General features: G+C 43.7%; 1 protein-coding gene across 3 annotated transcripts; it reads left to right on the top strand.

Moving 5' to 3' along the window:
* Positions 1-43389: 43389 nt before the first annotated feature.
* On the top strand, positions 43390-70444 carry RIPOR1 (RHO family interacting cell polarization regulator 1). Of its 3 annotated transcripts, none has more exons than XM_074202367.1 (22): positions 43390-43511; positions 57959-58085; positions 58235-58387; positions 59293-59371; positions 61666-61689; positions 61839-61892; positions 62138-62290; positions 62413-62476; positions 62606-62649; positions 62822-62947; positions 63070-63218; positions 63314-63443; positions 63762-64916; positions 65004-65122; positions 66107-66263; positions 66559-66694; positions 66891-67052; positions 67607-67765; positions 68021-68217; positions 68311-68394; positions 68624-68714; positions 68833-70442. In XM_074202367.1, the coding sequence occupies exons 2-22, from the start codon at positions 57982-57984 to the stop codon at positions 68928-68930; spliced, it is 3438 nt and encodes a 1145-aa protein (XP_074058468.1). In that variant the 5' UTR covers positions 43390-43511; positions 57959-57981; the 3' UTR covers positions 68931-70442. The 3 variants fall into 3 exon arrangements, with proteins under 3 accessions (XP_074058468.1, XP_074058451.1, XP_074058458.1); XM_074202350.1 differs by lacking the exon at positions 43390-43511 and adding an exon at positions 46112-55885 and having other exon boundaries at positions 68833-70444; XM_074202357.1 differs by lacking the exon at positions 43390-43511 and adding an exon at positions 55896-57551 and having other exon boundaries at positions 68833-70443.
* The last annotated feature ends 1266 nt before the right edge of the window (positions 70445-71710 follow it).

Genomic DNA, 71710 nt, shown 5'->3' with positions numbered 1-71710 from the left:
CATTCCAAAGTCTTCAACCTCAGAAACAACAATAGGGAAGTTGTTCATGCTGAACCTGCCCCAGAGCAGTGACAAAGTTGAATACAGAGACTCAGGCAGCTAACCTTAAACCAGAGGCAGACAGGGAGACTGAAAGAAAGGGGAGGAGGAAGATTTCCTTCCACATTCCCCTGGAACACTCAGATTTGAAAGAAACTTACTTCTCTTCCTGAATGGGATGGGTGGTACCACTCTGATTTATCTATAAACTCACAAAGTATGTAACATAATTTGCTTTACAGAAACAAATTTTATCTTAGAGAAGATAGAAAGAACAAGATGGGGAGAAGGATAGTTCCCAAGTCCCAGAGGAGTATATGTGGAAATGAGCCTGGAAATCCAGGAGGCTAAAATTGGTTAATCAGAACACAGAAATATAACTGGCAACTGGGAATAGCAGAGAATGAGAAAAATGGAAGGATGAAATTTCAGCCAGACCAGAGTTTAAGGAAATCAGGAAAAGAAGAAGAGAGTCCTTTTCTGCTCCAAAAATAAAATGACTGGGGCAACCAGGTGGAGTCAGGAAGACCTGAGTTCAAATCCAAACTCAGACACTTAATATTTACCTAGCTGTGTGACCTTGGGAAAGTCACTTAACCCCATTGCCTTGTTTAAAAAAAATGACTTTCAAGAAAAACTATCCTGTGGTGCCAAGCTGTGAGTTTTTGAAAAAGAAAAAAAAAAATCTGATTTCCCCTATTTCCTGGCTATGAAACAGAAAGAAGGGGAGAGGGAAGCAGGAGATGCTCTCCTAGCAGGGGAGGAGAGAAAGAGGGAGCAGGTTTGGTCAGTAAGGATAACAAGCAGACCAGGAAGAGACAACAAAAAGTTTGATTCTGCTTGTACCACAAAGAATACACAAATTAAACAAACACATGCAAAACACATAAACCAAGTCAGAGCATCTTGGAACAAATTCTCATACCAGAGAAGTGCCAGAGACTCAAGGGAAAACCCACTTTGCTTTCACACTAGAGGGTCCTAAGACACAAATAAACAAACAATTTTAACAAAAAACACAAAACAGGGGAACCAAATATACAACACAAAGCTAGACAACAGGGTGCCAGACAACATTCCTTAACAGACTTATATACCAGGCTGCTTACCAAGCAAGTTCCACACTCAGATCCAGGGACAAGTCCTCAACACCCAGCCAGCAAAAAGTAAACAATTACTAGAAGATGAGAATTTCTAAAATGAGAACTAAAATTCTAGAAAAAATTAAACTTCAACCAAAGCGATATTTCAAAACTAGAGCGATTGAGTTGAAAAGTGGCAGACTCACCCCTTCCAAGTATTATAAGAGTTTGGGTTCCACACCTTGTTAATGATTTCTTTCTTAAATCATAAACCTTGTTATTGATATGACTACTGACTTTTTCTTCTATCAAGATTTTTACTTACTCATTTTATTTATCAGAGACATGGACCCATCCTATTTTCTTACTTAAGGATATGATTTTTCTCTCATCATGTTAAATTTATGTAAAGAACAACAGACTGCTTTCTGTGGGGGGTGAGGAAAGGGAAGCAAGAATAGGGGAAAAATTATAAAACTCAAAATAAATAAAATCTTTCTTTAAAATGAGAAAAAAATGGGGCATCTAGGTGGCACAGTGGATAAAGCACCATGGATAAAGCACCAGCCCTGGAGTCAGGAATACCTGGGTTCAAATCTGGTCTCAGACACTTAATAATTACCTAGCTGTGTGGCCTTGGACAAGACACTTACCCCATTTGCCTTGCAAAAACCTAAAATAAATAAATGAAAATAAAATAAAATGAGAAAAAAAACTTAGACTGGGGTCCCCAGACTCAGAAATACCTAACCCAGATCACTTATACAAGACAGGACATATAACAAATACACCCCCCCACACACAGGAACATTCAAACTCATACTGCACCCTGGATCCAATCGGCTTCCTTCCTTCCCTGGCTTCCAGCTGCCAACCTTGTGGCTCCTTTGCCCTGCCCCCAAGTCTAGAGGTAACTTTTCCCCTTTAAGATTTTGGGGAAATTCCTGGAGAGGGACCCCAAATCCCCTTCCCTCCCTTTGGGGGTACCCTATTATGTATCCTCTATCCTCTCCTTTGGCATAGATCTCCCACCTGAAGAACTTCTCAGCCAGTCAGGGTAGTTCTGCCCACCATCACCCTGGAAATTGCCTCTTTCCCGTGGTTTTACTCCCAGATAGTTTAATCACTCTCAGTTCCAAACACAGGCCAATCTTCCCAGGAATCTCTGAGATATTTTCCCCACAGAGAACACCAAGAAAGTGGGCTTGAAATCAAGCCATTTGTGCACATTATTTTCTTGTGTTCTTCTGGGGAAATACCAGGAAAAGAGATTTACATTAATATCCCACACGAGCCTCCAAATTGTTATAAATAGTTCATGAAGACTTAGTCCAGACTGATTAAAATGGTTTTTATTAAGATATCTTAACAAAATGGCACACCTCTCTCAAGGTGGGAGAGAGGGGTGAGAAAATCTCAAATGCAAGGTCTTTTATGCACTTTGAAAGACCTTGTTCCTGCCTCTTCATGTCAATCATAGGCTGGGGTCCCAATCTGGTTGATAAATTGGTTCCCATACATTTCCCCCACTCTGCTCATTATACTAATGAGCAAGAACAGCTAGATCTCCTTGAGCATGAGCAAAGGTTAACTTAAAAACAGGTGGGGCAATCTCATCAGTTTTTGACCAGATGGAAGCTAAATCTTTTATCTTAACTCAGTACCTTGACCATAGGCAAAAATATAGGTAGACCCCAGTCTTTGTAATGTAAACTAACAATCTTCCCTTCACTTTCTTGTGGAACCCAAACACCCACATATTCCTCACACAAGACCAACAAAAACTTTTGCCAGGCTCAAAATCTGTCTTAACTCTGGGCCCTTTATACAGCATTGTTAGGAACAAATCTGACTTGTGCAGGTCATTTGTCCATCATAACACAACAGGGAAACAAAAGTTCAGTTCAAAATGAAGCAGGGAGTTGAAAAATTAAAGACCTCCTTCCTTCCAATGAGAGAGGAGAAAGATTCTGTCCATCTTTTAATCTCTGTCTATCAAAGTCCATAGCACCAAAATGTTAAACATAATTTTTTTAGGCTAAAAGTGAAATAAAAAGAAGTTAGTTATAAGTTTTATTCTCTAGGATCTTACCAAACTCATGGGTGGATGACATCATTAAAAATATCAACTCTGATTTTAAGTTTTGGAGGCATATTTATACAGAAAGGACAAAGAGCCAACCAATCAGGTTACACATTAGTACATAAAGATGTCACTAATCAGACTTATAATTTCTCTAACATACTCATAAGTCTGTCCTATTACAAGAAACCAATAAGCTAAGAAAATATTCAATTAGAAGGAAGATTGTTGTCTCCTATTTTGGGAGATCTAGATCAGCTCTTTTCCTATTGTCTATACATCTGTGACAGCTAAACTTGCAAGTTTGCATATGCAATCAGAGGAAACAGACTGATGAAACAACAGAGCCTGCCTTCAGATTTATAGCTGTGGATCTTAAGAAGGGTAGAGGTTAACATCTAATTAGTGGCTTAGAAGCCAATCTTAAATCAGAAATATAGAATCAGGGGCAGCTAGGTGGTGCAGTGGATAGAGCACCAGCCCTAGAGTCAGGAGGACCTGAGTTCAAAGTTGGCCTCAGACACTTAATAATTATCTAGCTGTGTGACCCTGGGCAAGTCACTTAACCCTACTGCCTTGCCAAAAAAAAATTATATATATATATATATATATATAACTAAAGAAATTAAACTTTGAAAGCATACTTTCTTTTTTTTAAGCTTTTTAAAAATTTTATTTTTTTACAATTGCATGCAAGGATAGCTTTCAACATTCTTTTGTAATGTTATCAATGGCTCATAATTATAAATACTTAGTCCAGAGTGATTAAAATAGTTTTTATTAACTACTCTGCAAAGAAAGGCCATCTCTGCTAGCAAGAAAAGCAGTGAATTACAACAATGAACAGTCTTTTATGTAGTTTGAAAAGCTTGTTCCTCCCCTTCCTGCCAATCATTGGTTGGGATTACAATCTAATTAATAACCTTGACCACATACTATTCTCTAATAATGTTTTCCCTCCCCTGGCCATTATACTAATGAGCACAGGGGAGTGTACAGGAATATGTATGAACTTCATTGAGCAGGTGCAAAGGACTTAGACCAACCCCTGACTAGTTGAAGCTAGTTTTTGACCTCCCCTGTGTAAGGAGGTTTACTGTCAGGTGAGGGGACCTTATTCAGCTCAATGATTGGTCAGGGTCATTTCTATTGTCTTATACTCACATACCTGTACATAGGCACCCACACAGTCAGACCTTAGTCTTTGAAATATAAACCAACAATCTCCTCTTACATTAGGTAGAAGCCAAACACCCTACATTCCTCACAGTAAGATTTTGAGTTCCACATTTTTCCCCTACTTCTTTTTTCCTTCCCTCCCCAAGACAGCAAAAAATCTCATACAAGTTAAACACATATAATCATGTTAAACAATATTTCCTTATTAGTCATGTCCAATCTCAGATTATGCTGAAAGGTAATCTCTTCTTGATGGAGGTCACAATTAATGAGCCCCCATCCCCAACATTGAGATCTGCTCTGGGGGTCCTAGCTAAAATCCTCATTAAAACCTGGAATTCTAACTATGACTTAATTACAGGTTCTACTGCTCCTGCCTCTGACCAAGGCTTTTTTTTTTGTCTTCTAGTTGCCTTTTATCAGTGCCCTCTGCTCTTGACTTGCTTAGGGCTATCCTTGTCCTTTATTTATTTATATTTTTTTGGTAAGGATCCCAGTCTACCTAAAGGGACTTAATTACTTATTATCAGCACCTGGGGTCTACTTTGCTATCCAAAAATTCTCCTTAACAAGAAAATGTATATTTTAATTATTAATCCTAACTTGGTGGTTTCAACCCCATTTTTGGAATAACTTCTTACCTCCAGGTTTAATCATCTACTGAGATCTTTTTTTCTCTCTTCTCCCTTCTTCTCTCCCAATATAGATGAGCATATATCAGGTCTCTAATCTCCCCCTCTCTAAATTTCTGCATCTTTTCAGTGAATAAATGCCTCCTTTGACTAAGAAATGGTTTATGTCTCAGGTTTTTTGTTTTTTTTGCAAGGCAAATGGTGTTAAGTGGCTTGCCCAAGGCCACAGCTAGGTACTCCTGACTCCAAGGCCGGTGCTTTATCCACTACACCACCTAGCCACCCCTATGTCTCTTGGTTAAGAGATGATCTATGAATTCTTTCTCAAGCCACCTACACCAGTTCATCATCATTTTACTGGATGCTCCATTTCCTGGGAGCTTTGTGCAGCTCTGCAGTGGAAGAAGTCACTTATGGTGGAGGGTTTTTTATTACATTTGTTAAGTGTATGGCAGGCAATCTTCTTGGTTCAGTTCCACTTCCCATATTTTTTTTTAAGGTTTTTGCAAAGCAAATGGAGTTAAGTGGCTTGCCCAAGGCCACACAGCTAGGTAATTATTAAGTTTCTGAGGCAGAAATTGAATTCAGGTCCTCCTGACTCTAGGGCCAGTGCTCTATGTGCCACCTAGCTACCCCACACTTCCCATATTTCTTTGGTAACTTGATACAAATGAGTAGGTAGGGAGCAGGAATATAATCTATGCCCCAAGGCAATTTCATTGTCTTCTTGACCTCTTCATATGCAATTGAACTTTTCAAACCTCTTGAGGATGTGTTTGTGTGGGAGTCTACTGTTATACATATTACACATTACATTTACATTATATGTCTTTGAATCCCTCCAGAAGTCAAGCTTTCACTTAGGATTTGCACTGCTATACCAGAATCTATTCTATTCCAACCCTTTGTCCACCCCCACTCCCCATTCTAGGGCTAGAGGACAGAGCAAGAATTCCTTCCAAAGCCCTCATTTTACAAAAAATTTCCCAGTCAACCAGAAGAACGTTGTACACCCTAACAGCAACTTGGGGGTGATGATCAACCTTAATGGACTTGCTCATTCCATCAGCACAACATCAGGGACATTTTGGGGCTCTCTGCAATGGAGAATACTATCTGTATCCAGAGAAAGAACTGTGGAGTTTGAACAAAGACCAAAGACTATTACCTTTAATTTAAAAAAAAAAAAACCATGATCTTATGTAATTTTGCTATCTCTTATACTTTATTTTTTTTCCTTAAGGATATGATTTCTCTCTCATCACATTCAACTGAAATCAGTGCAGACCATGGAAACAATGTAAAGATTAGCAGACTGCCTTCTGTGGGGGGTGGGGGGAGGGAAATGAGATTAGAGGAAAAACTGTAAAATTCAAAATAAATAAATAAATAAATTTAAAAGTTAAAAAAAAAAAAGCTTCCCAGTCAATCCTCTCTTCATTTTCCACCAGCTTAACTCCTTTGGACTTCACTCTATTATGCCTTTGTACCTTGTCTCAGGTACCTTTTTTCCCCCTCCCACTTGCTTTTCAACTTCTTTTAATGTGCTGTTTCCCCCCTTTAGATTGTAAATTCATTGAAAGCAGGGACTATCTTTCTTTTCTTATATTTATATCCTCAAGGGTCTTAATGAATATTTGACAGACTAAACCCTTCTCTATAGGGATAAGCAAGTTACCTCCAGGCTTCCTTCCCTGGAGGGCAGATGTCTCCAGGGCACCCCAAGGACTCTTAGACTTTTGGCTTCTGTTCAGTCACTGAATTCTTAGAAGTCTAGACCTTTCAAAGGAAGAACCAATAAACACTTATTAAGTGTCTACTATGTGCCAGACCTTATGCTATGAACTCTGGGAATACAAACTGTGAATTATGATTCATTAGGACCCCTACTCTATTCCAAGTAGTATTAATCAGTTTGATATTTTACACGATGTTATAAATGAATGAATGAAAAGAAAAGCCTGCTAGAGTGAGAGAAAATTGTACATTTTATTCACGAACCTTGCAAGATATACTTTACAAGGTACAGGTACTTCACCTAGGCATGAAGCACAAATTAGTCTTCAAAGTCAGGTAATTTATGGTCTTCAGAAACTCTTTCCCCTCCCTCTTGGATGTTCATAGGCTTTCAGAGTTTGAGTTACAATCTAAGAAGTCCACCCATTCCACAACATGCCCCTAATTTGATCCCCCACACACACACATCATATGATGATGGATGATATGCCAATGAACCCCAATCGTCACAGGGGTGTGTGGGTTAATATTCAATTACCTAATTGCACAAACTCAGTAGCATTAGGAAAAGATCTCTAGGTCACTCTTGACCAGTTGAGAACTGGTTTGGGGTTTGGTATCCCTGGAATGGGATTAGGAAAACTCTTCCAGTCTTGTGATTGGCTGGGCCATTCCCCCTTTGTAATGGATTCCCTAAGGGCCTCCTTCCACACCCTGTGAAAACCAACACCCTACATTTCTCACACACAAATTATATAGAAATAAGTAGATAAAATAGGTTTTTATAGAAGGACCTCTATAATAGACCTCACCTTAATGTCTTGTTTACTAACTGCCAAACTTTTCACCCACTTTTGCTCATATTCTTTGACCAAGCTGAGCATGTGTGACATGGTACAAAAAGTTCCCCAATATGTTTTTGGTATTTACATGACTTGTGCCATCTTCTCTTGCTTTTTATGAGGAGGAACCCATCTATCCTTATAACAATTAGTCAGTAGAGATATTTCCTGAATTGACCCAACCTGTGACCTCCCTGCTGACATACCATTTCTGGTCAATACATCATCTCTGACCCTTGAAGCAAGGTCTATCGACCAATGGGATTCTGTATTTTGTGTAACCCCTCTATAATGCTCAGGTATCAAATCAAATATTAAAACCTTATAAAAATAAGACCATGGAGGAAGGGGGCATCCTGTGAGAAAGATCTGAGGTCTACTTCATTAAAGGAGACCAAGAACCCCTTAATAAAATGCCATTGGCTCCAAGTTTTAACTGTTTCTTATATTGTAGGTTGGACAATTTCAAACCTCATATTATTGACAATCCAGAAAAGAAAGTTCACACTAGAACCAGTGAACACAGACCCTGAAAAATTAAAATCCCCTTACACTGTACCCAAATTCTGTGAACTTGAAATGTCTCTCCAACTAAAGATTTGTGATTTTGCCTTGACCTAACCTAAATGTTTTTTCTTTTAGAAAGGTCCCCAGTTGAGGTAAGGACTGTGAATTTGTAACTAAATGTGTTTAAAATGTATAAGCTCCAAGCGCATGTAAATGGATTTCTATATAAAACTATATGACCATAATCATTTTAACTTCTTAAACATGAGCTACTGGTTTTTTCCCTCTAATTTCTTTACTTTCATTTCATTAAGATAAGGAGATACAGTAGTAGAATTTCTAGTTCCTCATTTTCTTTTTTTTCATTTTGGCAAGGCAAAAGGTTAAGTGACTTGCCCAAGGTCACAGAGCTAGGTAATTATTAAATGTCTGAGGTAAGATTTGAACCCAGGTCCTCCTGACCCCAGGGTCAATACCCTATATCCACCATGCCACCTACATGCCCTAGTTCCTCATTTTCAGCCAATTAGCTACATAGTTAATTTTAAAACTTCCTCTTGGCAATGTTAAAATAGATTTTTTCCCCCCTCAAAATTCCTTTATCAAGAAACAATTAAGTCATTCTTGTCATTAGTAGAGAAATCTCTTAAATTGTTGAGGAGGACCTTTCAGAGGTTCACAGAAGGGTGAGAAACACATCTAGAAGACCCTATGACTAGTTCCTGGATTGGTAGGACTTAGGGGAGAGATTGCCCACAAGAATGTTCAGATATCACCTTGAAGGAACAATAATTTGGGTTAGCCCCAGTAGTCTTAGAGAGAGATTCTCTACCTCAGTGGTAAGCTGTTAAGGTATGGGACCACTGTGGAAGCAATCCCACAATTTTCTGACCTAAGAAGACCCATTTTAGTTTTACAGACTTGAAGAAAGGAAAAGGTCTCTCCTTTCAATCAGTGAATATGATTGTTATCACTTATATTTGCTTAGAACTAAAGTAGTTATGGACAATCAGAGCTAAATTTTTAGAAAGTTTTAAAGAAAAGCTAGTATAAATTTTGTTGAATATTCATTTATAAAGGACCTTTGAGCCCTTTGATCCTTTTGAATCTGAAGTCTCAGGACTCCAAAGGTTAGGAATTAAGAATTGGAAGTTTGGGAGAATTTGTCAAAAAAAAAAAAACAAATCTGTGAATATTCAAGAGTCATTTGTAGGATAAGACTCACAGAAAACCAGGAACTGCCCCTTTTAAAAAAGTCAAGAAGGATGATCTCCAGCATCTTCAATGGGGAATATCCTAGATGGAACAAGCCAAAAGTCTTGGACTTTGGCAATCTAGTCCAGTACAGTAAGCAGAAGTTCTTCTAAGGAGTGCCATTCCTGGTTGAGTAAACTGCCAGAAAAAATGGGGTCAGGTGTATAAAGGCATCCTATAGGATCCCCATTGGAATGAGGGTGGACTCCCAGTTCTAGGATGACTAATGAAAAAAAAATATTAAGTTGTGTGAAGTTTTGTTTGAGAACACAACCAAAGAAACAGGTCCGTCGGTCATTGGTTCTGTGTGTGTTTGTGTGGTCATTTGAGTCCAGTGGCAGATATGGATCAAGATGACTAGAAATGGCCCCAGATGGAATAGGAATTCTTTTTGTTAAGGTTTTTGCTAGGCAATGGGGTTAAGTGGCTTGCCCAAGGCCACACAGCTAGGTAATTATCAAGTGTCTGAGGCTGGATTTGAACCCAGGTCCTCCTGACTCCAGGGCTGTGCTCTATCCACTGAGCCACCTAGCCACCCCTGGAATGGGAATTCTTAGCCTCTTTTAAGGAAGGATCTTTAACAGCTGAACTAACAGCTAAATTCAGTGATTATGGCTTGGTAAGAAATGAGACCGGTGGGCCTCTAGAAGCTGTCCCACAAGTTGGGCAGTTCAGCTCTGCTCTACTCTCTTCTCCATTCATGTCCATATGGATTTTCACACCCTTTCCTATGGGTATAGAGCCCAAAGAAATGTAAATTTGTGATTACCAAAACCTGCAAGATGTCTTGGGGTTTACAAGCTCCAAATTACTTTGACTTTCATTGGTTGGTCCACAATAGGTAGACCAAGCCCCACTTGATCATAATTGGTTAAGAGGAAAAGTAGGGGTGGCTAGGTGGCTCAGTGGATAGAGCACCAGCCCTGGAGTCAGGAGGACCTGGGTTCAAATCCCGTCTCAGACACTTAATAATTACCTAGCTGTGTGGCCTTGGGCAAGCCACTTAACCCCTTTGCCTTATAAAAACTTAAAAAAAAAAGAGTGAATATAAACAGTGATTGTTCCTGCTTTGGCCAGAAACCTTAAAGTTCTTCCCTTCTCATAGATAGATGAATAGATGATGGGTAGATGGACAGATATAGATATGTAAATATGTATTTTATATATACATATATACATATATATCCTAACTACCAAAAATAGATATGTGTGTGTGAACATGCATAAAATTTAACATATGTGTAAAATACCTAGGCATGTGTGTAAAATATTTCCATATGTGTATTTATATACATATAATGTGCAATTGGGAATAAGTGACTTGAATGAGTGACTTGCCCAGGGTCACACAGCTTCTAAGTGTCAGAGGCCTGATTTAAACTCAAGTCTACCTGATTCTACCTGTGGTACTCTATCCACTGCACCTCCTAGCTGCTCCTAATGTGTACATTTATAGGAGAGGACAACCACAAAAAAGTAGTGAATGAGAAAGAGAGAAAAAACATCTAGGGACCCAAGGTGCTTTCTCCTAGATTGAGCACTAAGGTAAAAAAAAGCCGACTATATAGCTCTCAGAGAAAGAGGGGAGCTTGTCTTAATAATGCCTGGTCTCCAAAGACTTCACTTTAGGGGGGGAAACTGCTATCTTATTATGTAATTTTGCTATCTCTTATACATTATGTTTCTTCCTTAAGGATATGATTTTTCTCTCATCACATTCAACTTAGATCAATGTATACCATGGAAACAATGTAAAAACTAACAGACTGCCTTCTATGAACTCCCTTCCCCTACACTGGACCCAGAATTAGTTAGAGAGTAAAGCCCAAGGAGATCAAGATACAAATTTTACATTAAACAAGAATCAATGGTACATTAAGGATGGGGGGGAGTCTCCACCCCATGCAGCTTTTAAGATTACAATTGTTTCTGTTACAATTATAATTCTCTACTTTTAGTCAATATGTATCTCCACCCAAATTCTTTCTGTTACTTTCAAATTCTCTTCATCTTCCCCTGAAACAAGTGACTCATTTTTCCCTTTAAAACTAACAAAATCTACCTTTCCATTATACATAAAACTCATAATACTTATTGAAACTTCTGTTAGTCCCCAAACAGTTGTTTTTTTAAACACTTAAGGAGCTATAATTTTCCAAACTCTAAAAACAGTCTCACATAATTGGATGAGAGATTACAATACTTTGCAATCTTGGTCATAGTCTGCCCCCAAACAAATTTTCTCAGTACATTTCTCAGAGGGACAAATCTTTATTTAATTTCCCTAAAAATGTATGTTTCTCATTCAGATTTTATCTGAGAAACTATTTCTTTACAAATAGATTCTTTCTGTTTTGATTGTCATCAGCAAACAAATTATTCACATGCTAAAGAGACAATACCTTCAACTCATAAATTTAACTTAATTCAAAATTAATTGAATCCCAATGATGTTGTCATAGACATTTGTTGTATTCAGAGGGTTATGATATAGGCATTATCTAGTTTTCCACTTTCCAGGGCTTTTGATTTTGGAAAAAATTTCCTTCCCCCAAGATGCATACCTGAGATATAGAGAAATCATGCAGTCAAGATGGAAGCAAAGAAGGCCCTGGAGTCAAAGGAGGCCCTGGAGTCATTCTAGTACCCCTAATTCTCCTTCTGAGCCATCAAGGAGTCCAGGGGACTGACCCTGTGACAGAAAGCAGGAAAAACAAGCAATACTGATGTGATGGAGTGGAGAGGAAGGCAGGGAAAGATGTAATCAAATGGGACCAGAGATGGATGGCCTACTAAAATTCAGTTCATAGCACCTGTCTTGCCTTTGCTTCCCTGGACTAAAGCACAGGAAAAAAAAATCTAACTCCTCTTTATTTATCTGACTATTTTTCTTTGGTCAGTGGAAGGAAGTGATGAAGTGAAAAAGATTCAATCTATTGTCTACAGTCATCATGGCCTTGGACTTGACCACCTTCAAGATCCTTTCCAGCTCTAAATCCTATGGCTATAGTATTATTTTCACTATGCTTTATGTGTTGATTGGACTTAGCTCAGAGAAGAGTTCCTAGGACTCAGTTCCCTGAGTTGGTAAAATGTTTAGACTCTATGATACCTAAATTCCCATCTCAGTCTAGATCCTATATTCCTATAGTCCTCATTTCCTAGTTTTTTGTTATATATTAGGTGATAATAATTTATAACAGAGTCTGGGAATTGACTTTTCAGACTAAGGTTCCATGGAAGGAAAGGAGTTGGGAAGAGAGATGTCTATGAGAAGTGAAGTAAAGAAAAGAGAATATTTGGGACCCCCAGAATCTATGGGATCTATAGTATATTGTGTGACTACCCAATGGCATGCCATCTATCCTTGAACAGTTCTTTCCTCTCCATACCTCATTTTTCAAGTCTTCTTGGCCATTCAGTGACTGACTTGGTCCCCAGATTCATTAGAAGTCATATACTGTGGAATATTCTCAAAATAAAAACAAATTAAAACATCTTCCTCACATGAGCTCCCATTTCCAATGTTCTGGCATCACAACTCCCTACTCATAAGTTTCAGAAATTCACTCTTGGTCAGCAGGTTTTTACTGACATTTTTGTCACTTCAATTTCTTCCTATATCCTTTCTCTTCCCTTTGATTTATTCATTTATAACAAAGGGTTTTATTTAATAAGGAAAAAGAAAAATTCAGCAAAAACCAATTAACACGTTTTTAAAAACCTGATGCAATGTTTCACCCCAACAGCACCTGACTTTTGCAAAGGAGTAAAAGGAGAGATTTTCACATCTATCTTCTTTGAGACTAAATTGCAATAATTTACCATTAATGATTAACTGATTTATTAACACAATCGGATAACATAAGAACACTCAAATAAACAATAAAAACAATGCTTCAAATATCAGACTACAATCTTGAAGCTTGAATTGATTTTTTTTCTTTCCTTTCCCACCCTTCCTCCCAGACAGTTTGAGGGGAATGAAAAGGAAAGGAATTGGGCAGGCTTAAAAATAGGGCTGGTTTCCTTATCATCTGAGGAAGCCAGAGGAGGAACTTTGGTTGATCTGCTTGTTCTCTCCCAGGGCAGCTGCTGGTCTCATCCCAAGCCAGGCTTTCCCACATGGTTGGGCTGGGTTGCTTTCTGCCTCCTCAGACTATGGGTTCAGATGTGATCTATAGTAAGCATCTGTTCTCGTCATCCTCCCTCCTTGGACAGCTCAGCAAAGACATTTCCATTTATGCTTTCTTTTCCCATGTTCAAAGCCATAGGTATGGATGAGGAAGAATCTGGACTCCTAAATGTATTTCTTTCCTTCATTTGCCATCTCAGCCTATAGGGAGGGAAACACACACACACACACACACACACACACACACACACACAAACACCCACTCACCATGTTCTTTTTCAATGTGACTCAAAGGAGAAAAGAGACCCCTGGGAAAAATAGACCTGTACACATCTTTCAATTGCTGCCATCTCTACAATTTATTTTAGCCTAGTTCTCCTGGAATTTAGCCTACCAAATTACACATTGATAAAGGGAATTTATTCATGCTCCTCATAAAATGTGGCCTCAGAACAGAAGCTAGACCTCCACATGTAGTCTTTCCATGAAAGAGCACAAGAGATCTAACAGATTCCCTCAACCTGGTCAGCATATATTTCCAAATGCACCTATAGTGCTTACTATGGGATAGACAAGTCTTTCAAATATGATAAAAGCTTGTTGCTGCTGTCCTTTGTAGACTGAAGAAGACCATAACATCAAGGGAATGGTGACATGACTTGTACATTATGTTGATTAAAGTGAGGGGAATGTTGTGCAAAGACATCCTTGGAAGGCACTGTGCTAAGTGATTTACAAATAAAATCTCATTGATCTTCACAATGTGGGGGGGAGGCTGGGTTTAAGATGTTTTCCTTATACCCATTTTAAAGATAAGGAAACTGAGGCAGGAAGAGATTAAATGACTTGCCCAGGGTCATACAGTTATTGAATATATGAGGAAGAATTTGAACTCAAGTTTTCAAAGCCCAGCCCCTTATCCATTATACCACCAGTTGTCCATTGATTTTAAGCTGATGAGAGACTCATTAAAGTGTAAAGAATACTTTCCATCCTTTTCTGTTTTTCCATTACTCTTAGGAAGAGTAAGTAGCTTTGTGGTCTATCAGAAATAGGAAAATTCCTTAAGTCTTTGGAAGTTTCATTTGCCTAAATTTGCTTTAAATCTTTATGCTATTAAAAATCATGGTTGGGGCGGCTAGGTGGTGTAGTGGATAAAGCACCAGCCTTGGAGTCAGGAGTACCTGGGTTCAAATCCAGTCTCAGACGCTTAATAATTACCTAGCTGTGTGGCCTTGGGCAAGCCACTTAGCCCCATTTGCCTTGAAAAAAAAAACCTAAAAAAAAAATCATGGTTAACTGATCAAAAGTAATTATTTATGAATGCTTGGATGTAGCATGCTGTTGGAGGTCTAAGAATGGAAGAAAGATGAGAATTATGATGCCCTGGAAGGGAGAGAGAGATTTCTGAATGGGAGCTCACCATCAAAGAAGAATTATTGATTTGTATTAACAATTTCCCAGAGTAGAAAGAAAAGATTCACAGCATTTCTCCATATGTGAAAAAAAAATTAGTCAGTAGCAATGGAGAAATTTAATAGGTTGATAATAATTATAATAAAATAAACAGAGCATTGGCAACTTTGGGAGAGTAGTTTCAGTTGAGTAATGAGATAAGAAGTGAGAAGTAAAGGTTTATAGGCCATAAGAATAAATAACCTTTGCTAGGAGTTGTGTTGTGAAAAGGAGAGATGATCCATCACTCTTTCCATTCCATTATGGAAAGAACATGAAATTTCCTTACCCTTTAATCACATCAAGTAAACTAATGACCCCTTTCCCTACCACAGAAATGTGCTGGTAAATGTTTAACAAATGACATTCAAAAACATCACACTTGTAAGTTTCATCTGCATTATTAATGTTTTTTCTCTCACCTTTTATTTTTAATACACTTAAACTTTTTATTTAGCCAGACAAGGCAGATTTCTTAAAAAGAAGGGTTAACATTTCTATTAAATTCATTTCCCACATTCAGTGTTCTTCAAAACAAAAGTAAATGATTTTTATCAGGTAACATGAGCAAAAGTAGAGAAATGAATTAGTCAAAGTATAATAAAAAGGTTAATTTCAATGTTTTTAATCATAACCAAAAATGAGAATTACTGCTTTGTTGTATAGTTTGAGATCCAGCGCTACCACGTCTCCTTCCTGTCCACTTTTTATATTATTATTTCTCTTGAGACTCTTGACTTTCTGTCTCAAAACAAATTTTACATTTTTTCTAGTTTTATGAGGGAATTCTTTTATAGTTTGATTGGTATGGCACTGAATAAATAAACTAATCTAGATAGCATCATCATTTTTATTAACTGTTTTAACCTATTCCTGAGGACTTACTATTTCTCTAATCTAATTATTAAGGTCTATATTTCTATACACAATATTTTGTTGTTGTATTAATATAATTCTTGTTTATGGGCGTCTAGGTGGCACAGTGGATAAAGCACTGGCCCTGGAGTCAGGAGTACCTAGGTTCAAATCCAGTCTCAGACACTTAATAATTACCTAGCCATGTGGCCTTGGGCAAGCCACTTAACCCCATTGCTTTGCAAAAAAACTAAATATATATATATATATATAAATGTATAATACTTGTTTGTACCTTAGCAGGTCATCTCTCAAATATTTTATATCTCTGTAGTTATTTTAAATTGCTAAATGACTTAGGTGAATTTCTTTTATATCCTACAACTTTACTGGATATGGTTCCAATTTATTTTTAGTTGACTCTCTAGAGTTCTGGAAGCACACTATCTTATCATCTGCATAAATTGATAATTTTGTTTCTTCTTTACCTATGCTTATTCTCACAATTCTTTCTTATCTTATTGCTATAGCTAGGGCATCTTTATTTTATTTCTGGTATTATTAGAGGTAGCTAGGTGATACTATGGATAAAGTGCTGGGGCTGGATTCAGGAAGATGAGTTCAAATCCAGCCTCAAACACTTAATAGCTGTGTGACCCTAAATAGGTCATTTAACCTCTGTTTGCTTCAGTTTTCTCATCTGTAAAATGGGAATAATAACAATAGTACTTACTTCCCAGGGTTATTGTGATAATCACATGAAATATTTGTAAAAACACTTAGAACATTTCCTGATACATGACAAGCACTTAATAAATATTTATTCCTCTTATTGGAAAGGATCCTAGGTTGTCTTCATTTACATATAATGCTGATATGTGTATGTCTATATATATATATTGATGTTTCTATGGTTTGTAGTTTTCCACACAAAAAATTTTCCTTGAATTTCTTGTATAAATCCAAGTCATAGTATGTAATCTTTGTGATATGCTAGTGCTTAAAATGTTTGCATTACTATTCATTAGTGATAGTGATCTATAGTTTTTTTCCTCTGTTTTAACTCTACCTTGTTTAGGTTTCAGGACTATAGTTGTACCTCATTGCCCCCCCACACACACACACACACATACACAAAGACTATATTTTTATCATTGAAGGAATTTGGCAGAATTCATTCTTTTCCTTCTTTTGCAAAGAGTTTGCGTAACATTGGAATTAAGTTGTTCTTTAAATATTTGATAGGAAATTTATCTAGTCCTGGGGTCTTTTCCCTTTAAGACTTTATTTGTGGCCTGTTCAAATCCTTTATCTGAGATTGGATTGTTTAAATTCTTTAATTCTTATTCTGTTAATCTAGCTTTTAATATTTCTGTAAATGTTCATCACATTTGTTGTTAGTTTTGTTAGCATATTGTTAGCCCTTTGGGGAAATAGTAATGTATTTTAACTGTGAATCTTTATATTTCAGATGGGTTTCTTGTAAACCATGTGTCATTGGATTTTACTTTTCTGCTATCCGCTTCCATTTTATATATGAGTTCATTCCATTCATATTCATAATAATAATTGTCGATTGTTAATTGTGGTAATTATACTAATCACTTAGTATAATTCCATTCTATTGTCTTATACTTTTTTCCTGTTTCTCTCCTCATCCCCAGCTCCCCCACCTTTTCAGAGATGATTTTACTCTGGGAGATTGAGAACAATTTGCTTCAACAGTCATGAAAAATTGCCATTTTTTTCTTGATTTTTGTCTTGCCACTGTCCAGTTGAAGAGAGAATGAGCCTGATGACTTTGGGCAACTCTGCTTCATTTAAATTCAATTGACACTTAAGTCAAGACATCACCCATACCTCAACATCGTGATGCCATTGTTCCTTTTTGAAAATGAAGGACAAACGAGTTTCAAATTGCATCTTCTCAGAGACCATTCTCAGAACTTGCTCCTCATCCATGGATCAATTTCCAGACCTTCTGACCTCCAGAGACTCCTATCAAAGTGACCCAGATAGACCCTGCTCCTTATTGTTAGTGAATCATTGTTGTCCTCTCTTATGGAGATCATAATTAGAGCTAAGATCATCTACTTAAGGATCTGAGTCCCAAATATCATTAGATTTGAGTCCCAAATTTCTCCAAATTTGAATCCCAAACTTCCCCTCCTCTGGGACTGTGTCTGGAGCACTGGAAAGTCTGCTTTCTTGCTTTCAGGATTCAGTTTTCCTTTTCTCAGGATCAGGAGTAGAGTTCCCAAATGTTTTTGGGGGGACCAGAATTAACCTAACACCACTGAGGTCCTGATTATTATCTGCTAGTGAATTCCAGATATCCACTCAAGGACCAGCATCCAAATCAGAACTATCTCAAAACCCTTGGGAGTAAATATAAATGAGCAATTAGAAAAGATTTCATGAGAATAAAATGTTTTCCTTCTAGTGATGGGGGAAGGGATGAGTGGGGAGGATCCAAGCATCCCCTGAAAACAGCAGAGGTCTTGGAAGGGATCAACCAAGATAGAGAGCCAGGAATTATTTTTGTACTATTTTGATGTTCTTAAAAGAAAAAAGGAAAGGAAGATGGGGAAACTGGGGGGAAGGAGGGAAGGGAAAGAATGAGAGGGAGAACTTACTTTTTCATAAGGTGAGGGGAGCAAATAGAAGTCTTTATAAATGAGGAAAGGTAGGAGGAGTACATGAAACCCATTTTGAATTGATACAGAATGAAGAAAGCACAACCAGGAGAACCATTCATGTTGTTCAGCTCTTCCTAACCCCATTGGGGGTTTTCTTGGCAAGCATAATAGAGTAGTCTGCCCTTTCTTTCCTCAGTTAATTTTACAGATGAGGAAACTGAGGCAAACAGGGTTAAGTGACTTGCCCAAGGTTACACAGAGTGTCTTAGGCCAGATTTGAACTTGGGAAGTTGAATATTCCTGACTCTAGGCCCAGGGCTTTATCCATTGTGTCACCTAGCCACCCCAGAACTACATGTAGTATGATAAAACCTTTGTGAAGACTAACTGTTTTGAGAGATTTAAACACTCTGTCCATGATTCCAGAGGTCTGCTGATTTAGAATTCTGCCCACCTCCTAACACAGGGATGACAGATTAAAAATGCAGAGTGAGATACTCAACTTTGGACTTGGCTATAACTTGTTTTGCTTTGCTATGCATATTTGTCAAATGAGTTTTTATTTTTCTTCCTTAGTAGGGAGGTGGAGATGTGAGGGAGAGCACACAGATGCCTGTTATTTTTTTTAAAGAAAATTTTAATTAAAAGAGAAAGAGAAAACACTATCTCCATGCCAAGAAAATGGAATTTCTGACTTCAGCAACTGGTCATTTTTAGACAATATTTCTAGGTCAGCATTTAACTGATGCCAAAAGCCCATATGAAATGCAATTAACTGGGACAGCTAGGTGGTACAGTGGATAAAGCACGGGGCCTGGAGTCAGGAGGACCTGAGTTCAAATCTGACCTCAGACACTTGATAATTACCTAGCTGTGTGACCTTGGGTAAGTCACTTGACCCCATTGCCTTAAATAAAAAAAAATCTTTAAAAAGAAAAGAAATACAATTAACCAAACTGTGGTCCAGCTTGCCAAGGTAGCAATATCCCTGGATTCAGAAGGAAAGGATCCAGTTTAAATCCTCACCCAGCTAGTTACTCTCATTGTGATCTAGGGAAAATAATTCACCCATCTATAAAATGAGGGCAAGAGGATCTCTAACCAGCTCTGACATTCTATGTCCTATGCTCTTATGTTCACATCAACTTTTTAATATTCTCTATTTCATGGTCCTTCTCCTCTCCACTGACCTATGTTCTTAAGTTCCTCCCTACCCCAACATCCTAAATTCCAAAGTTGGGACATTCTGTGTTTTCAACATTCCTTCCACCCAGAGGCAGCCAGGGCACTCAGTGGATAGGGTGCTGGTACTAGAATCAGGAAGATCTAAGTTCAGATACTTCATAAGAGAGTGACCATTGACTTGTCTCTTAACCACTCCCTGCCTCAGTTTCCTCATCTGTAAAATGGAAATAATAATAGCACCTACTCTCACATTTGATCCTTGTGATGAGGATCAAATGAGATATTTGTGAAGTGTTTGGCAGAGTTAGTAGCACTTCTTCCCTTTCCTTATAACCCTTTTCCCCATCCCACCAAACCGCTCTCTTCTGAACCTAGCAAGTGTCATATAGAACACTTACCACACGGTGGCACCAAAGGCCAGTATGAAATCCAATGTTTTGTTGGGAAGTTCTTGATGGTGTCATCTGGGAGTCAGTTGGGGTAATGCCTTTTCCACTCCACCCAGTTTTCCACCCTTTTGACAGGAAGGACTCATTTCTACAAGGACCAGATTCATGAGGGACACAGTCCTGAGGTCATTGGATTTGTAGACGGATGCTATAGGATTAACCTGGGTTGGAATTTCTAGTTACCTGTTTTGGGCAAATCCTTTCCCAGCCCTTCCCTGCAGTTTCCTACTTTGTAAAATGAAGCTGTTGGGCTAGATGATCTAATCTTGGGAAGAACCTCTCTTGGAGATCTCATCAGCTCTCACTGGTTTAATTATCATCTATATGTAGATGACTCCCAGGTTTAGAAATCAGATTTATTCTGTCTGTAACCCCCATTACCAGCTCTCTCGGACATCTTGAACAGGATGCTACATAAACATCTCAAACTCTACAGGTCTGAGGCAGAACTCATTTTTCAGACAAATCCAACTATCCTTTCTGTGCTCCAACCAACTACCTTTTGTCTGATATTGCCTCACATTTATTAATAATAATTGTTAGTACTGTTGGTGGCATTGTGAACTGATCCAGCCATTCTGGAGAATAATTTGGAACTATGCCCAAAGGATAGTAAAACTGGATACTTTTTGATCAGCAATAATACCATCAGCACACAGGTCTGTATCCCATAGAAATCAAAAAAGTAGGATAAGACCATATTGTACAAAAATATTGTGCAGCTCTTTTTGAGATGGAAAACAACTGGAAATTGAGGGCATGCCCATCAGTTGGGGAATGGCTGAACAAGTCATGGAGCTTTATTGTATTGTAAGAAATCATAAGCCTTCAGACTTTAGAAAAGCATGGAAAGACTGGCATAAACTGATGCTGACTGAAGTGTGCAGAACCAAGGGAACATTGTACACATGAACAACTACATTGTGAGATGATTAACTATGACGGACAAAGCTCCTCTCAGCGGTTCAATGGAGCAAGGACAATCCCAAGAAATCTGTTATGGAAAATGCCATCCACATCCAGAAAAAAATACCAAATGCCTGAATGCAAAGTATACTATGTTCACTTTTCAAAGCCTCTTTATGTTTTTCCTTTCTTTCTCATGGTTGTTTTTTCTCATAGTTCTAATTCCTCTTTCACAACATGTCTAAAGTAGAAATATGTAAAATATGATTCTATATGTACTACTTTTACCAGATTGATGAGGGAGGGATGGGAGGAAAGTAGAAAAATTGTGGAACTCATAAACTTGCAAATGGATTGATATTGTAAACTACCTTTGTATGTAATTGGAAAAGGAAAAGAAAACAAATAATTGCTAGCATTTATAGAGCACTTTAAGATTTGCAAAGATTGTCTCATTTGATTCTCACCCAGGTAGAATGTAGAGGGCAAGGACTTCCATTTTCATCTTCATAGCTCCAGTGCTAAGCACACAGTAGACCCTCAATAAATGCTGGTAGATAGATTCACTAGGTCCTTTCCTAGCTCTAAATCCTCTGATCCTATGAAGTACTTCCTCTCCCCCTTTCTCTGTTTTCATGGCCTCAAGTCTTTTTTTTAATTACCCAAAATAGCACAGCCACTAGACCGACAAATGCCACTGGTGAACAAGAGAGAAGTAGATCTGTGAGACAAAGCCCCAAAAGACAGTTCTACAGTGAAAGCTCCTCTTTCTCAGCTCCTTGGAGGGACTTCTGTTCCACACAACTATGAAACCAAGTGAAAGAAACTCTTCCCAAACCAACATATACCACTGTTCACAATGATACATATATATACACATACATCCTCAAAGACTATGTACACTCTTCCAGGAACCAAAGTAGACAAACCTCCATGGCAGACCATGTAGAGAGATCAAAGAAAGGATATTTTGGCCTATGAATGATGGAAATGACTTGAAAACTAGAAAAAAGTTCTTCTTCCCATGATCTATGAGGATTATAGAGGCAACTCGGTGGTACAGACAATAGAATCAGGAAGAATTGAGTTCAAATCCAGCCTCAAGTCTTTACTAGGTATGTGACTCAACCACTATCTGCCTCAGTTTCTCCAACTGTAAAACAGGAAAAAATAGCATCTACTTCCCAGGGTTGTTATAAGGATCAAACTTTAAAGCATTTTGCAAAACTTCAAGCACTCTATAAATGCTAGATTTTATTATTATTCATTTATGATATATTTCATAGAGGTATTTGTTCTCAAAATTTGTACATATACAAATACTGCTACTGACACTGATGAACACGCTAATCCTTATATATTAACACACACAAACTTGCTAACACCTGTCACAGCCCATGTAGGAAGGCTGTACAATGGGGAAGATATTGAATTTGGAGTCAGAGCATCTGACTTTGAATACTGATTATGCTGCTTATCAGCAATAAGTCATTTAACCTCTTTAAGCCTCTGTTTTCTTCTCTGTAAAATGAGGGAGATGGAGGGAGAAGCTAGAGGTAGTGTGCCTCAGGACTAAGGTAGTCTAATCTAGCACCTCAAAAACTTAGTAAATTGACTCAAATGGACCACTGGGCCAACTTGCTAGCTCTAAGATTCAGGATCACTGAAAGGAGATACTTCATGGGATCATCAGCACCACCGCTGCCCCCAGTAACTGGTTGTATGAACTTTAATGGCGGGGGGGGAGGGGAGAAAACTGTCTTCTAAGAAGGGAAACAGCCCCAACAGGATTAAGCAGGGGACTGGTCATTGTGCCCTATGTCCTCAGGGTGAGGAACAGGATGGGGAAGTTATGAAGCACTGAGGCTTGACAAGCCACTCCTTGGACAACAGGGAAAAGAGCAGTGTCTGGCTCTGATGAGATGATCTTTGAGACCTGGATTCAAATCCTTCCATAGCACTTACTGTGTGAGTGCAAGCAACAAGTCTCTTAACTTACATGGTGTAGGCCTGACCCTAGTAAAAACTTAATTAATTCTTATTGACTTCTCTACACCTCAGTTTTCTCATCTGTAATATGGGAGTTTGGACTGGTTGAATTCCCTTCTAACTCTTGACCTAGGATACTGCAGTATTGGGATGAAGGAAGATAAGTTTATAGATGTCCACAATGATTCTTTCAATTTTTTAATGTTTTAAAATTTTTTTTAATATGCAATAAGCCCTCCCTTTGTTGCAATGACTTAGCACTGAAATCACAAGATTTTGACACCTATTCTTCAATTCTTTTTTTTTTAGGGGTTTTTTTTTTGCAAGGCAAATGGGGTTAAGTGGCTTGCCCAAGGCCACACAGCTAGGTAATTATTAAGTGTCTGAGGCTAGACTTGAACTCAGGTGCTCCTGACTCCAGGGCTGCTGCTCTATCCACTTCGACCTAGCTGCCCCCATTCTTCAATTCTTAATCATGAAATCACACTTATTACAACAGATATTAAACATACCTTTAACAATCCATTTACAAAAAATTATTTATTTAGTATTTTGTTTTTCCCCAATTAGATATAAACCAATTTTTTTAATATTTGTTTTCAAAATTTGGAGTTCCAAATTCTCTCCCTCCCTCCCCATCCCCCTAATTGAGAAAACAAGAATTAGATTTAAATATACATGTATAATCATGCAAAACATATTTCCCTATCGTTCATGTTTAATAGAAACTTATTCCAAGTCTAACTTTGATTATAACCCACAGGGTGTTTTTAACTAAATTTTATTTTTTTCCAGCTTTATTTCCCTTCTTCTTCCCTCAAGAAAAAAACACACTGCTAAAAACATGGATATTTGGGTTTGGATATAACCCAAATCCCAAAGATCATTGGTATGGGACATTATCCTCATTGGTGGAGATCAATAAATGGAGTCTGCATAAGGGGTAGAGCAGAGTTCATGAGAGCAGGAGAAATGTGAGCTCTTCAGGTTTCTTCAGGCCAGAGAGTCTTTTCAAGTCCCTTCAGTCTTGCAGGGGAAGAGCACAGAGTCAAGATGGTCGGGAAAAGACTGGGACTCACCTGAGCTTTCCAAGATTCCCCTCCAAAAGACTTTGAATAATGCCTCAAAAAAAAAATTCTGGAGAGACAGAACCCACAAAAGGTGGGGTGAAACGATTTTCCTCATTCAAGATAACTTAGAAGGTCAGCATGAAGGTCTGTCCCACCAGGGTATAAGAGTGGGAAATAGTTCAACAAAACAGCACCAGGACTTGGGGACAACTGAATCATCAATGACTTCTAAGGTCCATGGACAATAAGGGAGTCAGACATCTGGTCCAGATCCCTGTGCTGGCACTGGGAGCAGGACTCTGTTACATTGCCCATACTCAGACCCAGATCACAGTCCTAGGAAATAGACCCAAGAGTTTATGACTTTATATTTGATTCAATCAAATTTTCAGGAAGTTTGTTTCTTTGACAGGATTTCGAACCTCTTGTGACAAGCTGTTAATGCCCTTTCTAATTCTTTCTTCTTTATCTTTCATTTCTCTTTCAATTTTTTCAAGTGTTCTTTTGTTTATAAAGAAAATTGTTTTAATTCTTCCTTCATCTTTTCAGAAATTATAGTTGAGTTTATGCCCAAGCTGTATTTTTTTACCTGAGGCAAAGCTTTTATATGTTTTTGAGTTGTCCTCTCTTGCATTTGTATCCTGAGTGCCCCTTGCTACCATAATAAATAACTCATTATGTTGGGGGGGGTTTTTATTTGTCCATTTTTCTAGCCCATTTCCTGCCTTCAGATGTGATGTTAGGGCTGGGTTCTGTGATTGGGCTGGTTTCTTGGGATATTGAGAGTTGTTTTATTCCAGGATCTCAGGGTAACTATAAGCTTTCAGTCTTTCCAAACTGGTCTGATCCAGGGCAAATATAATTTCTACCCCCTTTGATCTGAGCTCTACAAGTTTCTGACCTGGGTTTAGGTTTGAGCAAAAATTGGCAACTCCTGGTCTCCACTCTAATCAGCCCATTGGAAAGCTCTATTAGCTCAGAGCATCAAAGATTCCATTGATCTGGGATTTCTACCCTAATTATTTCTCTGCAGGCTGGACTAAATGTTGGAAATGAGACCCTATTTTGGACCTGGAGCCTAAGCCATGAACTGTTGCTGCTGCTGATTTTTTTGAACTTCTTCCTTTGTCCAGAGTTTTCCTGCCAGGGAATCACTGCCTTACATACATCCTTACTCACTGCAGCCAGAATCTGTGACCTACAACTAGGGAGTGGGCAACAAAATGGATAGTTGGCCCAGTTGTGGGCCCAGTTGTGGGCCTACAAGGATCTCAGACATCCTGCTGCCCTAATGAAAAGTCTAAACTTTCCCTGACTGTTGGAATGTTCCACATGGTGAGTGCTCTAGCTAGACCCATCCCTATTGCCTTCAGACCTCTCTATCTTTCTCACTGTGCCAGATGAACTGGACAAAGGACTCATTGTGATTTTTTTTCTGAATTTCCCTATCAGAATTCAGTCTGGTTCATTTCGTAAATCTGTTAGGAGTCTATAGAGCAGGGGAGCTCACTGAATTACTTATTACCACTTTGTCATCTTGCTTCCTAAGTTTAGCCCAAGGATTTCAATGAGGTTTAAATCAGACAAATTACCTCGGCTAATGAAGCACATTTGTCTTCATCATTTAGGTTTTTTTAAACCTTTGTGAAGTATGGGATGATGCAAGGTCATGGCATTCTGTCTCTTCTTAGGAATGTCTGCAATTCCAAAACAATTCTGCTTCTTAGTATATTAATGTACTTTTTTTTTTCAGAGTTCACTCCTAGCCTCAAGGTCAGTTACCGCACTGATGGCAAATTCTTCAACTTGAAATGGCTACAAGCCAAGACCTAAGTAGAGGGAGTGTTGGTACACGATTTTCTGTTTGTAGATGATTGTGCTCAATGCAGCCTCTGAAGCTGAGATGCAACAAAGTATGGATCAATTCTCTGTTGTCTGCGCTAATTTTAATTTAACAATTAACACCAAGAAAACACAGTTGCTCCATAAATCAGCATCACACTGTCCATATGTGGAACCATTAGATACAGCAAATGGAGAAATTTTAGATACTGTGTATAAATTCACTTACCTTGGTAGTGTATTTTCCAAGGAGGGACACACTGAAAACGAGGGGGCAGCTAGGATAGAGCACTGGCCCTGGAGTCAGGAGTACCTGAGTTCAAATCTGATCTCAGACACTTAATAATGACCTAGCTGTGTAGCCTTGGGCAAGCCACTTAACCCCATTGCCTTGCAAAAACCTAAAAAAAAAAAAAAAAGGAAAATTAGGTTGATATGCATATTGCCAGAGTTAGTTCATGTTTGGGAGGCTCTGAGGAAAAGTGTGGGAGTCAGACTGACAACCTGAAGATCTACAGAAACGTTGACTTCATTGTTGTATGCTTGTGCAACCTGGACAATCTACCAGCTCCATGCCAGGAAACCCGAATTGCTTCCATTTAAATTGTCTTAGGAGGATGCTGTAGATCACCTGGTAGAAGTTATCAGACTCTGAGATCCTTCCTCGAACTAAACTGCCAAGCCATTCAAACATTACTACAGAGAATGTGACTATTTTGGGCTGGCCATGATGCTCAAATGCCAAATGTATGCTGACCAAAAAGAGTATGTTATGGAGAACTCACAAAGGACAAGTGCTCATGGCGGGGGGGGGGGGGGGGGGGGGTCCAGAAATAGCAATAAAAGGACACTCTCAAAGTCTGTCTTGAAAAATTTAGGATTGACTGTGCAACATGGGAGACACTGGCCCAGAATTAGCCAGCATAATATGACCTCATCAGAAAGGATACTGTGCTCTACAAGCAAGGCAGAATGGAAGCAGCTCAAAGGAAATGTGAGATGAGCAAGTTTAGAGAGCCCATCTCAAATGATCACATGGACTATTTTTGCCCAATCTATGGCAAGTCATTCAGAGCTCATTATTGGTTTGATCAGCCACAGTCAGACACACTACAGTGTTAGCTATCTCTAACCTAGTGGTCCTCTTTGATAACAAAGGTCCACTAGAAGTAAAAAATCCTCCAAATTGTTTTTAAGATAAATGCTTTATCATCTAATAAAGAGGCTCAGCGATTATAATTTCCCTGGATTCTTCTGCCAAGAGTTTTCGCATTGGAGTGGCTAGGTGGTTTAGTGGATAAAGCACCGGCCTTGGAGTCAGGAGTACCTGGGTTCAAATCCATTCTTACCTAGCTGTGTGGCCTTGGGCAAGCCACTTAACCCCATTTGCCTTGCAAAAACTAAAAAAAAAAAAAAAAAAAAAAAAAAAGTTTTAGCATATCCTTGAATGATAAAACTCTCAGCAACAAAAATTACCTTTTTCTAGTCTTTAGGATTCTAGTCTTTGTGTTGTTCTACCCAAGATTACTGTTTTTTGTTGTTTTTCTTTCAGAGCAATGCTTAATATCTGTTTTTTGCTAGTCAGCCACTCTGTCAGTAAATATTTACTAACCACTTGGATACTGTGCTAACCGGGGAGATACAAGGGGAAAAGACAATATGGTCCTCTCAGTATTCTTCCAACTTCAAGAAACCTATGCTTCACTACAAAGGGATCAGAAACAACCTCTCCAGCTGCTGGGTCCCTCTGAAGGTCTTGGTTTATTTCCTGATCATTTCCTGATCACTTTTGTTTAATTTGGGGCATTGTTTTTCATCTTTAATCACACTTTTCTTTGTGCTTTGATTCAATCATTGTGGGCTTAAATGATCCTTGAAACATTTAACTTCCTCACACCAAAAGAAGCTGCAATCATCTCTGATGGTTTATTGACTGGAATGTAGTCTTTAAAATATAAATCTTTCATATTCTCCTATGGTAACATCCATTCTCTAAAATCATAGGATTAAAAACATAATAAATTAAGGCAACATATCAGTGCAGAGAACTAACTAAAGATAAGGAAATCATTTCAATCCAGCTTCATCTGATCAAGGTCAGACATTCTGAGTCAGCCAGAGTTGGATATGTAGAGTGAATGAGAGGAAAGAGTTGAAGATGACAATGGGATATCCAGTTTGAGATGGAGCTGCATGACTCAGGAGACAGACTAGGGCTGGATATATACCTCTGAGAATCATGCATATAGAAATGATACTTGAATCTGTGGGAGCTAATGAAATACCTAAGTGAGAAAGAATATAGTAAAAAGAGAAGTAGGGGTGGCTAGGTGGAGTAGTGGATAAAGCACCAGCCCTGGAGTCAGGAGTACCTGGGTTCAAATCTGATCTCAGACACTTAATAATTACCCAGCTGTGTGGACTTGGGCAAGCCACTTAACCCCATTTGCCTTGTAAAAAACCTTAAAAAAAAAGAGAAGTGCAATCAGGAAAGAATCTATGGTTAGAGGGAATGACATTGATGAGGAGCCAGCAAAGGAGACTGATAAAAAAAAAAATACATCTTTTAATAAAAATTGGAGACAGGAGAGAGAAGTGTCAAAAAAAAAAAAAACCTAGAAGAGGAGAGTATGCAGAAGACATTCAGCAGTATCAAACATTGCATAAAGTTCAAAGAAGATTAAAACTGAAAAAAAGTCCCCTAGACTTGGCAATTAAGAGATTACTGTTCCAGTGGGCAATTTTAATTGAACAATGAGATCAGAAGCCAGACTTTAGAGATTCTAGAAAATAATGAGAGGAAAGGAAGTAGAAACACTAATGTAGATGACTTTCTCAAGGAGTTTGGCCATAAAAAGGAGGAGAGATACAGAATATTAGGAATCAAGTATGGTAGGATCTAGTATAAGTATTTTTAAGAATGGAGGAAACTTAAATATGTTTGTTGGCAACAAGAAAATAGTTAATACATATAAATTGAAAAGAAAAGAAATTGTTCATCTGTTAGTAGAGGTAATTTGTTGAGAAGGGAATAGAATCAAAGGCATGTGCTAAGTTTCTTTGGAACATTTATGGGTAATGGCAAAGCTAAAGGTGTGATCATTTCTGAGTGACTGAAGTAGAGTGAAGGAATAAGCCATCAAAACTGAATTTATTGAAGAACTGAGAAATAAGGGTATTTGGGTGAGTAGCAATATACATGTGTGAAGTCCTCTAATATTTTTAAGGGCAGAAACTGGGTAAAAGATAAAGATTGTGAACCACACACTGAACTCATTGTGGAACGAAGAAAAAAATGTTCTGGGAGCACTAGAGAACAACTGTTAGGCTTTGGCTTGGATGATAAATTTGGATAGCATGAATCTCAAAGAAAGAGAGATTCTTTAGTGAAGATGGTAAAGGAAGGATCTGGAAGTGGCAATGAGGAACAAGGAGTATTTAGACTCCTCTACCAGAATCAGCCAGTCAGAGGATATAAGAGAAAAAATAGCTAGTACTAGAAATAATGCTAAGGGAAGAAATATATTCAGGTAGAAGCTGTGTCTCATTGAGGGTTAGAAGACAAAAGGAATAAGAAATCTGATCTAATTTGTGTGAGAAGTGTTTTATAATTGTTTTCAAAAAGATTCTGAGTGTCTTGGCAAATAGACTCCCAAGTATTTTATATTGTCTGAGGTTACTTTGAATGGGATTTCTCTTTCTAGCTCTTCCTGCTATATCTTGCTAGACATATATAGAAAAGTTGAGGATTTATGAGGGTTTATTTTATACCCTGCAACTTTGCTAAAATTGCTAATTGTTTCCAGTAGTTTTTTGGATGATTTCTTGGGATTCTCTAGGTAGACCATCATGTCATCTGCAGAGTGAGAGTTTTGTCTCTTCCTTCCCAATTCTAATTCCTTCAATTTCTTTTTCTTCTCTAATTGCTGAAGCTAACATTTCTAATACAATATTGAATAGTATTGGTGATAATGGGCACCCTTGTTTCACCCCTGATGTTATTGGGAATGCCTCTAGCCTCTCCCGTTGAGTATAATGCTTGTTGATGGTTTCAAATAGATACTGCTAATTAATTTAAGGAACAGTCCATTTATTCCTACACTCTCTAGAGTTTTTAATAGGAATGGATGCTGTATTTTGTCAAAAGCTTTTTCAGCATCTATTGATATGATCACAAAAGGAATAAGAAAGATGTCTAAGTTGAAAGTATCAAAAGTAAGTGGGGTGGCTATATATATATATATATATATATATATATATATATATATGTAAACTTCTAGTTCTTTAACAAATCCTGGAAATTCCCCTATTTTAGAAAGCCTCCTCTTGATCAGATCAAAGTATAGGGAGGTGGAAGAAGCTCTCTTCACTTAAATAACTAATCAAGTCAAGAAATAATTTGAAAGGGTGCTTAGAGAGAACTCCCTTAATTGTAAAACAGAGGCCTCCTTCCTTTACTCAGTTCCCACCACTTCTTCCACACCTCGACCTCATCCCCCCCACACACCCATATACATGCCCTCTAACAGAAGGTCTCATCTTGGAGACATATCAATAAAATTGTTAGTTAGATTGTTTTGCTCTTCCTTAAGGTCAAAACTTTTGGTAATGTTTATGCCTAATTAAGATAAAATTTAGTTTAACATATAATTAATTCAACAAACTAAAAGTGTGGCAAGGACCTTTCTTATTTTGGGGGTATCTTTTACAAAAGGAAGTTTGAGGGCAGCTAGGTGGCACAGTGAAGGGCAGCTAGGTGACACAGTGGTTAGAGCACCAGCCTTGGAGTCAGGAGGACCTGAGTTCAAATCCAGTCTCAGACACTTAACAATTACCTATCTGTGTAACCTAGTCACTTAACCCTGTTGCCTAGCAAAAACTTAAAAAGAAAAGAAGTCTGTTAAATTATGAGGCAGGTATTCCAGAAGGCATAGTACAAAGGGTAGGCAGATTAAGAATGGTACTTTGGGGGTGAAGGGGAAGACGTAGGTGGTTTAGTTACATTAAGTCAATTAAAAAGAGCTCAAACTCTTCTTTTAACTTTCCATGTGACATCTAAAAATCTTTCAGTAGACTGGTTATTCTTCCCCTCCAACACCATAGATTGCTCATGTAGCAGCTAGTTCAGGAGAACTGGGTCCCTAGTTGCCATTTTAGATTTTGTGTTGGGATTTTTCCTAATCTAAGAAGAAGGTGTATCTATCCTGAAATAAAGGTGTCCAGATGATAAGGTGATCTTGAGTTCAAAAAGTTCTGGGACTTTTTGTCAGAGCTGAATGTTGGTTAAGGGGAGGAATTCCCAAGGACAATACCGGAACTCTTGGAAATAGTAACCTCTACAAGAGGATTGGCCCAAACTTGGCCCACTCTAGAAGACTCTATATGCAGGAAGTTTTTTTGTTTTGTTTTGTTTTGTTTTAGCTTTTTGCAAGGCAAACAGGGTTAAGTGGTTTGCCCAAGGCCACACAGCTAGGTCATTATTAAGTGTCTGAGATGGGATTTGAACCCAGGTACTCCTGACTCCAAGGCTGGTGCTTTATCCACTATGCCACCTAGCTGCCCCTGCAGGAAGTTTTGTGGATAGTACAGAGTCAAAGTGAAATAGAAATTTTTTAATCAGCAGTCTTGTGAACCTCTTTATTTACCGAAAGGGTTTAAATATTAACCTCCTGAGAATGCTGAAGAATAATTATAAGCTACTGAATTCTTCATCACTTTGTCAATGTGCTCTATGAGACCATGTTTCTGTTAGCATTTCTTTTGTGTGTAGAAAATAAATTCTTGTCCCATCTGATTTACATTTTTAAAAAGGCCTTTTTTTATTCCCAATTTTGAGGAGACCCCAAATGTGGCCCAACCCCTAACAAGTAATTTGTCTCTAGGGCTCAGGGATAAACTAAAGAGTATGAGAAAAAGCAGCCTCTCATTAGAACTAACCTACTCGCAGAACTAACCTGCAAAGGTCCAAGCAGAGGGGCAAAGCATCCCAGTTCTGATGCTTATATTAGTTATATTTGCTTTGGGAGAGGACTAGGTCTACAGGTTCCTCACTTTTGGAGAAAAAGAACTAATAAAACATTTTGCTAGGGAGGCTAAAGTCTAGGTTCGTGCAATACCTAAAACTTATTTTAAGAACAAGGTTAAGAACTAGCTCTACAGGGGTGGCTAAGTGGTACAGTGGATAGAGCACCGGCCCTGGAGTCAGGAGTACCTGAGTTCAAATTCAGCCTCAGACACTTAATAATGACCTAGCTGTGGCCTTGGGCAAGCCACTTAACCCCATTGCCTTGCAAAAACCTAAAAAAAAAAAAAAAAAAAAAAAAGAACTACAGAATACCAATATCTCATCTTCAAAAGGCGGGGGAGAGTCTACATAGCACCAATAACTCCTTTTGCGAGGCAGTCTTTAGGTCTGTGAGGTAATTCCATTTGTATAGAAGGAAGGAGCCAGATCTAAAAAGTTCCAATAATTCATTCTGGGCAAGAATGACTGGACTGGGACTACATAGTACCAATAATTGACTTGGAATCCAAAAATAGAAGTTCATCCCTTCTCAGGGTCATAGCTCCCATATGCCTCCACCCTTTTCACATTGTGGGGGTGGAGGGGTCCAGGAAGGAAGGACAGACTGGACAAGGGGTTCACCACACCCAAGCTACAATGACTGATGACTCCAAGTCAGCTCCACCCCTAGTCTTGGTGCAGGCCAACTCTTCAGCTTCTGATCCCCAGCTCTACCTCCCTCCAGTTCTCAAAGTACCAGGGTGGTCCAATTTAGGTACCAGAACCAGAGGGTCCTACAGACCACAGCTCCCATAGATCTTGAGGATCACTCTTCCAGCAGGCTAGGAAATAGGATTAGAAGAGAGTCTTTGAAAATCCTGTCCCTGCTCCAATGAGCAGATCCCTGGGGGGGGGGGGGGGGGAGGAAGGTTGTGTGGAGGGGGTAGGCAAAGTGCCAAGGCTTGAGGCCCTAGGTAAACATCACTGAGCTCAAAGGCCCAGAAATGTACATTCCAGGAATGACTGGGAACCTGCCCTCCCTCTATTCCTGACCAAACCTGGAGGCCAAAAGAATGATCATAAGATTTTAGAGCAAGAAGTGACTTTGGGGGGCGGCTAGGTGGCACAGTGGATAGAGCACCGGCCTTTGAGTCAGGAGTCCCTGAGTTCAAATACAGCCTCAGACAATCAATAATGACCTAGCTGTGTGGCCTTGGGCAAGCCACTTAACCCCATTGCCTTGCCAAAAAAAAAAAAGTGACTTTGGAGATTATCTAACCTGATCTTCTCATTTTACAGATGAGGAAAGATTTCTCAACAGTCATATAGATAGTAACACAATGAGAATTCAAACCCAAGTGTGACATCAAACCCAGGACTCTGGAACATACCATTACTCCTATTGACTTGACCTCCCTTCAATGAGGATGGCGATTGAGGCAGGTATAGATCTCCAAGCGGACCCCCACACTAAGGAATATCTCCTTCCACTTCTCTACCAAACTCCAGATCCCTAAACTTGGTATAGGCTTTCTGACACTATCAAGTGATGAGATGAAAGGAGGTTCTAGGGTGTTACAGGATTAGAGGTTCATCCATTCAGAGCTGGAAAGATGGTCATCTAACCTTGTTTCTGTTGTTCAATAGTTTCAGTTATGTTGAATTCTTCATGACCCCATTTGGAGTTATCTTGGCAAAGATGCTGGAGTGATTTTCTTTCTCCAGAAAACTTTATAGTTGAGAAAATTGAGGCAAACAGGATTAAGTGACTTGCCTAGGGTCACAGCTAGTAAATGTCAGATGTCAACTTTGAACTCAGGAAAACTCACCTTCCAGACTTCAGGCCTGGCACTCTATCCCATCTAATCTAACCTCCTAATTTTATTTTTTTTATTTTTTTATTTGGGGGGGTGGTGTTTTTTTGGTTTTTGCAAGGCAAATGGGGTTAAGTGGCTTGCCCAAGGCCACACAGCTAGGTAATTATTAAGTGTCTAAAGTTGAATTTGAACTCAGGTACTCCTGACTACAGGGCTGGTGCTCTATTCACTGAGCCACCTAGCTTCCCCAACCTCCTAATTTTATGATGAGAAAACAGATTAGTCCTGAGCACCTAGTCCTGAGATTTCTGGTGAATGGAACATCTGGACCACTCCTGGACCAGCCCTTTAGTACTGAAAGATGGGGAGACCCCTAGGGGATGAAGGGAGAGAAAGATAGTGTATTAGGAGTCAGAGGGCTAGGAAGAGTCCAAGAATTCTGGAGGTAGCCTGTCCTCTGCCCTCCTCAGGAATAATCACATTTTCATAGCAATCTAAAGTTTACAAACACTTTTCTGGGACTTTTCTGTAGGCGGTACCAAGATTATTACTGATTTACTTTACAGGCTGATTACGCATTACTCTTCTTCAAGTACTCTTTGGTCCAGTCAAACTTGCATTCCCCTGAAGGGCTCTTCTGCCCTTCACATAAAACATTCCATCTTGCATCTCTGCCTCCTTGCACAGGCTATCCTGCCCACCCCCACCCCTGCCCAGACCTGGAATGTAGCCTCTCCTCATCTCCACTCCAATACCGCTCCATTCTCAGCTAAAACATGACCTCCTCCAAAAGACTTTTCTGATTCCCCCAGTTCTCTTGACTCCCTCAAAATTAACTCATATTTATTTTAAATATAACAACCATCAGTACCTGGTACAACCCAGGCTGTATATAAATGCTTATCTCCTTCCCTTTATTTTCCCCAATACCATGAAGACATGGACTCTGGGTTTTTTCTTTGTATTTCTAGAGCCTATCACAGCACTTAGAACAAAGTAAGAGTTTAATAAGTGTTTGTTAATGAATGATAAAGAAATTGAGAATCAGAAATCAATCAATGAGCAAGTATTTTGTCAGCCACTTGTACTAGATACTGGATGTACAAATAAATATACAGAATGAAACAGTGCCTACCATAAGCCATGAGCTTATGTTCCAATGAAAACAGACAATTACATATCATATATATGGAGAAAATAAAAAGTTAAAAGATATAAACATATGCAAAGAACTGTAGTTAAATAAAATATAGTTTGGGAAGAAAACAGTAGTTGGAAGGTTCAGGAAAAAGTTCCTGCAAAATATAATGTTTTTAATTACATCTTTTTTGGTTTGTTTGTTTTGTAAGGCAATGGGGTCAAATTTGAACTCAAGTCCTCCTGACTCCAGGGCTGGTGCTCCATTTTGCCACCTAAATATCCTTTTAACTAAATCTTTTTATTTGTTTATTTATTTTTTGTTTGTGTGTTTATTTATTTATTTGTTTGTTTGTTTGATAAGGCAATGGGGTTAAGTGACTTGTCCAAGATCACACAGCTAAGTAAGTGAGGGCAGATTTGAACTCAGATCTTCCTGAATCCAGGACCAGTGTTCTATTCATTGAACCACCTAGCTGCTCCCCTTTAACTGTATCTTAAAGGAAAAGAGAAGCACTATATGAGAAGGTCTTGCATTGTGGCCATGGACAGTCAGGAAAAGGCACAAAGACCTAAGGTGGAATATCATGAGAGAAGAACCAAGAGAATGTTCATTTGATTTTATCTAGAAAAACTGGGAGAGAAATATTCAATGAGACAAGAAAGAAAGGTGGGAGCTAGATGAAGGACTTTAAAAACTAAACAGAGTTTTTATCTTTTATCCCAAAGGCTCCAGAGAGCCATTGGAACTGGTTGAGAATTAGTCACATGGTCAGATTTGCATTTAAGGAAAATTACTTTGGGAATATGGACTAGAATGAGAAGAGACTTAAGGTCAAGAGAACAATGAGAAGGTTTACAATAATCTTATCTAAGAAATGATTAAGGCCCTGAACCATGGTGGTAGTTAGGGGTGTGAGTGGACAAATGGGGTCAGATTCAAGATGGTTAGAGGATAGAAACAGACAAATCTGTGAATTTATTGAATAATTGAGGTGAGGGAGAAGATGGACTACAGGTTAACACCAAGACTAAAAGATGATAATACCTTCCAAAGAAATATTTCAACAGTATATATGGAAAAAGAATGAGTCCAGTTTTTAACATATTGAATTGAAGATGTTTGCATCTTGAAACATCCAATTGGCAATTGGTAATGGAGACTAAAGATCAGAAGAGAGACAGAATGGACATATTTTGGTAAAAATTTAATAACCAGTCACACAGTAGGAAAAAGTAGAGACCCAGAATGCTTTCCTCTCTTCCCTCCTAATTTGGGATGGGGGAGTACCCTCCCCACCTCTAACATCACACACACACATACACACACACACACACACACACACACACACACACAAACACACCTTCTTCAGTGAGGATCTGAGAAAAAGATGGAAATATGGACATTGGAAAGAGTGAGAGGCCTTATCCTCCTCTCCTACTGGTCAACTTCACTGATCCCCCATCAATGATTTATCTTTGGGCATTGTATACGGTATCACACACACATTGATACACAAAGAGGAGACATACTTATATTAGAAGAAACTGTATTCTTCAAAGAAATCAACTATCTTTTAATGGTTAAATATGATATATAGAAATACTGCAAAGAACATACAAATGTTCATATGTAGTACATATGTAAACACATAGGTATGGAAATATAGAAATTCATCTAGGATCATAACCTTTGGAGTTGGAAGGGACTTTAGCCATCCTCAGTTGTCTAATTCAATCATTTTAAAGATGGGAAAACTAAGTCCTAGAAAGTGGAAATAACTCGCTCAAGGTCACACAATTAGTTAAATCGTGATAGAGCAAACTCTAATCCTCTGACTCCAAGCCCCATGCTAACTTAAATCACAATTGCTTCACATAGAGAGCCAGAGCCAGTCATAGTTGGTCCTGGTTTGTGGCCCTTCCTCTTCCTCCCTCCCTTCCTCATCCCCCATCTTTGGCCATCCTATCTCATGTTCCTTCCCCTGTGGCTCGGTTACCCTCACATTGACCCCAGGCTCCTCACTGATATTTCCTGTGTGTCCCATCCCCCAAGGTCAAGATTTATGGTCTCAAGGTCCTAGTACAATACTTGGTACATATTTGACACAGTGCTTTTTTTTAAAGTTGAATTGTTTAGTTTTTATTTAACAACCTGATAACTGGAGAAGTGAATCTGGGCTAATAAAAGCGGACCAGAGAAGTTCCATGTTTACTTGACTGGTGTGTCTCCCCAAATCTGTTTGTAAGTTCTAATGGGGTACATTTCATACATGGTGTTGGGAGGCATAGACTTTGGGGATTTTGTGGGGCTAATCACACCCAACCCATCTGAGCAATGTCTGTGGAAGACCAGTTCTCACAGCAAAAATAACGAGTAACAAGAGAGGGAAGCTCCACCCCAGGGAAGAGAAGAACCTTTGAAGGGTACCTGCAAAGGATGCTGGACAGGAAGTGGGATTCCTGAACTAAACATTCAAGGAGAAGGTAAGCAATAATATCCCCAATTCCAGAAGGAAGGGAGAGAATAGAGAAGGGAAAAGATTCCCCCAGGGTCCAGTTGTGAAGAGAAGGGGAACCAATTTGTTCTTAATATATACAAGTGATTGGATGAAGCTGACTAAGCCCCTCAACAGAAGTGCTGTTTTAATGAGGACATCTTTAGAGACAGGGGACTCAGTTTCAGATATTGGATCCACTGTTTCTTAAGCAATTAAATTAACCTCTCTGAGTTTATTTTTCTCATCTGTTAAATGAAGAGATTGGACAAAATGATCTATATGATCTCTTCCAGAGATCTAGGTTGGCAATGGAGAGAGGACCCAACCAGCTGGTCATAGGGTTTCCTAGAACATGGAATATTAGAACTCGAAAGAGCTTATCTAATTCACTCTTTACAGAGAAAGAAACAAATGTTGGAGAAGGGAAAAGAAATGCCCAAATTCACCCAATAGATCTGGGACTAGAACCCAGATCTCCTGAAGTCCTCCTGCCCTGGTTGGATTCTGAACAATAGGTAGGGCTCCTCAGCTTATGATGTTGGTAAGATCAAGTCAGACTGTCATTAAAAAGATATGGATAATTGCCTAACTGTGTGACCTTGGGCAAGTCACTTAACCCCATTGCCTTAAATTTAAAAAAAATTTGGAAATGGATGCCAACAGTCTCAATTCCAACTAGGTACTATATTGGGTTCTGGAAATAGGGACTGGACCTGCAGTTTTACTGGCATAGGAGATTCCCTCTACAAGTTGAAGTCTGCATATTCTTTGAGTTTTAAAATATTGCAGAATTACCTAGAGCAATGAGAAGTTAAGGGTCAGGCAGCCAATATGTGTCAGGGATAGGATCTGAACCCAGGTCAAATTTATATTCTTAGGCTCAAAGATCACTGTAGATGGTGACTATAGTCATGAAATTAAAATGCTTGCTCTTTGATAAGAAAATTATAGCAAATCTGGATGGCATACTAAAAAACAGAGACAGTCCTTTGTTTACAACCAGTCCATAGTCTAAGTTGTGATTTTTTTCCAGGAGCAATATATCCCTGTGATAGTTGGACTGTAAGCTGAACATCTCAGCATCAGTGATTTCAAATTATGGTACTGGAGAAGATTTTCGAGAGTCCCTTGAACAGAAAGGAGATCAAATTAGTCAATACTTAAAAAAATTAACTCTGGAATTAACATCGGAAAATCAAATACCAAGGTTGAAGTTTAAATTCTTTGGTTACATAATGAGAAGATAGCATTCATTGGAAAAGACCCTGATGTTGGGAAAGATTGCAGACAAAAAGGAGAAGAGGATAGCAGAGGGCAATATGGATAGATTCATGAAAACAACTGACATGAGCTTGGTCAGACTTCAGAAAATGTGGCCTATGGTCCATGAGGTCATGAAGAGGCCGGTACTACTAAACAACAAACAATTTAATGTCTTCTAGACTGGCTCTCTATCCACTATAGAATGGAGGGAAAAGAAACAAAAGTCAAAATAATCCCTACCCTTAAGAAGCTTCCATTCTACTGGAGGAAAAAAACATAAGATTATAAATAAAACATAATACTACAAATGTTACAGTAAACAAAGTACTTGAACTGAATTTAAAGGAAATTAGGAATTCTAACACTGGATTAGGAAACACTCCCCTCCCTCATCTCCTAGTCAGACCCCTCCCCATCCACTGAGCTATAGCTACCTTTGAAGTTACACTAACTGTTAGAGACTGTTTGGACCTAAAAAGGTAAGTACTTGTTAGCAAATGACCTGGATTCTCCAAGTCACTCAGGTTCACAAGCTACAAGTCATTCGTAACTCCTCTCTCACCTCCTCTCCATCAGTGGCAAAGTTCTGTTTTTGCACCATCCATAACATCTCTCCTGCCCAATTCTTTACTCTGATACTGCTCCAACTCTAGTACAGGCCTTCATCTCCTTCCCCCCCATGATTATTGCAATAACCTGTTGGTGGATCTGCCCGCCTCAAGTCTCTCCCCACTCCAATCCATCCTCCCCTCAGCTGTCAAACTGATCTTTTTAAAGTATAGAACTGTGTCACACATCCACACCTCCCCTCATTCAGATCTGCTCCAGTGATCTCCTATCACCTCCAGGATCATATAAAACCCTCTGTTTGACTTTCAAAATCCCTTGTAACCTAGATCATCGCTACCTTTCCAGTTTTCTTACACCTTATTTCTTTTTAGATTTTTTTTTTTTGCAAGGCAGTGGGGTTAAGTGGCTTGCCCAAGGCCACACAGCCAGGTAATTATTAAGTGTCTGAGGCTGGATTTGAACTCAGGTACTCCTGACTCCAGGGCTGGGGCTCTATCCACTGTGCCAACTAGCCACTTCCACCTTATTTCTTTTAACATACTCTCTGATCCAAGGCCACTGACCTCTTCTCACACAAAACTTCATCTCCCAACTCTTTCCAAAATTCTTTCCATCCACTCAGTCTACTGGTACTTCCCTGGCTTCTTTCAAGACCCACCTAAAATCCTACCTTCTACAAGAAAGCTTTCTCAGTCTACCTTAATTCCAATGCCTTCCCTCTTTGAATATCTCCAACTTATCTTGTATAGAAATCTGGTTTGTACATTATTGTTTGCATGCTGTCTCCTCCATTAGGCTGGGAATGCTTTGAGAACAGAGAATGTTTGTCTTTCTTCATATCTCCAGCCCTTAGCACATACCTGGCTCAGTGAAAGGCCTTGATAAATACTTGTTGACTGGTTTTTCTTTAAGCAAGTCCCTTCCCCTTTCCTAGGCCTTACTTTTGCCATCTATAAAATGAAGAGTATAGGCAGAAAAGAGAAGGAGAAGGGGCAGAAAGAAGCACATACAAGGAGGAAAGCTTGGAGAGTTACATTTTGAATATATTATATTCTTGAAAAAGCAAGTTTTGTGTCATATGATTCATGTTCTAAATTTCTCAAAAATTCACTTGGCTCTATTGTGAATGTGGACATTCTCATTAGGTCATTGGTCACAGATTCTGGGATCCAGGTATCCTCAGAGATCATCAGATCCAACTTCCTCATTTTACTGATGTTTCTGTTCAGAATTTTAAAAATTAAAAATAAAAAACTTTAAAGGGTTGGATTAAAATTAGGCATTCCTAATTTCCTTTGTGCCATGGACCTTTTTTGGTTCCCAGTCTAACTCAATTTTCACAGATATCATTGAGAAAAGCAACTCCTCTGGAGAAGAGGTTAGCCATCCTCACCAACTGCCAGCCAAATGCCATTCCCAGAGCAGGGCAAGCCAGCTGAATTGAAACAACAAGACACAAGGAGGGAGCATGTGCCAAACAAAGCAAGTCACTCCCATAACCTTGACCACCATCTTCCCTGATGGAGACAGCTCAGGAGTCTGAACCCAAAAGCTTGCAAAATAACCATGCATCCACCCCAGTGGCCACAATTCTGATCTTGGGCAGCAACCCCTGTAGAGGCTGCAGCCCCAAATCCTAAAGATCCAGAAAGGAGGGTTCTTGCCACCAAAGTCCTTTGGGTCTGTCAAATACAGAATGTAAGTTCTGTCAAGTGGTTCCACATCAAAAACTGCTACTTTTTTATCCATGGAAATGACATTACAGATGAGGCATTTACCCCTGCTTTGCCAGTACACCCTAAGGACACAGGGCCTCTTCTGACTTACAGTTGGTACTTTCCTCTTTAGAATGTGAGCTTCTTGAGAGCAGGAATTGGTTTATTCTATATCCCCAAGCCTTACCAAAGTGCCTGGTATACAGTCAGTGCTCACTACATGCTTCATCAATCATTCAGTGTGGAGAAGGGCTTAGCACAGGTGGCACTTCATGAATGCTGTTTGACTGACTGGGCCCCTTTTTCAGAACACAAAACACATAAGATTACAAAGGAAACCAAGTATATTGAAATAAAGATGTATTTTTTCCTTGCCAAGTTTCCAGAACCCCCCCACCCCAAGTCAAGAATTCTTGAGTTAACTCATTTTGAGGTAGAATTGTTCAGTGATCAGAACGATGGATCCCCAAATTCTGTGGTCATGTACCCCAGAATCACACCCCAGCTCTCCACCTACTGCTCTCTGGGTAACTGAAGGCAAAGGACCAACTAACTGGGGCTTAGTTTCTTTAAAGGAATATGATTTCTCTCTCATCACACTCAATTTGGATGAATGTATAGCATGGAAACAAAGTAAAGACTGACAGATTGCTTTCCGTTAGGGGTGGGGGGTAGGGGAGGGAAGTAAGAAGGGGGGGAATTTGTAAAACTCAAATAAAATCTTTAATAAAGTGAAGGGCATGTACTAGATGGAAGTTAGCCCCTTCAAAGCCAGGTTCATGACGGTGTTAACACACTTGGCATTTTGATGGGCTCTGCACGTGAACTGCCAGGCTGCCTGTGCGCCTGCGCGAGCAAGGGTGGGGGCGGGAGTGAGAGAGCAGGCTGGGTTTGGGCTCTCTAGAGGAAAGCTCTCTATAAATAGGATGGGAGGGAGGGAGAGCTTTGTAGCTCACTTGCCCGCACCCCCTTTCAGGCATCACGAGTTAAGTTTGGCCTGAGGCCACAATGGGGGGGGGAGATCACAGAGGTGCCAGGACCACACTTAATTGAAGCCCCCCACCTCCACCCTTGGCCAGAATCTGCTTGTACAGCCCTCCCTGTCTGTCCCTTCTCTATCTCCTATTCTACAGATTAGGAAACTGAGGTTGTGCAAAGACCAGCCGCGAGGTCAGGGCACATCTGGATGCGGAGGGAGTTCGACCATCTGGCCCCTGAGTGCAGAGGGCCAGAAAGGAAGGTCGCCCAAAGCCAGCTGAATCCTGGACCCTTGGGCCAGCCAAGGCTCTGATCCCCAAGAAATGACGGAGCCTTCTCTCTTCCTGAGGACCGAAGTGTTTATTGTGACAAACTAGAAGATGGATAGGAGTGGAGGGCGGAGAGAAGGGAGATGAAGCAGAATGGGGCAGAGGAGGAAAGGAAGAGTGTCAGAGAGGGGAGGGGGAGATAGAGACAGGAGCGAGAAATAAGAGAGAGACAGAGGAAAGAGACTGAGAGAGACAGACACACAGAGAGACAAGAGAGACAGAGAACGGGGAGACTGAGACAGAGACAGAGGCAGAGGAGAAAGAGAGAAGGGAGAGAGAGGGGGAGGAGAGAGAAGAGGAAAGAAAAGAAATTGGGACAGGGATGTAGAAGAAAGCAATCTTAAGGCAACTGACAGATGGCTGAGCCAAAGACTGGGAGACAGTCATTTCTCCATTTCCCCCTCCCCCCTCCTCGGCCCCCCAAGTGTGCGGGGCAGGATTCAGGGGCGTAGATGTCGGATTTGAAAGGACCTGAGGGGTCATCAAATCCAAACCTTCCATTGGACAGATGAGACAACTGAGACCCAGAGAGGTTAAATCCTCCGTTCAGTAAGTGGAGGAGTGGAGCGCCCTTAGCTAGAAGGTGCCTCACGATGAGGTGGCTCAGTCCTGGGGTTGTCTCCACCCCACCCTACTGCCCGGCTGGGTCCTGAGGAGGATCCCTCCCTGTTCCTTCATTCCTGGGAATCCGGGGTAGGGAGAGCTGCACCCAGTCCACAAAGCCGGCTGGGACCAGCTTAGAAGAAAAGCACATGCCCCTAGAAGCCCCCAGAGGGTTGTGCTGTTTGGACGGACTTGGGGAGCGCGGGATGTCTCCGGCGGGCAGCCGCTGGGTCTTGCAAACACCCCCCCACCCCCATCGGGAGGTCTCCCGGAAAAACCAGAGCCTTGGGGAGGGGTCTGGAGTCTCGGCCTTTTCCGGATTTCAGAGTGTGGGAGGAACCTGACCTTCCGCTACTCTGGGGTTCAGGAGGGCCTGACCTGGAGAGGAGGGTGGATCAGGCCTCCGTCCCGGACCTGGGAATGGGTGGCCTGGGGCGGGGAGGGAAGGGGCGGCTCCGCGGGCTCCTGCTCCTCCCCGGACCCAGGATGGGGGGGTTGGGGGAGCAGTGGGAACAGAAGAACGGGGCTGGGGGCGGGGCCTGAGCGCGGGGCCGGGCCGGGCCGGGCTGGGGAGAGGGGAGAGGGAGGGGGAGGGGAAGAGGGAGGGGCGGGCGCCGGCTTCAGCGCAGCGCAGGCGGCAGAGGAGGAGGAGGCCCGGGCCGAGCGGGCTGATCGCGGCGGCCGGGCCCAGCGCAGCCCGGGCGGCGGAGCCATGTGAGTGGGGCGGCCGGGGGGGGGCTACGGGAGGTCACCGGGGGGGAGCGGGGGGGGGGCTCGGGGCCGCCGGGTCCCGCCCCGCCTCCTCCCCCCCGGGGCCGCAGGGCTTCTCGGGGGTCGGCGTCGGGCTCTCTGTCCCCCCCCCCCCAACCCAGCGCCTGTCCGTCCTCCTCCCCACGTCCCCCGGCTCGGCTGGGGCCGGGCCCCCGGGGTCCCCAGCGCCGGGGCCTGCGATCCGCGCCGCCCGCAGCCTTCAGTCCCGGTGCCCGAGAAATCTGTGCAGGGGAGCCTGGGCCTGGGGGCTGCAGCCTGGCCCGGCCCGGCGGCCAACGGGCCCCCCGGCAGCCCTCGGGACCCCGAGCCTCGGGCCCGGGCCGGTTCGCCCCATCCCGACCCTAAGCAGAACTCCCGGCCAGCCGGGCAGGCGGAGTGGGGGCGGGGGGCGCATTGGCTAGTGCCTCAGCCCGGAGCCAGCCGATTGCTCCCGGGGCCGTGGGGGGGGGGGGGGCGCTGAGCCCTACAAAGGCGCCCTGCCCGGGGGAAGCCCGGAGAGGAATCTGGGGCCGGTGGCCCCCCACTCTGGCTCCGCAGCCGCCCCCACCCTCTGCCGCTTGTCGGAGCAGCTGCTTCTGGCCGTGTGGGAGGCAGAGACCTGGAGATTGGGGGGAGGGAGTGGGGGAGGCAGAGACCGGGGGGTTGGGAGGGCTGAGCCACAGGAAGCAATTTGGGAGGGAAGAGACAGAAGAAGGAACTAAAGAAAGCAAAGATCGGAAAGGGGAGTGATGGAGAAGGAGAGAAGGGGGGCAGAGGGCATTGATTCTGGGGACGAGGTGGGGGGCTGCGGAAGCTAAGGAAGGCACCCACTTTTAGGTCTCGCCGTTGTCTTGCAGTTAAGTGTTCTCTGGGAAAGGGCAGTTGGAATGGAAGGAGAGAGTTTGAGAAGAGAACGTGCGGTCTTAGGGACTGACAGCACTCCCCACTCAGATTTTAAGCAAATTGAGGGGACCCAGCCCAGGAGGCCAAAGTCCAGCCAGGAATCCAGATTGGAGCCGAAGTGAAGGCTTTGGGGGGAAAGTTGGACATTGTCTTCCCCCATCTTGTTTTTGCCTACCCTCCTAACCGCCAGCCGGAGCGTCTGCATCAGCAGTGGGCTTTTAGGTGCTGCCTCTGATAGGTGCTGCCTCTGATAGCTGTAGCAAAAGATTCCCTTCCCCCTTACTCCTTCTCTTGTGTCCATCTGTGTGAATATGTATTTGGGTGACTGTATTGGCCTGGTCGGTCTGCGGTGCCTGCAGTCACTTGTGTGTCTGGGACTGAAAACAAAACAGATGTGGTTTAAGTTTATGGCACGGGGGTGTCTGATCAAGGACAGTCTTGAACTGAAATATCACTTTTGCAGCGGCTCTGAGAGAACAGCCCCCGCGAGCCCCCTACACTTTTTGTTTGGGCCTTTGTTTTGTTGTTTTCAACCTCGGAAAGCAGCAGGGAGCCTTCCTTTGCCTCTTGGGCCGGTCCTACCAGTCTGACCCTACTTAGGGGATCAGGTTCAGGCCAGGGCTAGACATTAAACTTCGGAAACATGCCCCTGGCTTTGAGGTGCTCCTGTGGGAGGCTCTCCTGCTGAGCAGCCCTGCTTCAGCTAGAAGGAAATAGTCCAGGCCTCAGGTTCAGAAATCTGGCCTCAGAAGGCTCAAAGAAACTAAAGAAGCAGCTGAGGGGACTCAGCCCCCCAAACTCCTTTGAGCTCAGTGAGGCAATTATACACCTAATCCCGGAGGCTTCAGCACCCAAGCTCTGGCAGAGCTGCCTCTCCCTGGTCAGATGGAAAAGCTGACGGAAGACAGGAGGGGGCCCAGTCTGAGTCACTTCTTTGCAGGCACCCCTCCTCTTGGAGGGGTTACTCATGGAGTCCCTCAAGCCCGGCCCCCAAGGAAGGGAGACAAGATCCCTCCCTGACTCCTAATGGGGTGAGCCACAGGGTCCCTCCGCCTCCGCCCCCAAGTACTCCCTGAGCCTACAGCTTTGGGAATGTGACCAGCTGACCCTTGGGAGGGAGGGGCCTGGCCCGGATGGACCACTGACTGGGTGCAAGGAGTGATGGCTGGAGAGGGGGGCGGGTCCAAGATAAACAATTGAGTTCCATATGGTGAGGGCTCTCTGCCTCCTCTCCCCGGCCCCCACCCCACCCATGCCAAGGCGCCAAAGTCACCCAAGAGGCGACTCTCGTTCTGTTCGTTTGGGCCGGGGGTGCTGCCGATCTGGTGGGACTAAGCGGGCTCTCGGCCGGACCTCGGGCCTACTCCCGGCTCAGCACTGATTGCCCCGTAGGCCGACACCTCCTTGGATGGGGAGAAGGAAGTCAGGAGCCTGGCAGCCCCTCAGCCTGGGTGTCCTGCTTGGGGGGGGTGAGGAAGGGGGTGCTGGGGAAGCGCCGGAGGCGCCACCTCGGGCTGGGCGTCGCGGGGAATGGGGGAGGCGGGGCTCGGGGACAAAGGGGTAGGACGTTTACCCCGTGAGGCTCGGGAGGGGACGCGTGGGGGGGGTCGCAAGGCTGGGCCAGGGGGCAGCGGGGCACCCTGGGGCTGGTCTGGCATCCGCAAGGCGCCCCCCACTCCTGGTCCTCTCGGTCACTGTTTACATCCCGTCCCTCCGCCCCTCCCTGGGAGGGGCTCAACCCAGGCCCGCCCTGAGGCTGGGGGCTCTCGGGAGCCGGAGTGGGCGGGCCGCCGTGCCAGCTGGCTGCTCGGTGGTGGCGCAGGGGCCGGGCAGCAGGTGCCAGGGCTTCTGGCTCAGCGCGTGCGGTGGCCGCAGCCTGGGCCCCTTGCCAGGCGGGGAAGGCCAGGGACGGCGGCAGGCCCTCGGGCTCGGGCTCCCTGACTTTGTGGAAGCGAAAAGGGAGTGGGGAGGGGGGGGGGTTCGAGAGAGAGGATGCGCTTGAAACAGGACCCTGGGATTTGCGCTCTCTCTTCTTGCTTGTGCCCAAGACCAAGATCCCTTGGACAGTCTTTTGGTGGATGGATTCGACTGATGGAGAGAAACTGAGGCAGGGAGACTAATAAGGTTTTACAGACTAGTTGATTGGGGGGGCAAGGCAATGGGGTTAAGCGACCTGACCAAGGTCACACAGCTAGGCAGTTATTACTTGTCTGAGGCCGGATTTGAACCCAGGTCCTCCGGACTCCAGGGCCGGTGCTGTTTCTACTAGCCACTCAGCTGCCCCCCTTGTTGAGACTACTTTTTTTTTTTGCAAGGCAATGGGGTTAATCGGCTTGCCTAAGGCCACACGGCTAAGTAATTATTAAGTGTCTGAGGCTGAATTTGAACTCAGGTACTCCTGACTCCAAGGCCAGTACTCTCTCCACTGCCACACCTAGCTGCCAGAGACTACTCTTAAGAAGAATAGCAAATATTTAAAAAAAAAAACAAGTTAAAGGTTTACTTATGGAGAAAGGCCAAGTGGGCTAAAAGTCTAGCTTCTTGGTGGAATGTAGAGGGTCACACTGGCAGAATGACCTTGGGCAAGTCATTTTAATTTCTCATTTAACTTCCCACTGGGCAACTTTGTAAAACTTCAGGTTGCCTAATAATTGCCAGAGGATCTGCTTTAGAGCCAGGGAATTTCCCCACTGGGAGCTCCATGCTACACCAATGAAATCATCAGTCAAGAGTTTAAAAAAAATGAAATCCTGTAAGGTATGTTGTGTCTACCCATATAGGCAGGTAGCATCAGCAGCTATTTATAGATGGAAAAAACTGACAAAGGTTGTCTTAGGTTGGGCAAAGGCCCAGAGGTAAGGGGTATAGGACTGGATCCAGGTCTGAATGAAAGATTAGAGCTGTTCCCAATCTGCCAGTTGGCAACTCACCCTTGGCTCCTGCCGGGTCTGCCAGGTATAAAAATATGGTAAATTGTCTATAGAGTTTTATAACAACAACCCACCACCACAATAATAATATTTTATTTCATATTAAGGTCATATCAACAAACGTACTAAGCAATATACTAAGTACTGGAAATATAAAGGGGAGTGGGGTCTGCTCTCTAGGAGCTCATATTCTAATGAAACAGGCTTTTTCCCTCTTTTTTTAAACAAGTTTTATAGTGTATATAATTTGATAAAATATAAATTATGAATTTTCTACAGGATAGTCTTACAGGGAAGGCATTAAGGAATACAAAGAAAGATTTCTTAAAAAAGTTTGAATTTTGGTTGGGGCTTGAAGGAAGCCAGTAAGTTGAGGTGAAGAAGGAGAGTGTTCTGAAAATGTTCAGAAAGGAGTTTCAGGTATAAAGTACAGCACTTAGGGTAGCTGGGTGGCCCAGTGGATAGAGCTTTAGAGTCAGAAGGATGGGAATTCCTCAGACACTTGACTCTTTTGTTTTGTTTTGTTTTTTAGGTTTTTGCGAGGCAAGTGGGGTTAAGTGGCTTGCCAAAGGCCACACAGCTAGGTAATTATTAAGTGTTTGAGACCGGATTTGAACCCAGGTACTCCTGACTCCAGGCCGGTGTTTTATCCACTACGCCACCTAGCCTCCCCTAGACACTTGACTCTTAAACTAGCTGTATGACCTTGGGCAAGTCACTTAACCATGGTTGCCTCACATCTAGGGCCATCTTCAGTCATCTTGATTCTTATCTGGCCAACAGACCCAGAAGGCTCTGGAGGAGAAGGTGAGGCTGGTGACTTAGAACAATACTCCTCCTCTCAAATCCAATTCTTATGCTCGTCATGGCATCACCATCCTGATGTCATGGTCTTCTTTGAGAAAGAAGGACAAACATTAACAGCAAAAAAGACGACTGACTCAGAACAATTAGAAGCAAGGTTCAAGAAGACTAGAAATGTAGGAAGGGGACAGGCTATAAAGGACTCTGGTGATTCTGGAGGTGACAAGGAATCATTGGAGTTCATTGAATAGGTGGAGGTGACATGATCAAACTTTTGACAGTCATTTAGAGGATGTACTAGACTGATGGAGAGAACTGAGGCAAGGACACTGATGAGGAGGTTATTACAGTTGTCCAGGTACAAAATGAGGGTGGCAGCGTGAGAGAAGAGAAGGGGAAGACTTATATGAGAGTGATTATAAAGGTAGAAACAACAGGATTTACTAATATATTGGAATTTGGGAGGGGTGAGAGTGAAGAGGTGAGAGTATCACCTGGTTTGTAAGTTTGGGTGTCCTCCAAGGTAAGAGGGAAACATTTCGGGGAAAAGATAATCAGTTCTGTGCAATTTGAACTTAAGATGTCTAGGAGACATCAAAGCACTTTACTTCATATATGTGAATAGATATATGTGTGTATTTACATACATAATCATTTAATTTTCACAGTACTGTGAAATAATATTATTACCTTCATTGTGCAGGTGAGGAAACTTCTGAGGCTGGTAGAGGTTGAGTGACTTGCCCAGGGTCACACAGCTAATATCTGAAGCTAGATTTGAACTCAGATCTTTCTGGTTCCAAATCCAGTGCTCTGAACCTGACCACCTCCAGGTTTAGGAGACATTTGTCTCATAAAAGCACTTTGATATAACCAACTAATAAGCATTAAGGTCTTAATATGTACAAGACAGGATGCCAGATGTTGAGAATAGAAAATCAAAAACGAATTCCCCGAAGAAACTCAAATTCCATCAGTCAACATTTATTAATTGACTACAGGGTGCCAGGCAACATTCAATGAATTTTGCTTTTTTAACTTTCTTTGTATCTCTAGTACTTAGCAAATGTGTGACAAACAGTAATGGCTTGATTGATGATGATAATGATGTTGTTTGTCCTTCATTCTAGCAGAACATGACCTCAGGGAGGTGTTACCCTGACATGCAAGTCCATTGGATTTGAGGGAGGGGGAGCTGTGCTAAGTCATCCAGTCACTCAGTCCTCTGAGTCCTGTGCCCAGATATGGATCAGGATGACTGGAGATGGCCCCCAATACAAGGCAATTAGGGTCAAGTTACTTGCCCAAGGAAGTGTTAAGTATCTGAGGTCGGATTTGAACTCAGGTCCTCCTGACTCCAGGAATGGGTGCTTTATCTACTTCATCACCTCTGCTCCTAATGGTTTAATTAAATGCTTATGACTAACTATATTGATTTTAACATGTAAGTAGATAGAAGATATATACAAAATAAATACTTGATAATTATTGGGTGAAGACATTCACATCTTGGGGAATGAGCGGAGGACTCTTCTTAGTGTCTGTCACTCAAACTGATCTTTGAAGGAGACGAGTGAATCTAAGATGGCATGGGAGACAGCCTATGTAAAAGTCAAAATGGGGCGGGGTGGAATGTCTTATGTGAGGAACAGGAAGAAGGTCAGTCTGGCTGGACCACAGAGGGCATGATGTATAAAATGAAACCTGGAAAAGAAGGGTGGAGCCAAGTTGTGAAAGACCTTAAATGCCAAAAGGGAGAGTTTGGATTGGATCATAGGTGATACACAGAGCCTCTGGAGTTTATTGAGTGGTGTGGTAACATGATGTGATCAGACCTGCACTTTAAGAATATTACTTTGACAGCTGTGTGGAGGATGGGTTGGAAGAGAGAGAGAGATTTGAGTCAGGGAGACCAACTAAAAAGGCACTGTAATCCTCCAGGTGAGGAGTATTGTTATCATCCCGTTTTTACAGATTAAGAAACTGAGACTGGAAGTTTAAATTCTTGCCAGTGCTCACACAGTTGCTGCTTTTCAGTGGTGGTGCTGGAAGAATCACACTGTGCCACACCCCTGTGAAATTGAAGTTTAAAAAAATTGTTTTTTTTGTGATACTAATATCATAGACTGTAATGAGAGGCAGTGATGGCATAAGAGCTTTGAAGAGGAGATATTTTTCATTCTTTTTTGAGAGAGACATACATGGTTCCCCTTTCTTGGAACCAGGAATATTTTTTAAAGAAAAAGAATATGATGAAATTAAAAGAAAGAATGCCACTGCTTTACTTTGTGATTTAGAATCAATCAGCAATCATTTATTAAGCACCTACTATGTGCTATAGGCAGCTAGGTGCCAAAGTAGATAGGTGGGTCTGAAGTCAGAAAGACTCATCTTCCTGAGTTCAAATCCAGCCTCAGACATTTACTAGCCCATATGATCCTGTGCAGTTCACTTCTGCTCTGTTTGCCTCAGTTCCTCATCTGTAAAATGAGCTGAAGAAGGAAATGGCAAACCACTCCAGTATCTCTGCCAAGAAAACCTCAAATGGGGTCACGAAGAATCCTCCAGACAAGGCTAAAATGACCAAACCACCAAAAACGGTGCTAAGTTATTGGGATAGAAAAGGAAGAAAAAGACCTCCTGCTCTTTTTCTAATCTAATGGGGGAGACTAGGCCAACAAAAAAAAAATTTTTAAGAAAGATTTTATTTATTTTGAGTTTTACAATTTTCCCCTTATTTTTGCTTCCCTCTCCCCACCCCCCCACAGAAGGTAGTCTCCAACAAAATTTTTTAAAGCGTGCCGTAATACACGTTAAATAGGGAATGATTTATTCACAGTAAGCTTTTTACAGGTTAAATAGGAAATAATTTATTCAAAGTAAAATTTATACAGGTTAAATAGAGAATAATTAACAGAGGTAGATACTAAAATTAAGAGAATTGAAAAAGACTTCCTGTATAAAGTGGAATTTTAGTTGGGATTTAAAGGCATCTGGGGGAAGCATGGGTGTGGGCCTCAGGACTTTCTACAGACTGGGGCTCATCTACCCATTCTTTTGTTTTTTAATCTCAGGTCCCCTTAGAAAAGTAGTATGGTGGAAAGGGTAAAGGAGGGCGGCTAGGTGGTGCAGTGGATAGAGCACTGGCCTTGGAGTTAGGAGTACCTGAGTTCAAATCCAGCCTCAGACACTTAATTATTACCTAGCTGTGTGGCCTTGGGCAAGCCACTTAAGCCCATTGCCTTGCAAAAAACTAAAAAAGAAAATAGAAAAAAAAAGAAAGAGTAAAGGAAAGAGTGATGGGCTTGGGAGTCAGGAAATCTAGAATAGAAGTCATAGGCCTGTCCCTAACTAGCTGTGTCCTTTCTCTTGGCCTCCAATTTCTCTTCTCTAAAATGGGTATGATAACTGCCTTAACTGCCCATCCCAAAGAAGAAGGGTTTGTCCTGAAGACAAAATGAAATATGAGGCATGAAGCACTTGTTAGTGTGATATAAATATGAGTTGCCACTGTTATTTTACCAATATTACCTTTCCTTTGTGAAGTCCTATGATGTAGGGCAATGTTGGCAAACTCAAATAGAACCAGGGCTATTATTGTTCTGCACATGAGGATTCCTGCAATCCCTTATTGCCTTAATTTTAAAATATAATATTCTCCACGTTCCATTGTAGTTTTAACGATTTTGTTGACCATTTCCCAACTACATTTTAATCTGGTTCCTGTGGCATCTGGGAAATGGTGGTGAAGAGGGAGCTGTCTCTTTACCAGTCTGCACTGGCTTCAAATCCAGCCTCTAAGAATACAAAATGGGAGAGTGACTGAGCAAATCATTCCCTATGTCCCCAAGCCATTTTTTATGACTCTAGGTCATAGACTCTGTAGGCAGAAGAGAAGGGTATCTTATCTAGATAAGGGAAGGGAATGAGGATTTATGAGGCACTTAATAGGAGCCAGACACTAGGCTAATCCTTTGGTTTTTACAGTAAATATCTTCAATCCTAGAAGGGAGGTGCTATTATTAGCCTTGGTTTACAGTTAAGGATACTGAAATTGGAGGAAGTTTGAAGAGAGAGAGAGGTTAATGACTTACCTAGGTCTCCCAAAGGTCAAATTTGAATTCCTTCTTCCTGACTCCTTGGTGCCACCAGTTTCCTCAACTAAGAATACCCAATACCAGGGAAATCACTCGTCTAGCCCTTATCCCTAGGCAGCTTCACTTTTACTCTATCATACCATTCCTCCAACATGGCCACTCGAGGTTCCTATCCAACCTCAGGCTCAGACATTTGACTTGGCTTGTGGTTTGAATCTGAGCTTGGCTGGAAATAGTGCCTGGGGCTGAAGATCCTCCTGGCCATGGAAAAGGAATTGAAGGTCAGTTAATGACAACAAGAGGCCTGAGTTCTAGTCCTAGTTTTGCCAGCAACTAATTATGAGACATTGGATAAATCACTTCCTATCTTTAATCCTCTGTAAACACAGACTAAGGTATATAAATCAGAGTGACACATCAGAGGTCATCTAGTCATCCTCCCATTATTAAATGGGTTAGCTAAGGTCCAGAGAGACCAAGAGACAAGACTTCTATCTAGGTTTTTGTTGTTGTTGTTAATGTGTTTTACACAGATAATAAGTAACAGATTAGGCCATTGCAACAGAAGATTCCTTCCACTTACCCACACCATCTCTACAGTTGCTGCCAAATCTAACAGACTATGGCAGTTAATCCATGGCACAGTGGATTATTCCACTGAACACAGAATCAGGAAAAGGTAAATTCAAATCTGCCTCAGACAGTTCCTAGATATGTGACCCTGCACATCATTTTACCTCAATCTGCCTCAGTATCCTCGACTGTAAAATGAAGATAATAGGGATTGAAATGAAGGGATTTTATGAGGATAAAGTTATCTGAATGTCTGGTAGGTAGGAGGAACTATATGAATGTTTTTTCCCTTCCCCCTCTCTATAAGACTAGAGATCATATTCCAGTTCCCAGACCTGGGAGCTGTGTGCTCATAGTCAAGGGCAAAAATTTTTTGCCAGAATTGGAAGAAACCTCGTGAGCTCCTTGAAATCAGAGACTACCCCTTGCCTTCCTTTATATCTCTTACTTAGTACTCAACTCAGTGGATACAACACCAGCCCTGGAGACAGGAGTTCAAATTTGACCTCAGTCGACTTGACCCTTACTAGTTGTGTGACCTTGGGCAAGTCACTTAAGCCTGATTGCCTTCATCCAGAGTCATCTCCATCTGTCCTGATCCCTATCTGGCCATTCAACTCAGATGGCTCTAAGGGAGAACGTGAAGCTGGTGAGCTAAGGCACAGCACCCCCTCACTTGAATCCAATTTACTTGCATGTCATGGCATCATTTCCCTGATGTCATGATCTTCTTTTGAGAACGAAGGACAAGCAACAGAGTGACACATAGTATACATACTTCAGTGGATCAGTAGATATTTATGAAGTACCCACTATGTACCACCAGCCATTGTATTAAACCCCAACTGATCAGTAGTGTACCCCCACCCTGAGTAAGAATATTTATGACACATGTCTGTCCAACTTCTTGTAGCTCTTTAGTGAGGAGGAAGAACTCCCTCCAGAGAGGTTTAAATTATTTCTAAGTTTTCTCTCGCACTTCAATTTTTACCCATTGCTCCTAGTTCTGCTCACTGGAGCCACAAAGCACTGGCCTAATCCCTCTTTCTGTTTGATTGTTCTTGAAGTAGGTGCTGTCATAACTTGGCCCCTATGAGCCTTCCTGAGGGCTTGGCCTTTCTCTTTATGAGGGGAATTATACCATTCATACCCATCTCGTCTACTTCCAGAGCTCCAAGAACTCTGTAAACTGGACAATGCTCCAGATCCACAAGCTGCTGATATATCTACTACCAGTATCTCCAGGGTCAGACTTTCCCCTGTTTCTCATAGTGCCAGCAGCCCAGCCCAATCTACCCGAAGGGAACCACATAGTTGAAGTTTTCTGCCTTGACTGCCCTTTCCTGAAGTTAGAGTTTCCTTTGGGCAAATAGCCTAAGCTTTTCTACACACTCCCATCCCAAGCACATTTCTACACTCTGTGGGTCTGACCTTGGTTTTTCAGGCCCTGGTGCCTCAGTTTCTTCTTCTGTTCAGTGGACATCCTGGTTAGGAAATGTTGGCTTCTTGAGATTGCTTCTGAAAGTGCCTCCTCCAATGACTAAGAGGACGCTAGCTGAGGGAGGGACTCCAAAAATAATCCAGGAGTACTGAAATATCAGTTAAATCTGAACCTCTATCCTCCATAATCACTAAGGCAAGGTCCCTCCCCCCATTCCAGATTTCTATTTCTCAAAGAGCTGAAAGGAACCTTAGAGATCATCTTATCCAACCCTCTCATTTTACAGATAAAAAAAGACTGAGGCCTGGCTTGGGAAGGGAAGTGACCGGCTCAAAGTCACCCAGCTGCTTAGTGTCAGAGCAGAGAACACATCCCAGGAATCCTGATTTCCTGTGCTCTGTTCTTTTTAACTTGATTTCCCCTGGATAACAAGGAGAAGTAACAAAGAAGGGGCAGGGACAGAGAAGTGAGCCCCTCCTCGAAATATCCCTTGTGAGAGGGAAGTGGACAAAAAAGAGTTTTTGACTCTTCCTGAGAAGAAGCAGGCTAGGAAAAGAGGGTTCAGATGGAAAAGAGGGTTCAGATCCCACCTCTGAAGCTTACTGCCTGCAGAACTTTGATCAATTCATTTAATCCCCCCCAGCTTCCATTTCGTCACCTATTTGGAACCAGTTTGAGTGATCCCATACTGGGCTTAGGGGTGGGTTTGGGGGATTCCCGGCCAGACTTGAACAAGCTCTGAGACAAGTGTGACCATCCACCCAGAGACTTTGAACCTTCGTTGTAACATAATGCAGTGTAAAACTTGTAACAACTTAGGATACATGAGAGTTGGGTCTGTGTTTGGAGAGATCCTCTAGTTCAATCCCTTCCATTTACAAAGGAGGAAACTGAGGCTCAGCGAGTTTAATGGAAAGTTTGGGAACGATTTTCTAGTATTAAACAGATATGACACTTTTTCCTAAACTTGTTCATTCCTTGGTGTAAAGAACAGGCTGTGAGAAAACTCCTTCCAACAGTCCAATCATTCACCTCTCAGCAAGTCTGTCTTAAGAGAATTGTTTGGAACCGAGAGGTTAGCCTAAGGTCACATGTGGACTGGGGGCCTGGAACCCCCCGGGCGACTGCTTCTGACTGCATCATAGAAGGGCATCCAAAAGAGGTATCCCTCTCAGAGCCCCCCTGCACCCCCACCCCGGGTTGTTGCACACCTCCCAGTCTGAGCCCTGGACCCTGGGGAATATCTTGGTGTGTCTGCGCCCTTGATATTATCGGGCTCACCCAGGCTAAGGAGCCCCTGAAGGGGGCATGGGGAGGGAGGGGAAGGTTAGGGGGCCCCCTCGCCCCAAGCTTGGGGTCCTCGGAGCCCGCCCAGTCTCCCTAGGACAGGGACTCTGAGTCAGGAGCTAAAGAGCAGGAACTGGGCGGGGGGACCGGGCCAGGGCCGAGGGGAGGAGCCGGAGCCCCAGCTGCCGCGGGAGCCCGAGCAGAGCCCAGCCAGGCGGGACCGGGGCACCGGGGGCTGATTAGACCGGAGCAGAGCCTCTGCACCGGGCCGCCCCCCACCCACCATGAACTCGAGAAAAAGAGGTAACCGCCCCGCCTGCCCCCCACCGCCACCCCCGCCAACCTCTAGCCTCTTGGGGAGAACTGGTAGGGATGCCGGGTGGTCGGTTCTGGGGTCCTAGGGCCGGGAGACCAGGGTGGGCAGAATGGGGGCTACGGAGAAGGCTGGATCTAGTCGTGACTCGTTTTCCCCTCCTGAAACTCGGGAAGCCCGGCAGGGGCGGGGCTTTTCCCGTCATAACCCCCGAGCCCAACGGGACCCCTCCTTCCAGCGTTTCCTTCCCAACCCCCAATCTGGGAATCCCCAGTTTTGCTCCAGGCTTTAAAACCCGGGACTCCTCTGGACTGGGGTGGGGCGGGGGCTGAGGGAGAGGAAGGGTCGGGCCCAAGTAGTCCGGGAGGGAGGAGGACAGACAGACAGCGCAGCCGAAACCTGCCCTTGCCCCCTTGGGCGGCCCCTTTTATTTATCGACTCTACTGGCAGCCCCCGGGTCCTTCAGAACCTCCCCAGAACCCAGGCGTCCGAGCTCCTCTTTGGGGGTGTCAGGGAGGAGGGTTGGGGGCAGAGGCAGAATGGCAGCTTGTTTAGGTGCGTCTGTGCCACCCGCGGCCCGGGATCGGGGAGAGGTCAGGTTGGTTTCGGAGAAGCAGGTTCCACACCTCTTGGTCTGGCTGCCTCCTACCTCCCGCCCTGCGCCCCATCCTGGGCCGGGCCGGGGCTAGCAAAGCATCGGGGTCACTAGGAATCAGGAGGAGTTCACACTGCGGGTGCTCTGACCCCCCCCAATCTGGAGGACCAGCCCCCCAGGGGTCCGAAGTGCACACTCATCCCCCCAGGCCACGTTGCCCACCATCCCGGACCCTTCACTTTCCCCTCCCCTTCCAGCCTTGGGATCCCAGGGTAAGGGAAATAGTTTAAGGGAGGGGAGGGGGGCTGCGGAGGCTAGAAGGGGCGCCCCGCCCACCAGTGTCTCTGGGGTAAACATGCGCTTCCTTCCATTCTTCAGAATCTGTTCCTTCCCTTTCCTGCTCCCTCCCAGGGCCAAGCATGTGGGGTGTGTGTGTGTGTGTGTGTGTGTGTGTGTGTGTTGGGATTGTGTGTGTGTGTGTGTGTGTGTGTATGCGTGTGGGGATTGGGTGTGTGTCTTGGGGTTGGGGGTGTACTGTAGGGATGGAATCTCCCAGAGATAAGGAAGAGAGGGCCAGTTAGGGAGCTGAGTCAGTCCCTGGGCTGCCAGCTGTGATCCTGCCATACACTTTTGCCAAGGTTTTTCTGCCCCACTGCCTTGACAACCCCTCTTCCTTCCCCCTCCCCGCCCTCTCCCCAGCCTTCACCTCTCCCAGCCATCCTTCCTAATCCCGTCCCCTCCTGGGTTTCCCTGGCATTGAGCCAGGGCACCTCGGGGCTCTGCCTCAGGCTTGGGAGGCAGAAGGTGGACGGGATGAGGGGATGGGATTGTTATTTGGGAAGTTGGAAGGGGGGCAGGAAGTGGAGCCCTGCAGCTCCCAAGCAGAGTCCCCACTCCACCTGCCTTGCAGGCCCTGTGATTACCTCTGGCCCAGCTTCTCTCATTACTTCATGTTTAGACTGGGAACATCCCTGCTGAGAGATGGCGTCTCAGTGAGGCTCTCCTCTTCCCTTTCTCACCCCAGAGACTGCCCTGCTTGGAACAGTTAGTGAGCAAGCAAGGTATTCTGGGATTTGGATTTAGGGGTCCAGCCAGGGCCTCTCCCTCCTCTCCTCATGGACCCTGATCCGATTACATCAGTAATCCTACAGTGGAGGGGAGGGAGTGGAGAACTGTTGTCATGGGCAGAAGGACCGGCTAGGAAAGGGGCAGGAGCCCCTTCTCACCCCATCCTTTAACGCTCAGTCAACTGAGTAAGTGGGACCAGTCAGAGGCTGGGAATCTGGAACCTGGGTTCTGTTCTTGGCTTCTCTAGTCCATTCTCTGCTCCAACCCTAGCTTCGGGGAAGAGCTGGAGGAAACTGGGATTCCCATTCCTGGAAGAGAGTCCAGCTTGACCCTTTGCTCCCTAAACACTGGGAAATTGGGCCACTTCCTCCTACCCTTCCTTCCTTCCTCTTCCCATCAGGGAGCCCCTCTCGGACTCATTCGATGATGTCGCTGTCAGTTCGACCCCAACGGCGCATTCTCAGTACCAGGATCAATAGGAGCCAGTCCTTTGCAGGTGTCCTGAGTGGCCAGGACCGGGGGGGCAGGTACTGAGGGGCAAACAGAGGGTGGGGAAGTTCTCCAGTGGGCAGTGATAGGGATGGGATACTTGGCAAGGGGATGTATGAGGTGGAAGTCATATTGTACCAGTAAATTTGTGGGTTAGGATTCTTCCTATCCTCATTCCTCTCTCCAGGAGTTTAGTACCCTTCAGCCCCCCTGTGGCCCCCCGAAAAACACCTGCCATTGTCCGAGTCTCCAGGATGTTCTCCATGGCACACCCACCTCCAAAGGTGCCTCAGCCAGAGCGGCTGGACCAAGTGTATGAAGCCCTGAAGAGGGGCCTAACGTAAGCACACTCTTCCTTCCTAGTCTGGGACCCTCTCACATCATAATTCCTGGAGACTTCTTCAGAGGAACCCCACCCACAGAAATTTTTATTTATTTATTTTTTAAAAATTATTTTTTTTTTTTTAGGTTTTTGCTAGGCAATGGGGTTAAGTGGCTTGCCCAAGGCCACACAGCTAGGTAATTAAGTGTCTGAGACCAGATTTGAACCCAGGTACTCCCAACTCCAGGGCAGGTGCTTTATCCACTGCACCACCTAGCTGCCCCTCCACAGAAATTTTAAATCCGGTTCCCTACCAGTCTCGGAAACCTTCTTTCCCACACAAATACTCTTTTTTTTGTTGGATTTTTTTTAACAAGGCAGTGGAGTTAAGTGACTTGCCCAAGGTCACACAGCTAGGGAATTATTAAGTGTCTGAGACCAGATTTGAACTAGGTCCTCCTGATTCCAGGGCTGGTGGAATCCACTGTACCACCTAAGTGTCTCTCTTTTTAAAAATAATTTTGTATTTTTTTCCAATTACATGTAAAGACAACTTTTAACATTCATTTTTTATAAGATTTTGAATTCCATTAATTAAAAAAAAGATTTTGAGTTCCAAATTTCTCCATTCCACCCTCCTCCCAAGAGGCTAAACAGTGTGATATAGGTTATACCACACACATATCCTCTTATACCAAGAAATACTACCTCTGCCCTCTCTTCCTCCTCCCCCAGTCATGACCTGGAATCCTGACCCTACCTATAGCACACTACCCCAAAGCAGCTGCCCCCTCTCAAGACCAAAGGCTAAATATAGACAGACCAAGCTGTGTCTTGGTTTCTTCCTTGAGAATTATAAGTGAATCTACCTGGGAAGAACTGGTAGGATCCCCCATTCCAACTATTTTCACACTCCTCTCCAGGGCCTATCTGGAGGTGCATCAGTTAGAACAGGAGAAACTCCAAGTTCAAATCAGAGAATCCAAGAGAAACTCTAGACTGGTGAGTCATTTGGGACCCTTCTTTCCCTTTAGACCACAAGCATGACTGGGAAAGAGACCTAGGCTCTGGGGGGAGGGAAAACCAATCTAACTGAATTGGAATGGGGGTGGGCTAATTCCTGGTTACTTTTAGATAAGAGGGGCCTGTCCCTGCCATTGCCCAAGATAGCTCTGCAGAGATGATCAATTTGTGAACAATAATGCACCTGGGCATTTTTGTACTCTTTCCTGATCCCAAAAGTTTCAACTATTGGTAATAACCTTCTAAATTGTCTCTTTTCATCCAGACTCTGTCTTCCATATTTCTGCCAAAACGATCTTCCCAAAACACAGGAGTGATCATGAACTTCCAATGGCTTCCTATTGCTGTATAAAATACAAAACTCTCAATTTAGCTTTAAGATCCTCCCCAGTCTAGTTCAAACTAGGTTTTATTTCACATTTCTCCAATTCACCTGCCTCTGCATTTCCAACCAGGCAGGATGGCTAGCTCTCCCCTACAAATTCAGCCTTCCATGTCCATGCATTCATGCATGCAGGCCTTCCACAATGCCTAGAAGGCAAAGCCTCCTCCCCGTTACCCCTTGTCATAACCTTTGAATCTCTTCTGAGAGCTCCTCAAACACTAATTACCAATTTCATAGTGAACCAACCCTTCTTCTTCCCCAGTAGTTAGTATTCTCTCTTTTCCTAAACAATCACTGACATAATTTTCTTGAGATATTTTCCCTGATTTTGTGTATCCTCCTTGGGGACAGAAGCTGTTTAATTTTTGGTTTCATATCCTCAGCATCCTAGTTCTGTGCCCTGAATATCTTCCTTCAGTCATATTTCTCATCATAACCCCGTTCGGGATATTCTTGGAAAAGATACTGGAGTAGTTTGCCATTTCCTTTTCCTGATCATTTTACAGATGAGGAAACTGAGGCAAAAAAGGATGAAGTGACTTATCCAGGGTCATGCAGTTAATAAGTGTCTGAGACGAGATTTGGGCTCAGGAAGATGACTCCAGACTCTGTACTCTACCTGTTGCTTAATATGTGTTGATGAAATGTAATTGAATTCCTCCAGGATTTATTCATTCATCTAATCTTTTTGGTTCTCCCCCCCCCCCATGATGCACCCAAGAGTTCTGCTACTGCCATAGATTAAAGGATTTTAATTAAAGAAAACTAAAAGGTACAAAGTACTCCAAGAGAGCATTTAGAATAGTGGCAAGGGTCTTGGATTAAGAATCAGGAAACCTGGACTTTGGTCTTAGCTTTGTCACTGACTTTGTGGAAACTCTTAGACGATGCTTCTTCTAGGGATTCTCAAAGGGCTCTAAAGGACCCTTGTAATTCTAATGGTTTGAAACCAAAGATTGCTTTTTGCAACCGATTTTATCATGGTTCCACAGACCAGGTCAAATTTGTGTCCTTGTGAAGTTCCACCTTTCAGCCTAGGAAATGTCTTTTTTCCATTTCAGTGCTTTTTTTCCCATTGACCTGCCTTCTTGTCCCTCTCAGTTCCATCCCTTCCTAGAGCTCTCCTTAACTCAGGTGTTTTCTAAGGCACGCCACTCCCACCCCCATCCCCACCCCTATGTCCATCAATCACAGATCTTACAGAGCGGTGAAAGGGTCCTCTCTGGTGTTAATGACACAGAGCAGGATGCTAATTTAAATGAAAAACTCAATCCACAAAGGGTCCTTTCACTACATCCCCCAATCACAAGCTTCTCAATCTTGAATATGGGTTAAGAAATAAAGAATGACGGGATAAGAAGGAGCTAGGCCAACAGTGTCAGAGAAATGTTTAGCAACTGGCTGAGGGGCTTGGGGGAAAGAGTGGGAATGTAAGCAGACACTCTCTTAAAATTTAATCTGTATTATTAAGATTTTCTTCATACTTCCTCAAGTCTAGACAATAAACAAAACAATAAATCATACTCTGATTTGTAGCATGTTCATTTCTGAGGAATAAATGCTCACCTTAAACATTCAACAGCATGTTCTAGCTTGCGGGTTGGAGTTGGCTCCAGCAGCACATCCCTTTTCCTTCCCTTTATCCTTCTTCTCACACCCATTTCCAGACCCAGGAACTGGTGAGGGTCCTTCACGCATCATGCTATGTCCAATAGGTTTCTATCTCCTTCCTCCATTCCCTTTGATTATTTCTCTCCTTACTTATCCACACACAAGGTTACCACAACAATAGAGCAAAATGGACAATTCATTCTTAGGGTTACACACCAGTGCTATCCAGGAAGCCCATTTCTCTTATGCTTATCTTAATTTTTTTTTTCCCATGCAGGGCTTTCTCTACGAGTTGGACAAGGTAAGTGAATCTGAGACAGGTAAATAAATCAGGGTGTGAAAGATCAGAGGGTTGGGAAGAGGGAGCTCCAAGGAGGAAGAAGCGCCTTTTTCTCTTCCTCTACACCCCAACCAGCATTTTTCTCATCAAAACCTTCTTTATTTCCTTAGCAAGTAAAGTCTATTGAGCGTTTTCTCCGGCGTCTGGAGTTCCATGTCAGCAAGGTAACCATGGTAGAAGAGGGACATATTATTGTAATGGGGATTGGGAGGGGAAAGCAAAGGAAGATACTGAGAAGATGCCAGAGTTGGTGCTTCTCTCCTTGGGGTGGAAAGTACCACCTGCTACTGGAAAAGACAGCTCTTGGAGCTTTCTAGACACAATGAGGGTAAAGTTGCTTGATTTCCTGGGGCTGCCAGCTTGGATGCTTCTCACTCTTTCTGATCCCTTCTCGGTCCCCTTCCTCCAGATTGATGAGCTGTACGATGGATATTGCATCCAGCGGCGGTTGCGGGATGGAGCCCAAAATATGGTTCGGGCTTATACTTCAGGGACTCCTGGGAGTCGTGAGGCCAGAGACAGCCTGGCTGAGGCGACTCGTGGACACCGAGAATACACTGAGGTGAGAAGGTTGACAGGTCTCTTGAGAAGGAAGGGGGAGAGTGGGGAGAAGCTCCTTTGGAAGAGCTTCAGGGAGGTCTGGAAGGGGGTGCTTCCTGACCCTCTCTTCTTTGTTGTCCCCAGAGCATGTGTTTACTGGAAAGTGAAATTGAAGGCCAGTTGGGTGAATTCCACCTCAAAATGAAAGGTATGTCTAAATGGTGGGGAAGGTTCCATCCTAATTTAAGGAAAACTTGTAAGGGGGACAGAGGGAGCCCCAAAAGAGGGAGGGAAACTTGAAACTCTCAGACCTCTTTCTCTCTCGTTCTCTTTTCAGGGTTGGCTGGTTTTGCCCGGCTGTGTGTTGGGGACCAATATGAGGTACTGTGGAAACAGTGAATAGCGGGAGGGGGAAGTTATTTTTACCTGTGGATCATCTCTGTCTCTCAGGGGGAGTGATTTAGAAATCACCATCCTTGGTCTGGTAGTTTCTATCTTTCTCAGTCAAGCGGTGGGGCTGAGGATGGAGTTGCTCACTATCCCTCTTCCTCAGATCTTTATGAAATATGGGCGTCAGCGTTGGAAGCTACGTGGACGAATCGAAAGCAGCGGGAAACAAGTTTGGGACAGTGAGGACATGGTCTTCCTGCCACTTCTCACAGAATTCCTCTCCATCAAGGTGACTAAAGGTCTCTTCTCCCCAAGTCCCCAACCCTAGTCTTTCTGGGTAAAATACAAGCTCTTGTCTGTGATCTCCCCATTACTGCTGGCTGATTGTTCCCGTGGCCCCTTTTCCCACAGGTCACAGAACTAAAGAGCTTGGCAAACCATGTAGTTGTTGGCAGTGTCTCTTGTGAGACCAAAGACCTATTTGCTGCTCTGCCTCAGGTTGTGGCTGTGGATATCAATGACCTGGGCACCATCAAGCTCAGCCTTGAGGTCACTTGGAGGTTAGTGCCCAGGAGGGGGCTTCATATGACAAAGGAAGAGATGGGGGCAGAGGGCAATTGCCATTGTCTCTAACAACACTCTGACTTTCTCTCAGTCCCTTTGACAAGGATGATCAGCCTTCAGCAGCTTCCACAGTCACCAAGTCCTCCACTGTCAGTAAACGCTTTTCTACTTACAGTCAGAGTCCTCCAGACACCCCTTCACTACGGGAACAGGCTTTCTATGTGAGTGGTCCTTAACCTGCCCTCCTTGGGAGGGGCCACCCCACCAACTTCCTCCCAAGTCTGCCCCAGGAGTGACCCATTGTGCAAGGTGGCTCGACCTTCGGGCCACACTGTCCACCTGTCTATGGTGAGGGTATCACTCCAAGTCTCTTGCCCGCTTTTCTCCTCTTACCCAACTCTAGGCAGTAGAGTCTGATTAGAAGGAATGATTGAATGGATTGGGGGCTCTTCCTCAGGCCTCACATATTTTTCTTTCTCTGAGGGGGTCCTGGGGCATCTCTTACTCACATTCCTTTCTCCCCTACTTTTCCATCTTAGAACATGCTCCGTCGCCAGGAAGAACTAGAGAATGGAACGGCTTGGTCCCTCTCCTCCGAATCTTCTGACGATTCCTCCAGCCCCCAGCTCTCAGGGGCTGCCCGACTTATGCCACCCTCTCGCCCCTTTGTGCAGCAACCTGAGGCTCCCCCGATCCATATCGCCTTCTCTCGACCAGAGATTCCCCAACCCTCAGGGGAGGCCCTGGAGGAGGAGGGGACAAAAGCCCCAGTTCTGGCCAATGGGCACATCCCCTACAGCCGAACTTTGAGCCATATCAGTGAAGCAAGTGTGGATGCCTCATTGGCAGAGGCTACCCATGAATCTCTGGCCTTGGAGACCCATGCCCAGGACTTGGTCTCCTCTGTACGCCCAGACTCTGACACTACCCCAGTCCCTACCCTAGAAGCACATCCAGAGCCCTTAAACCCAAGTCCCAACCTCTCTTGTTTAGACTCAACCACTCTGCATGAAGGCCTTACCCCCTCACCCTCAGAACCAGTCACTTTAAATCTGACCTCCTTGCCCTCCCAGCCAAGACTGTCTGAGTCTGATTTTCCCCACCTAGACCCCATCCCCTCCCACCCAGACCCCATTCCTTCCCACCCAGACCCTATCCCCTCCCACCCAAGCCCTGTCCCCTCTCTCCCAGACCCTGTCCTCTCTCTCCCAGACCCTGTCTCCTCCCATCCAGATTTCAACCCCTCCCATCCAGAGTCTGACTCTGACCCTGGCACTGTCCATCCAGATTCCACCCCCTCACACTCAGTCCTTGCCCCTCTATTCCCAGTCACCAGCCCTGAACCCACAAACCATGTTTCTCCTTACCTTGTACCCCCCCTCTCAGATTCCTCTTATCCCAATTCACACCCTGCCTCTTCACACATAGTTCCCACACAGTCACCCTTCACAGACCACATCCCCAGTTGCCCTGAGGTGCCCCAGGTTCCAGTCCAAGAGGCAACTGGCATTTCCCTAACAGAGGTCAAAGCTCCTCCCCAGAAAGGGCCACTGGAGCAGGGGGCAGGGCTGAGGGACACAGGGCTAGAAGAAGCCCTGGGGGCCTTGAGCTCTGCCCTGGATGACTATCGGGGCCAGTTTCCAGAGCTGCAAGGACTAGAGCAGGAGGTGACCCGGCTTGAGAGCCTGCTTATGGTAAAGGGGAATGGAGATGGGAAGGAGTGGGAAGGGGGAGAAGAAGGAAGGAATACTCCACCACTTCCTTCTCTTCCACGTCTACAGCAGAGACAAGGCCTGTCCCGAAGCCGAGCGTCCAGCCTCAGTCTCACTGTAGAGCACGCACTGGAGAGTTTTAGTTTCCTCAATGATGATGAAGATGACGATGATGGGCCTGAGGACAGGTGAAGAAGGGGCTGGGGTACAGGTGAGGGAGGGACCATTAAGAGGGATTAAGAAAACAGAAGATTAAAAATGGAGGGGAAGCTAAAGGGAAGTCAGTATTTACTGGGAAGGGGACCTGTCTCTACCTTTAACTCCAGCTCTTTCCCTCCCTGTGTCTCCATTTGCCCCATTTGCCCCCTTCCTGGGGCTCTTAGTGTCTGTCCGTCCCTTCCACTTTGTCTTTCCTCCTTAAGAGTCTTCAGACCAGCCCCTCCCAGTACCCCTAATCTGTCTACCTCTAGCTCTGCCTCTCTCCCTCAGTTTCATTTTGGACCTTGTCTCTGGACATGCCCCCCCATCATCTCCTCACTCATTCATGGCTGGAAATTGGCCTCATCATCATCTCTCCCCTTCGGCCCTTACTCCTGCCCTGCCTAGGCGGAGACTTTGGTCCCTTGATGAACTCCCTCGCAACAGCTTCCGTACCATCCACCTCACCGACCAAGCTTTGTCCCACCTCCCCTCACCATCACCGCCACTCTGGTCCAAGGCCTCAGCACTTCTAACCTGGCAGAACCCCTATCGCTTCCTATGGAGCTCCCTCCGGTCACTTCATCCATGGTTTTCCCATCTCCAACCTGATAACTTCTCTTCCCAATCCTCAAAGTGCCAGCATCAGTCTTCTGCTCCACTGACTCCATTTGCTCTCTGCCCTCCCTGATACCTATCTCGAATACACTTCCATCACTCCAGCCCATGTTGGGTTGCCCTGCCCAAAGGGCCCCACAACCATGAAGTCCAGTTATCATAGCCATGTATGTGTATGTCCATCTGTCCATCCATTTGTTCTTCTTCTCCATGCATCCATCCTGTGTATATCTAGAGATGGGGGCGGGCAAAGGCTGGGTATGCATCTCAATAAATAAACACTGGCACAATGATGGTGATACTCTGCATCTGGTGATCTGGACAGCAGGAGCTCACTACTCAGGTCTCTCCTGCAGGACGTTGAGCAGCCCAGGGCCTGGGTCTGAGGCTGGGGTTAGTGGTGTGTCTGAGGATGCCCTGGAGTCCTCTACGCCCGGTCCCCTTAGCACCGGCTGCCCTGCCCTGGACACAGCCTTGGTCTTACACCTACAGCACTGTGGTCACCTCTTGCTGGTGAGGCCAGCAGCCTTCCCCCCCCCCCTTTACATTAACCCATTACTGACCCTGAGAGTCTAGCATGTTACGACCTATAGTCTCCCCTTTGCATACTTGGAATCTCAACCTGTACTTTTTTAACCTCACACAAATGTGCCTGCCCTTTGCATGCTGGGAGTTGAAGTCCCTGGGCTCTTCACCATATTTCTGGGTCCCTTGTGCCACCCACCTTCCCTAACCCTGAACGGGGCAGAGGAGAACTTGCTCCTCTTCCTTGTGTCTGAGGTGGCCCTGACTGGTCTCTGCTCTTCAGAAACTAGGCACCTTTGGCCCCCTACGATGCCAGGAAGCATCAGCATTGGAGCGGCTGCTTCGGGAGGCCCTGGTGCTGGAAGTGGTGTGCCAACTTTGTGGGGGGCAAGTGGGCAAGGCCACCTCTGCTCAGGAAGGTAAAGGCAAATTGTTCCATCCTGGAACAAACTTGGGAACTCTGCCACCATCTTTCTCCAGAATTCTGCCTTTTGCCCCTCCCCTCCCCCTAGAGACTTGTCCCCACTCTCCAGGCCTTTCTAATGTCCCAATCCCACAAGCCCTCCATTGACCCTCCACTCCATCCCACTGACTGCTCCCCACCCACCACCCCAGTGCTGCAGCTCTCTGTTCCCCGCCCGGGCTTCCTGCCCTTCTGGGACCTGTGCAGCGAGGGAGGGAATCTCCTGATCTGTCCCGTGGAGCGCATCCTCTTCACCTTCTGCAGCCAGTTTGGAGCCCGCCTCTCGCTGCGCCAGCCAGGCCTGGCTGAGGCTGGTGAGTGGGCCTCCCATCTCCTCCAAGGCCTGGTCAAGCACTCACAACCAACTCATAAATACTGATTTAGGGTAGACTGTGTTCAAGATGAAGACTAAACAGACACACACAAAATGCACGGCCTACTTCCTGACCTCAGGGTACATGCAGGTCAAATGGAAAGTCCAACTCACATGGGAGGGTTGGGGGGTTAAAAGATCCAGAGTTGGAATGAAACACAGAGGTCAGCTTTGCCAACTTCCCCATTTTATTAGACTTGCCACATTCACTCAGGGAGTAGGTAGCAAACGTGGGATTTGAGCCTGACTCCTGACTCCAATGTCCTAGTGTCCTGGCTCTGATGCCCAGAGCAAGAGGTAGAGACAGTAAGCACTAGCAGAGTTCAGAAAAGGGGTTGAGTGCTTTGGGAGAGGTCTGATCAGGAGAAGCTGGACTCTGTGCCAGGGAGCTCTATGGATGTGACCCTCCAGAATGGGAAGCAAGCAGATGAGGCTGGAGAGTCACATCCAAGGCTCTCCATGACGTCCCTCATGAGGACCCTCTCTTCTCCCCAGTATGTGTTAAGTTCCTGGAGGATGCCATGGGTCAGAGGCTGCCCAGGAGACCTCGGCCAGGGCCTGGGGAACAGCTCACAATCTTCCAGTTCTGGAGCCACATTGAGGCCTTGAATAGTCCCTCCATGGAGGCTTATGTCACAGAGATGGCTGAAGAGGGTGAGTAGTAGTTCCTCAGGACCTCAGATGTTTCAGAGGCACACACACTTGCATCACTGCAATGATTGGTGGTTGTGCTTGTACTGGTGGTTTCCTGTCTTCCCTTCACAGTTGTGGTGGGGTGGAGGCAGGGAGCAGATCCTCTTTTATCACTCCGATAGCTGCCCCAAACCCTTGACCTTCATTCCAGCCATCCTCTAAGGACAGTAGCCTTGACTTCTCCCTTCCCTCCCACCCTTCCTACCTTTCTCTCAGTGTTGCTGGTGAAGAACTTGAATTCAGATGACCAGGCAGTAGTGCTCCGGGCCTTGAGACTGGCTCCCGAGGGGCGGCTCCACAGGGATGGGCTGCGAGCCCTCAGCTTCCTCCTCATCCACGGCAATAGCAAAGTTATGGCTGCTGTCACCACTCAGCTTCGAAGTTTAGCCCTTGGCTCAGACTTCCGAAAGAAGGTCAGGGGCAGACCAGAGGGCCTGGACAAAAGTGGTCGGACTTAACACAGTGGGGCCAGTGGCTCATTTTGCTCTTCCTCTCTCTCCCCATAGGCCTTGTTCTGCTTTTTGGAACAACTGGAGGATGAAGACATTCAGACCCGGGTGGCAGGCTGCGTGGCTCTGGGCTGTCTCAAGGTAATGGTCCTCTCGACTTCCTGCTCTGGCCCACTGAGGTCCCTGCATTGTACCATTCACCTTGCGTCTCTTTGGCCATCCCACTGACCCACTGCTTGCCCTTTGCCTCATCTGGCACAAAATGCTTCCTCCAATGACCCCTCTGTCCTCCCAGCTTCCAGCCCTGAAGCCCATTCCATGATGGCTTCAGCTCTCTTCACTTTTTGTTCTTTGTCCTTTCTCCAACCAGGCTACAGAGGGCATTGAACCACTGGTCTATCTGTGCCAAACAGACAAGGAGGCTGTGAGGGAGGCTGCCCGGCAGAGCCTCCTGCAGTGCGGTGAGTGCTCTTCACAACCAAGTCCAGGAGGCAGAGATGGGTAGGGGGGAGAAGGAAGGTGGTTACACACGGGAAGGAAAGGCATTGCTTGACCCTGACCCACTGTGCCCCTTTCTAGGCGAGGATGGACAGTCAGCTCACCGGCGGCTGGAAGAGTCTCTGGAGGCTCTGCCCCGGATCTTTGGGCCAGGAAGCATGGCCAGCACTGCATTCTGAGCTCTATGTTTGATGCCTGCCCCGGGAACATGAGGGGCCTCAGGAGTCGCTGCCTCTTCCCTTGAGCCCCTCCTCTACCACCACCTTTCAGGGCTGGCCCTGCCCTGGGAGTCCCCAACTTGATGGGCCCAACTGACATTGGCAGGGGTAGGCTAGGGATCAGGACCCAGGTTCCAGGGCTCCCTCCCATCCTACTGATTCTTATAAATAGAAATCTCTTTAATATATTCTTCTGCTCCCCCAGCAGAGACCGCCACCTGCAGTCAAGTGCCTCCCCAGCCTACAACAGGCTTCCCTCACCACACTGGGATCCCCTTCTAATCCCTGGCCACCCTGCCTTTCCCCACCATGTCTGATTTTGTATTTTATTTACAGGATTTTGCAGAAAATAAAAAGCAAAATCTCTTTCCTATGCTGTGCATACTTGTCACCATTATTTTGGAGCATCCTATCTTGCTCATCCTCCAACAATAAACCCCCCAAGGGAGAGAGGAGACTTGGAGAATACAATTGTCATTATTTCACTGAGGACCCTGGCATGCATTTCTGCTTATGTGGCAGTACAGGCAGAAGGGTGTGTACCTGATAAGAGCAAACAGTAACATTTACAAAGCATTTCCTTCACACACAAAAATAGAACCTTTGAGGTGGGTATTGTATCCACATTTTACAACTGGGAAAACTGAGACTCGGACTAATTTGCCTAAGATCACACTGCTGGCAATCACGTTAAGCCAGCAAGGATCACCTTATCCAACCTGTATTTGACCAGGAGTCCAGGGCTGCTTCCACTAGAGCTGGATGCCTCTAGAAACATAAGCCAACAAACATGCACAAAATCATTGCATGGAGTTGGGAGTTCTCCTATGAGATGCTGAAACATGGGGATGTTTATAGTCCAGCAAGCTAGTGGGAATGGTGGTCATAGACTATGGATCTTTAATTTTGTTTTCCAATTTGGAGACCAGGCCTGAGCTTCCAGGGCCCTTCCTGTAGCAGCACTAGGAGCTCAGGACCCTGGACAAGGCTGGTTCTAGGAGGCTTGGAGCTCTCATGAAACAATGGGGAAAATATTGGAAGTGGTGGAGCAAGGATGGGAAGAAAGAGGCAAGGCAGAGACTGAAGGATAAAGGAGAGTCCCAAGAAACCAAAGTGAAAAAAGGAGGAAGGTGAGTTGAAGTGGGTCTGGATCCTAAAGCACGTGAGGACAGACTGGAACCACTGGACTGCAAGCTTCTATCCTCCAGAGGGCGCCAAAGTCTGTCTAAGCCAGGCCAAGAGGAGATCAGTAAAAGGGAAGGGCTGGCTGGTTGGGGAGGAGCAGGTGGGAAGGGCTTGAACCCAAGAGTCTCCTTAAGATTTCCTTTCTCACTAAGAGGAGGTGTATGTGAGGGAAAGGATTGTAGGGAGGTTGAAGATCAGGACTGGGGGAGATGGACATAAGACTGGGCAGTGGAAAGATGTTTTATTAAAGTTCAAGTCGGGGTCACTAGGTGGCACAGTGGATAGAGCACCAGCCCTGGAGTCAGGAGTACCTGAGTTCAAATCCGACCTCAGACACTTAATGATTACCTAGCTGTGTGGCCTTGGGCAAGCCACTTAACCCCATTGCCTTGTAAAAACAAAAAAAAATAAAGTTCAAGTCATAGAACCTGGGTTCAAATCCTGCCTTTGCTAGTTATTCTACTCTGCAACCTTAGGTCTTAAAATGCTTTTAAACAATGAGGCTGGACAAATTGATGCCTGTTCCAGCTCTAGTTCTTACGTTCACATGAATACTATCACATAAGAGTATCAAAGGACTGACAGAAACAAGGAGGGAAGATCCATACCCTCTAAAGAGCCTGAAGGCCAAGGATGGTGGCTCAAAAGTCCCCTTACTCTGCTACCCCCAGAGCAGAAGGCAGAAGCAGACCAGCCTCGGGTCTAAAAATCATTTTTAGAGTTGGGCTCGTGAATGATCTCAGCACTAGGACAAGAAAGGGAGACCCCTCCTCAAAAAGATTTTTTTTAATAAAAATTATAAAATAGCTTAAAGCCAGATTCGCATAGGGGCAGGGGAGAACAGAACTGTTCCCTCTTTCAGTTCCTTTGATGAAGCTTAAACTATCATCTCTCTGCAATGAACTCTTTTTATGTTATCAAACACAGTGAAGTGGTACCCCAGGTAATCACTTATCTGGAGCTGCCGATTCCAGGTCCAATGGAGGCCCTGAAAGGATTACTAAGGGAAGTTTGAGGAAGGATGACCTTATAATGGGATTGGGGAGGGGAGAGTTCCACAGAGACTGGGAGTTACCCAAAGTTGGGTTGGAGAGGGATGTAGCTGAGGCTACAGAAGTAGGGGAGGAGGGGAACTGCTAGTTCACATCAAAGATCTGGCAACCCTTAGGGAGGCCTGGGAAATAATAGCCTAGTGAATCCTGCAGCCTCAGGTTTCACACTACAATTTTTCCTTTTCCCCTTTCCAAACCATTCCAAATTTTGCTCACTCCTGTATTTGTCTTGGGTGTACCTCATTTATCATGTGGAAAGAAGGAAGACATCTGGGGAGGGAGGGTCCCTTACATATTTGCCCAGGGCATTTCATTCTCCCTTCTTTTACATGGCATTAAGAAGACATCTCCTCCCTTGCCTTTACAATGGAGACCTGCCTGAAAAATCTGTATGTACAAATACCGAACACACAGGCAGACTGATTTTGTTTTTAAATCTATGTGTACACTATAAATGACTTGTTTCCAGAGTTAATGCCCCTTCTATTCTAGATTCAGCATCAT

The sequence above is a fragment of the Macrotis lagotis genome, chromosome 1, assembly GCF_037893015.1.
Source record: "Macrotis lagotis isolate mMagLag1 chromosome 1, bilby.v1.9.chrom.fasta, whole genome shotgun sequence".
NCBI lineage: Eukaryota > Metazoa > Chordata > Mammalia > Peramelemorphia > Peramelidae > Macrotis > Macrotis lagotis.
This window is presented reverse-complemented; position numbering and strand designations above follow the sequence as displayed.

What these genes read in the sequence shown, in the direction of transcription:
- RIPOR1 (XM_074202350.1), top strand. An exon ending in ATTCCACCTCAAAATGAAAG is followed by an intron (nt 62,477 to 62,605) that starts GTATGTCTAAAT and finishes TTCTCTTTTCAG; the next exon opens with GGTTGGCTGGTTTTGCCCGG. An exon ending in GCCAGGCCTGGCTGAGGCTG is followed by an intron (nt 67,053 to 67,606) that starts GTGAGTGGGCCT and finishes TCTTCTCCCCAG; the next exon opens with TATGTGTTAAGTTCCTGGAG.